General features: G+C 36.4%; 1 protein-coding gene and 1 non-coding gene across 2 annotated transcripts; one reads left to right on the plus strand and one right to left on the minus strand.

Moving 5' to 3' along the window:
• Positions 1-17,922: 17,922 nt before the first annotated feature.
• LOC149266013 (pentatricopeptide repeat-containing protein At3g12770-like) lies at positions 17,923-18,660 on the plus strand. The gene has a single exon (XM_089406786.1). The coding sequence runs from the start codon at positions 17,923-17,925 to the stop codon at positions 18,658-18,660; it is 738 nt and encodes a 245-aa protein (XP_089262912.1).
• A 91-nt stretch (positions 18,661-18,751) lies between these two features.
• On the minus strand, positions 18,752-18,825 carry TRNAT-AGU (transfer RNA threonine (anticodon AGU)). The gene has a single exon. It is a non-coding gene; the product is annotated as a tRNA-Thr (tRNA).
• Positions 18,826-72,089: the final 53,264 nt, after the last annotated feature.

A 72,089-nucleotide genomic window follows, 5' to 3' on the forward strand; every position in this document is an offset into this window, starting at 1 on the left:
CATGTATAAATATGTATCGTAACATTGAAAGGAACATAATGAAAAATCAAGCTGGTAGTCCCGGTTTTGGGATCTAGGGGAAAATCTCTGTGTATATGTGTTTTATGTGTTATGATCTCACATTGTTTATTTTCTGTGCTTTAGAATTCATATGCAGGTAATTTCTGTATGGGGTTAAAACCTACAGAGTGCTTGTGCTCATCATCATCTATCGTTGCATCTTTGAAAACGTCAGCATTGGCCATGATATGCAGTATCTATTGATCATCATTAAACACGCGTAAATTAGTTATGTTATATGGGATAGATGGTTTGTACATAATTTCAATAGTAAATCTATCCCTAATCAGTGACATTCTCGAAGCTGCATTTGCCAGAGCATTGGCAGTTGCATTACGCGTACGTGGTACAACAATGATGTTAAATGCTTGGAAGTTTGAGATTAGTCGCCATAACTCTTGCTGGTAAATTTTGAGATGCAGTGACAAACAGTGAATGGTGTTCCGTACCTTCTGTACCACTATCTCTGAATCACTTGCCACTTTAAGCGTGACCATGTTGAGGCTGATGGCCTTCTGCAAGCCTAACACGAGTACTTCATATTCAGCAATGTTTTTCATGCACTAGAACTCCAAGTGACTTGAAACTAGATGCTTCCTACTGTAATGGTCGATCAAGACACATCCAGCTCCTAAGTCGTCCTGTGTCTTTGATCTGTCAAAATACAGGGTCCACAACTCGTTTATACACAAACCACTTGATGTGCTAGTACTACTGCTACTATTGGTACAATGTATTGTACAAGTTTCATTACCATCAGTTGGGCGAGGAAGGAGTCCCAACTGCGTGTCTGGTGGGGTAGGAGCTGGCCAGGTGAGATAACACCCCAATGTTGTTTCAAGGAGGAAATTTCCAAACATGAGTTCTGCAAAGGCCAATGATTCATTCTCTTCGTTAAGGGGAGTGACATTATGTTTCATATACCTCTTGGATAACACCCAGATCTGGTTGCAGTTTCCCTTGTACGGAAGCCACATGTGAGACTAGTCTATAGCAAAGTATCTGTCTAGCTTGATGGACTAGTTTTGCTAAGTAGTAGACTGTATGCTTCCGGTATGTCCACAACCACTATGTTGATGCATTGGTCAACTCGATCGTCATGAGATAATCATATGATCATGTCTCGTAGTTCACCAATGGCTGGTACTGATGTTCGATCAATTTGTATGATTCACGCGGATTTCTCGCTCCATTGTGCATTGATCCTTTTCGCAATGGAGAGCGGCATGACATTGGTTGCCGCACTGAAATCAACCAAGCAGTTGTGAACATTGTAGTTAAATATTTCGAATGATAGCAGGAATGGAAGGCAACTTGTGACTGCTTCTTCCATCCGGAGTGTGTTGAGCACAGTGGAAAGTGATCCGGGAGGTGTGCTTGCTCCCTTGCTGGTAGAGGTTGCGCTGTCCGTTGCTATTTGTCCCAATGCACGCAATAGGATGTCTCACTAACTCTAGATCTTAGCTAGCTCAAAAAAACTGATGTTCGCTCAAGTTTTATTCATGTCATCAACAATGTTGTAGTCCAGAGGTGGTAGAATCACCGAGGTGTCCAGGGTAGAACGGATGTTTGTGTCATCTGGTGGAGTGTTCTGCAGCTTTCTGCATAGGATGTATTCTTGTCTACTATTGTTTTCGCGAAGTTGTTCTGTGCATTTTTATTTGGGGCGGCTGGTGGATTAGCCTTCCTCAACAACAGTCTCATCTTTTCTTGTGCTTCCCCAAGTGTAAGGGGAGCCCCTTTACTCCTGAGATTGTATCGGTCATTTTGTTTTTGGGGCTGCTTCTCGGTGTTCGTCTTCAACCTTGCTTGCGACCACTGATATGTGTTCACCACATGCCCAGAACTTGATGGTTCATCAAGTGCAACCTCTTCGTCATTATGAGTGTCTTTCGACTACTCCTACATACTGTTTTCCGCATAGAAAGTATGACTGCATATAGAGTTCGTGACTTGCTTCCAGTCTGAACAAGAGTTCTAAGGGTGATTTTCTTCATCGTATGAACAAAATTTAGGATCTGCACACTATTCAACTTGGAAGATAGAGCTCTGTGCAGTTTTTGGAGCGGGCCAGTTGCTGCTTGATGAGCTGCTTTCCTGTCTCTGCCTAGGTGGATGGCTACTTGAAAATGTGTCTGTTTTCCATTGTTTGAGATCAGACACTTCCGTAGTCAAGTTATTGACCAGGTGAGTGAGGGTTTCAATATCAGTTGCTTCCTTGTCTCTACCCTTTCTCACCATCGCTTGGGACTTCCTGCTCGCATATTTGGAGTCCTTTGCTAATTCATCATCCTTGATGACTCCAATTGCGCACAGGTATTTTTCAACAGCGATAGGCTCTTCACATCTTTTCTAAGATTGTTGTTTTCACAGCTCGTTTGATGAACTGTGCAATGTTGGTCGGCAGTGCGGACATGTAGTAATCGATGGTGATGGAGTCATGAGGTTTAGTGTCCACTGCAAACTTGTTCAATATGCATGTAAACCTTTGATTGAAGTCTTTTACCTTTTCCTTTCCATCCATCTTCAAGCTTCCCAATTCTTTGAGTAGCATGGCTGGGGTCTTGTCATCTACAAAATTTTCAAGGAACATGCGTTTGAATGCACCCAAGTTCTGTATAGAGTTCAGTGGAAGGTTGTGATACCATGCAGCTGCCTGACCATCCAAGGTACATGGAAACAATCTACATGCTACGTCATCATACCATACCTCTAACGTTTGCAGTTGCAGGTAGAAGTTGTCTAAGTGATCTTCCGCCTTCATCATGCTGTCAGGGTTAAACTTGATGTTCATCCTCTCCGTTCGCTTCGGCATCTTGTGTAGAACATCCGGGAGAGCGATGGGTCCCTAATACATCCATTCCAGATTTAGGTCAGCCATCTGTTCTTCTTCTTCGTCCTCCTCCTCTCTTTCAAAATATGATGGTTTTGGCTCTGAGTCCGTTGGTTCGTATCCACCTCCCCCTCCTCCGTTGCCTTCCCCTCCACCTCCTATACCGAAGTCTAATCTCAAGATCACAAGAGTGTATTGTTTGCCTTGCCGGAAGACCGGAGGTTCCTCTCCATCTTCAATAGCTTATGCTAGACCTTCAAGTGTGGCAAGGACTGCTTCTTCCACTGATGATACAACAACTCTTGTAGGAGTGGATTTTGGCTTTCTTAATGCATATGGAAGATGTTGTATGCTTGGGATTAGTCCGACTACTTTCACGAACTGGCGAGTGATGGGACAAATGGAGTGAAGTTGATGATACAAAATCTCATGTTCAATCCTGGGAGGTGAGGAGTAACCAACTACAGAGTTGCATGTAGGTGAGAGGGAGTGAAAGTTACTTCCTTGACTAGATGGTTGATGAATGTGTGAGAGGATGTTCGACCATATACAACTAGTTGCCCTCCTTCTAGTGCCAAAAATATTGATGGTGCTGGAGCCACCAACATTCAGGGGATCACCCCGGTATGAAGTCCCAACTAGACCTCACACCGTTTGGTGTGGAAGTCCCATCCGGTATGATGGCCAGGTTGCCATTAAGTTAAGGATTTGCCTCAACTCTTGCTTGTCAGCACAAGAGAGTGGTCTGCTTTGTCTTCAAGAAGTGAGGTTCACATGCCTAGTGAGTGTAAGTGTCACTTGTGTCAATGATTCTTTCACTGTATGGGAAGAGGGTGAGAGTGAGTCCCAATTCAGTTGGGAGAAGTCCCAACTTTGTTAGGAACACACAACACAACAGGGTGTGTGCAGCTTTCGGTGGAGCAGTCCACACGGATGCGACAGTCACAACACACAAGGGAAGATAACATGTATAATAGTTAGGAGATTAGTTCACAGGAGTGCAATGGTTGCTTACATCAAGTTTTATGTGAAAGGTCTTTCTAATGTCCGGGAGAGCAGTCTACATGGGCGAGACAACGTTAACAACATATACAACACATTTTCATTAATATATTATGTATTACAACAAGTGAAATAGTTCAAATGTGAAACATAGGTTAAAGCAACATGCATCACAAGTTTTAAAGATTAGTCTTACAACAATTACAATACATGTGTGAAAATGTGTTGGCTTGTTAGCAGGCTTATGAATTAAGCGAAAGTTCCAAGACACATTGTTACACCACATATCACTAACCCTGTGTGAGGGGCGTTGGAGCAACTACTTACTCCTCAAAGAAAATATTACAGATTCTCTTGACTATGTGGGAGGAGCTAAGGTCAAAAGTCCTTTCCATGTACAAATGAGAGGGTATTTATAGCCAAGGGTGAAACTAACCCTTGTGGCTGTTCGACTACCCTCATGACTTTTTGACTTCCATGAATTTTCGACTTTACATGACTCTTTATACAAAAAGTGGGTCTCTTGGACTTCCACGTTACATTACATTGATAAACAGTATGACCCACAGTAGAGATGTGGATGACATGACTCAACATGACAGTGCTGGTACATTCATGTTGTTGCTGGTGTGCATGTCGAGCTGTAGTGTTGTTGGGTGATGGATGTCCTCATGGTGTGTCACAGCTTCACCTCCACATGGAAAAGTGTGCAAAGTCTTTGATTGTTGTTGGTTCACTTGATGTTTCTTTTGCACGTTTCTCCTTACTTGTATGTTGGAAGGCTTCACAGGTTCGTCTATTTTCAAAAGGTGCATATTCGTTCGTTCGTCCATCTGTGAGCACATATTATATGTTTTCTCATCCGTCCGTTCGTGAGCACATCTCTTTGTATACATCATTTGCTCGTTCGTTGGTGAACCTGTCCTTTTGCATGTGCTCCCCTTCGTTCATTTCGTTCATCGTCGTGCCATTTTTGTTTTTTGTACCTATTCCTGCAGTCACTCATGATGAGACGACATCAAATCCAAAAACTCCCTAGTCTACCATGATACATGATCATTTCGGATACAGGTGACCGGGAGAGGAAACAAGGTTATGAGGCAGGATGGAGACTCTGGGCACTGCTGATGAAAACTGCGCAAGAGTCACTGGGTGATGGAGATGGGCGATCTAGATCGACAGTGACTGTCCGTGAGGTCTGGCCCAGCTGGAGGACAAAACTATGCAGTTTTTTAGGGGAATAGTCTGGGTTGCAGGAAGGTTGGGTAGGAAAAATCTGCGCAGTTTCCAGAACAAGTGGGCAGCGGGGTTTGGTAGCAAAAACTACACAATTTTTTGGAGGAACAGGCCAGGCTATAGGGAGGCTTGGCAGACATAAATTGCGTAATTTTTTGGAGGAATTGGCCGGGAGCTTGGCAGCAAAAACTGCATAATTCCTAGAGGGAATTGGCAGCTGACTGCTGTGTCATTGGCAGCAAAAACTACATAATTCCTGAGGGGAACTGGTAGTCAGCTGCCGAGAGCTTGGAAGCAGAAACTGCGCACTTCCTAGAGGGAACTGGCAGTCTACTGCTGGGAGCTGTTGGCGAGAGAAATTGCACTGATGCTAGGAGGCTGACCTACTAATAATCTCTGCACAATTTCTGAGTTGAGCGGACTGTTGGGCAGCAGAGGGCCTGCTCATGAAAACTGCGCAATTTTCTAGATGAGCAGCTGGACGACTGTCGAGAGGGTTGGCTGGAAAAATTGCACAATTTCCTAAGAGAGTTAGGGACGGGCACTGGGTGTTTGTCCGTCCTATTTGCACAATTTTTCTCAATCAGTAGAGTGGGCAATGCTTGCAACTTCTGTGCAATTTTTCAGGGGAGTCAGTCCCGGGGTGGCTGCCCCGTCAAACTCTTCATTTGACCAGCATGGAGACTGATTGATCTGCTTGCAGGCAACGTAGCTTGAAATTAATTTCTTTAATTCTCCTACGTTGTTTTGGGTGGCAGTCAATCGAGTCGATGGCGAGGTGATGGCCCGGCTGTCAGAGGGGAGTCTGGTCGTCAGAACTTCAGCAAAATGACTAAGTGTATGAACGAGTGAAAAATGCATATGTGATCTTGAAACACACACTTGCAACATGATTGACTTACGGTGTAGGTGACAAGCACGAAACTTGTGATTGATCGTTGGTCGACCTTGGTGACGCTTGCGTGACAGTGAATGTGACTCTGTGTGTGAGTGCAACAGATGTTTTCATAGCGAACACAACAAGTACACATGAAGCGAAGACTTTGAGAATAACCATAACATGGTCGCAAGCATGAATTTGACATCAACATGCAAGACTTGGTGAAATTAACAAGCAAGGCGAATGTGAAGACTCACGTGAGCTCACAAGTGAACAGAGTGTGTGCATTCATCAAGTGAAACTCTCAAGGGAGGCTCCGAAATTGGGTGCAAGCCAAAATTTTGGAGGTTGGTTGTAGCCGCTACAACAGACTCCCAAAGAGTTGGCATAGTTATCTGGACTCTATCAACGATCGGGAGAAACTGCCAGATTGGGAACGACTGTGGTCGGATTTGATGTAGGAGGAGATCAAGAGGAACATCGAGGATGGCTCTTCATCAAAGACTAATGATGAAGAGAACTAGGCCTTAGTGATTAAGGGGAGGAAGGGGAAAGGGAAAGCTTCCCATTCAAAATCGGATTCTTATCATGGAGGTAAGAAGAAAGATATGATGAAAGTTAAATGCTTTCATTGTCATTAGATGGGACATTTTGCTACAAATTGTCCACTCAAGAAGTCCAAGGAGAAGTCCTCAGGAGGAGCGGCGGGTGAAGCTTTGGCCTCTCAATTCGAATTGGACTTTTCCCTCATTACATGCATGGTTTCATCAATTTTGGGAAGTTTATGGTACTTAGACAGTGGAGCTTCATTCCACATGACTGGCGACAAAGAGTTATTCCGTGATGTGGAGGAGAAATATCTCCAGATGCATATCAAGATGGGTGATGACGGGAAGTATAGTGTTTCTAGATTGGGCACAATTGCTTTTTAGAGGGAGCATGGGGCTCAACTCACTTTGAAGAATGTTATGTATGTACCTGGGCTGAATAATAACTTGGTATCCATTTCCATGCTTGAGGATAGAGGCTATGATGTGATCTTCTCGAAAGGAAAGGTGTGCCTTCGACACATAGCCACATGTCAAGTAAATAAGATAGGGATTTGTGTGAAGAATCTCTATAAACTAGAGGTAGAGGAGTGTGTTGCTTTGAGTTCAAAAGAAGAAAAGATACAGAGCTGAGATGTTGGCGAGTTGTGGCACGGGTGATTGGGCCACTTGCATCATGGGGCTTTGAAGATATTGCAGCAAATATCTACCAGTCTTCCCAAAGGTATGCTTGAGCAAGTTGATACATGCATGGGGTGTACTTTGGGAAAATACACCAAGTCTTCCTTTGGATACAGAGACAGTCGAGCAGAGGCTATTCTAGAGTGAGTCCATTCAGATGTGTGTGGACCATTCTCGATAGCATCCACGGCCAAACATAGGTATTATGTTATATTTTTTTATGACTATTCTCGTAAATGATGGATATTTTTCACGCAGAAAAATGATCAAACTTTCAAAAAGTTTTGTGAGTTCAAAGCATTGCCGAAGAAAGAGTCGGGCAAGAAGGTTAAATCTCTATGGAGTGATAATGGTGGTGAGTATGTCTCAAATGAGTTTAATAACTTCTGTGTAGCGGAAGGGATTAAACGAGAGTTGACGACACCCAATAACCCTCAACAAAATGGGGTGGCTGAGAGGAAGAATAGAAGCATAGTAGGGGTAGCAAGGGAAATGTTGCATGATTAGGGCCTACCACTAAACTTGTGGGCTGAGGCATGCAACACATCGGTTTATGTTCAGAACCATATCCCACATTGGATACTAAGATGAAGACAACAGAGGAGGCTTATTCCGGTAAGACGTTAGATGTTGGTCACTTCAGGATTTTTGGGTCATCAGTATATTTCCATGTGACCAAAGATGCACAGAAGAAGCTTGACCCAACAACAGAGTTGGGGATATTTGTTGGGTACACTGATACACCTCACAACTATCGAGTGTACATGCCGACCAGTCGAACGATAGTGGTTTGCAGGGATATCAGATTCGATGAGGAGAAGGCCATGCAAGTTTCCCTTGAGAGGGAGCTTGAGCTACATGCAGATGAGGAGATTTTAGCTCCTTAGTTTGACAAGCCTCAGATTGATGTGGAGCAGCCACATGCAGAGGTTCCGGGAGTGGAGACATCCACTCAGGCAGAGTCTTCCAGAGAGGGAAGAAAGAACACTAGAGAGGCTAACAAATTGTTGGATGATGCACAAGGGAATGTGGGAGCACCCACTTCTCAGCGCAAGCAGAGGAGGTCACCTGAGAGGTACACTGGATACATTTCTCTTATGGGTGCATGTGTTGTGAGAGAGCCATCTTCCTTTCAGGAAGCAGTGCAACAACCAGTTTGGGTTGATGCGATGGTGGAGGAGTATGACTCCATAGTTCAAAACAATGATTGGGATGTGGTCCTGAGACCGGAGGACAAATCAGTAATGAGCTCCCATTGGCTTTACAAGGTAAATCAAGCTACAGATGGTAGTGTGGAGAAGCATAAGGCCAGATTTGTGGCTCTTGGATTTTCACAATTAGAGGGGATTGACTATGATGAGACCTTTGCTCATGTTGCAAGGTACTCGTCAATCCGATCTATATTGGCACTATCATCATAGATGGGTTGGAAGATCCATCAGATGGATGTGAAGATGGCCTTGCTCAATGGCATGATTGAGGAAGAGGTGTACATAGAGCAGCCTAAAGGTTTTGAAACCTTTGACCGTGAGTCACATGTGTGCCGACTCAAGAGAGCGTTGTATGGGTTGAAGCAAGCACCCCGTGCTTGGTACACCAAGATAGATAGCTACTTCATTGGGTTGGGCTTCACAAAGAGTGAAGTGAATGCGAACCTGTACCACATAATGGTGGAAGGTAAGTTGTTGACAATTGTACTATATGTTGATGATCTCATACTGACAAGTGATGAGAAGCTGATCAAATCTTGCAAGGAGGACCTTGCAAGAGAGTTTGAGATGATGGACATGGGGCTGATGCATTACTTTATTGGCATGAAGCTATGGCAGGGAGATGGGGATTTTTTTGTATCTCAGGGCAAGTATGCCAACGATATACTCAAGAGATTCCACATGGAGAGCAGTAAATCCATGGAGAATCCTTTAGTTGGTAACTAGAGGAAGGAGGATGCTACTTCAGGGGAAGTAGTGGAAGCTACTGTTTACAGGTATATTATGGGTTCACTCATGTACTTGGTGAACACATGACCGGATATGTGTTATGCAGTTAACTAGCTTAGTCAAACAATGGTTAGGCCTACCAAGCTGTATTGGAAGGCGGCAAAGCATGTGTTGAGATACCTCAGGGCACTACTCAGTTTGGGTTATGGTACAAACAGACAGAGGGAGTGAAGCTTCAAGGCTTCACTGATGCAAATTGGGAAGGGAGTCCATCCGATAGTAAGAGCACATCAGGAGGGATCTTCAGTATTGGGTTAGCAATAGTTTCTTCGTATAGCAGGAAACAGTGATCATTTGCACTCAGTTCGTCAAAGGCAGAGTAAATGGCTGCAAGTCAGGCAACATGTGAGGCTATCTGGATGAAGAAGATCTTGGTTGGTTTGTTTGGTCAGCAGATGGATCCTACTGTGATTTACTTTGATAATCAAAGTTGTATCAAACTATCTGAAAATCCAGTTTTTCATGATCGGTTCAAGCATATTGATATCCGATATCATCATCTCAAATATTGTGTATTGAGGCAGATCATGTTGTTAGATTACATTCCCATGGAGGAGCAAGATGCTGACATCTTGACAAAGGCATTGTCAAGATGTGAATTTGAGTTTCACAGAGACAAGATCAGGGTAGCTGATAATCCCTTTCTTGTTTGGAGGGAGTGTTGAGAAATGGCAACAAGAAATTCTAGTTTAATTTGTCCTTTAATTAAACTGTGAATTAAAATTGAATTTTGTTCTCATAGCAACTTGTATATAGTTAATTGAGTTTAATTAACTTAAATAGCTTAGGAATTTCAAGTTGGAAGTCTTTCTGAACTCCTGTATATGTTCTCCCTATATTATAGGGGTCGAGGATGAGTTAAGTATGAGTTTTAATTAGTTAATTTAGTTTATTGTGTTAAGTCTAGTTAAATTAGTTCCAAACTATTTGAGGAACTAATAGTGAGTTAACAGTCAGTAGGTGCACTAATGCATTAACTAGTGCTACTCCAATTAACTGAAGATTCCCTCATCAGAAACTCATGCATGTCAATTCTGAGAAAGACCCAGTTGAGACTAGAGTGCAGGGACACTAAACTATTTGTTGTAGATTTTTCTGAGTTGTACAGATGGTGCATGCAATGAGGAACTGAGCCTAGAAGGGATTGCATAGTTTTGGATGCACTGATTTCCCTTTAAGATGGGCTAATCAACCATAGGAATTGCACAAGGAAATAGGGACTTGGAGAGCAGAAGAATTGGCTAAATGTTGGCCAAGAGTTTGCTTGTGAGTTGGAGATTGATTTAACTGAGTGTTGGGATTGTTCTTGTGAGAAAAAGCATTGTAATCTCATCTTGATTTTCTGATATATCCAATATAGATAGTGGGGTTTTGAGTTGTGGCTTTCCCTAGATATTTATTGTGTTATGTGTATTTGATTCTCTTCCTCTTGTTGATTATTGTTTTTCTCGATCTTTATGTGCTTCCACTGTAAAGAGTAGAAGTAGATTCTTCTCTCTTGATTTAGTGCATAGCATGAGCTTGTGAATCTACAGGATTATTTACAGCATTTCCTCCATCACTTCATTGATTTCCCAAGGTTCCTCCATCACCAGATGACCTTCCTCACTCAATTTTTGCCTCAGTCCTGAAGTGCTACAGGATTGTGATCAATACAAAAAGAGGGTACTGATCTTGTGTTTTTCACCTAGGAGCAAGGGGAGGGGTCCACCATAACCTCGTCATCCATTTTCCACACCACTTGGTCTCTCCACCCAAAGCTCTACTTTTCTCCATTAAAAAAAGTCATTTTCACCCCTTTTTCCATCTCTTTACCCATAGAAAAGGCCTTATACCCTTGTCCACATGATACTCATGAATTATCAATATTTTTGGAGGCAACACCTGAAGGAAATTGTGATCCTGGGAGGGTCTATGTGACTACTACAATAAGGCACACCGTCCTCTAACAGTCTACACAAACCCTATAGGGCCACAATTGGAGTGCCAGATTAAAAATACAACTAGCATGAAGGCATTGGAGGGTCATTACTTTGATCTTGAGTAGCTACAAGACCCTTTGCAAGCTTCTACAAAATCATTGTTCACCTACAAGCAACAACCTTTGATCCACCTCCTGAAGAACCTATATTGTCAAGCTTCAATCAGTCAGGGATATTTCAAAAAAAAAACCTTCAAAGAAAGAAAATGCATGGAGCAACGAAAATGGAAGAATGAAATGTCAAGAGACAAGCAAATCAACCTTACATTTGTTTAGAAATAACATGCAAACATCCATTGATCCACACACCAGTAAGAACTACTATGTAGGCACAGGTATGAAAGACTCCTAACTTCTTCCTTTAAGAGCATAATAGCCTAAAAATGTTTCAAATGCATGAGAGATGAGGTTTTGTAGGTTGAAGGTGGCTTAGTAGTCTCGACCACCCTCAAACAGTTAAGTTGGGGTTATCCTTATCTCTCATCACACGTGGAGAAAACGAAAAAAAAGAAAAGAAAAAAGGTGATGATTACAAGGAGTGGGCCAACGGGTCTACAAAGGAGTTGTGAAGGTGGTAGGTGGGGTCCATCTAACACAACGTGTTGTGCCCACTACCAAACCACAAAGGAAACAAAAATTGGGCCCAAGCCTCATTTGTACCAAAGTTTCATTCCAAAAATGGTAAGGAGGCCCACAACCATTGTCGGGAGGCAAGCTAGCTACACCAAGGGTCTTGTAGGCTGCCATAGAGAAGCTACAAGACCAAGGGATAACTACTACAAGATTTAGGTTGAGTGTTACAGGATACAGAGCAAGTGCTACAAGATCTTGGTTGTGTGTTACAAGATTGACCTCAGTTGCTACGGGATTGTCCTAAGAGGTGAAAAATAGCTCAAATTTGCACAATTTTTCCCATAAAGCCTTAGAGCCACGAAGGAGCATCTAAGGGAGTAATCAATTTTCCTCATCTTCTATGTAGAAAGAGCCTTGGAATTGTTTAGATTTTGTCCATAAAAGCATCTTGTAGCCAACTCTTGAAAGTGAAAATAAATTCAAGGTCTAATTTTTTTCTTGCAAGGTAAGCATGATAGTAGGAGAATGACCTTGTTTTGTGTTGGGCATGCAAATTTTATTCCTCTAATCGATAACGGAGAACTATTCCTCTCACTTTTCTCTAAAACCCTAAGTTGCTCTAAAAAATGATTATTGACAATAGAATTCTCTTGTGAACACTTTGAAAAACTATAGTAGGGACCATGGGGGGTGGTTTTAATAGAAAAAATCCCACGAAGTCATCTGAGCTCCCACGATGAAATTGCTCATGAGTTTGCAATAGGCCTCCAACCTCAAGGGGAAGGTAGTGCCACCACCATTTTGATGGGGCTTGTTATCCATTTAAATGCAGAAATCATTAGTAGGGTGACCACATTACCCCTAGCAATAATATGGAGCAAGGAGGAGAGGACAGAGACCTTCACATCCAAAAGGAACTTCTTCCTCCCTGAAGAGAAACTGATTGAATACAAAAATGGGGTTAGAAGAAAGAACTTACCCTACCCATGGGATGAAGTAGCCTATCACATCTTCAAATACATATTCTGTGAGGGGAGCCTTAGTGTTATTTATGTCTACCAGTTCAGACTAATTTATGAGTTAAGATTCCAGGTGGAATCCCCTATCCTAAGCAGAATAAGTGTTCCCCATTTCCTTCTTTAGTGCATAATGGAAATGAGCCAAACGATGAGAGAAGGGAAACATTGGTACATTTCTCATCATGGGCTCATAAGAATCATTGCCATGGATGCTCTAGAGCACATCAAAAAGCTTATGTCATGGAAAATTTTTGTGGATATGGATAAGGTATATTTTCTGTAAAGACAAGGAAAAGACTTATTGGAACTTGAAGAGGCAGTTAAAAATGGCTCTGCATAAGAAGAAGAGGGTGGTAAGGAAAAAGAAGACGCTGAAATATAAGAAAAAGTATAGGAGAAAGTGGAAAAGTAAGAGGAAAAACTAGAGAAAGAAATACAAACCCTTGGGGAACCTTCCATACCTCATAAGAGAAGGAGACAAGAACATCAATCAAGCCTTTTAGAAGGGAACACTGAGCAGGAAGTGGCTACCACCTTGGCAACCTTAAGAACAAAAGTCAAGGCCAAGGGGAGGTAGCCAAAGTAAAGTCCTCTATACGTCAAAAAGAGGAGTAGTAGACTCAAGCAAGGGAACCCTCAACCTCCCTCAACAATCAAAATCACCTTTGAGGGGTCAGTTGGTCACTAGGAGGGATAATTGGAGAAGGATAAGAAATAAATTGAAGAAGTCACCTCCCTCAAAGCCAAAGGAAAACAACCCCAAGCATCACAAAGGAAGACAAACACCAAGGGAGCCAAGATGAGACAACTGCAAGAGGAATCTGCCATGCTACAGGAAGGTAGAAAAGAGCTACAGGAAAGCACTTAAATGCTACAAGAAAATAGAGCATTGCTACAGGAAAGTGTTGAACAACTACAGGAAGAAGGCAGGGGGAAATAAGAGCTGCAAGAGCCCGATCCACAACTAGATTTGGGATCTTATTACAAATTTTATGAGAAAGAGAAGATAATACCCCACAAATTTTCAATTCCAATCCTCCTTGAGTTGGACAAAGAAAGAGGTAGAACCCATCATTGGATGTAAATTGCCAAGTCTAAAGGAGTTGAGGATGTAGGCTTGATGGAAGAAAAGATGAAGAAAATGGGTGAAGAGATGCCTAACTTAAGATTCAAAGAGGATAACATGAGAGAATGACTACAAATAGAAAACAATAGATTGAAAGAACAACTACAGGAAAAATAAGGGCAACTTGCTACTATGGCAAGCTTGGCTATGGAGGCCATCCAATGTAGGCACTCCTCAAAAGTCTCTACCATAATCCTCAAAGAGCAGTGGCTTCAGTTCCAAATCAAGACTCTAGCAAAATATGGATCACTTCCTTTCCAATACTACAAACAATTCATTGAATTTTGTCATAGATCTAGTGTGGAGGATAGAGCTAAGATGACAAAATTCTATATGCACAATATCATATTGACTAACATGAACTTCTGGGATCCAAATTCCAGGATGGGAAATATACAATTGATCGCATTGACCTCTTGGCTGATTCATGAGGAAGCAAGGACTGAAGAGACAAAAAGGGTCATGACTAGGGAAACTAAAGAACACCTATGGATAAGACCAGAATTGAGAGCCCCTCACCTTGTCATCAACAACCATAAAATCATTTCTGAAGACCCCAAATTGGCACCACTCTACATAGAAAAAAAGGAGCAAGCCGTCCTCCACTTTGAGGACACTTTCAAGTTGCTATAAACTGAGAGTCTGTAGGCTTGCTAGAGGAGATGGCACTCCTTACCCCATAGCTTAAAAATTAGAGGGTGTCACTCTCCAGAGAGATTGAGAAATGCCTTGGAGAAGACACCCTTGTATAAGAGAATTGTTCAAAGACTGAAGGTCAATTGGATTGGGCTCAAGTTAAACCCCCCTTTGTTGTTAGGACTACAAGAAAGAAAATGGTAGAAAGAAGAGAAACAAGAATGGGTAGAGATAGAGAAAAATGCAGGATTCCACCCTCAGGAGGGCACTCCGTCAGAGATACCTTAGGATGTCAAGGTTGCCTCCAGGGCTATGAATGTAATGGAATTAAGTGGATGAATTTCTCAGAGGGTAAGCGACACCTTTAGTAGGGAGGTGATGATGGGCCTCACTAATGGGTATATAATAGGGCCCATCTAGCCATCCTTCAACATATATTTACCTCTCCTTGCATTCGATAACACTTTTTTTATTATAATGTGTTTAAATTAGGAAGATAAAGGATGTTTGTCATACCTCATGGCTTCACATGATTAATGTGCAGGAAAAGGGTGCATTTATTATGCACAAATACGTTGGAGGTAGCTAGAGGAGATGTAGGATGGTTTTCCCCTACATTTACTCACCTACAACTCGACTTTCTCATTGTATTTAGTCACCTACAATCCTATTGAAAACTGATGCAAACAAGGATTGTGAGGATCACAGGGAGCTAGATCCACCTTTCTAGGGATTTTGGAGGGAAGCATCCCTCCTTCCAAGGAGGCCACCCCATCAACCACTTTTGTATAAATAAGGAAGCCCAATGGCTCAAAAGGATTCGAACTTTTAGAGAAGAATAATCACTGCTAGGTCTAAGAGCTTATACTTGTCATTTTCAATTTTCATATCATGTACTTGAGCATTGTTTTATATCAATGAAAAGCATCCTATCATCTTAAATATGAGTTTGTTTAGAGGGTTGATTCCCCTTGGGTTAGGGCCCAACTTTAAGGCTCTAGTCTCTCTTATTTGTAGATTTTATTATGCATCTTTCTTTTTTGTACTTATGTTAGCAGCATTTCCTTTCTTGCAAGTTTTGTTTATATAAAAAGTTGTCTTTGCAAATTCATCAATCACCTCTCTTGGAAAGTGTGATTGAAAGACTTGTACTTGAAAGCATAAAAATATAGGTTTCATTTTTCATGAAGTAGGAAGATCTGGAATAAAATTCAACTCATCCTTTCCTTTCTAGTTTAATTTTCTGCAACTGACACAATTAGCATGCTTTAGATGTTTTGCAAGGTTGAGTGATCTTTGTTGTGTGCGGGTCATATTGTTGGATTGCAGGGCATGGAACTATCATTTTCACTTTTCATCCTACTATCAGCACCCTCATTCCTCCCTCAACAACTTCTTCAAAAACAGTGTTCGCTGAGAGTTCATTTCAACTTTGCTCAAGGCCACCATGTGCATTTCTCCTTGTGCAAGATGGGCCCCTGAGGGGTACTAAGATTGAAAAGGACTTCATACAACCTTCTTCAACCTTCCACTACCCTTCCTCACCTTCATATCACCTCTTAAGCCCTCAAAATGCTATTGGATTCGATCTTGTAGCAAAACGAGGCAATCCTGTAGCACTGTGTAGAAGCTCTCCAAACTTTACCATAATTGTCCTTAAAGCTTGATCTTTTCCTCATAACCCTTCATGATGCCCCCTAGGCCTTGAAACCAAGTTTGACGAAGACTAGAGACCACTTAGGACTTGTTTCTTCACCACTGCAATTCATTTTTGGAATTAGGGTTAGTAAACAAGTTCATGAAATGAATGGTACAATAATGGTTTGTATGATTACTTTTGAAGCACTTAATGAACTTTGCTACTAGGATATGATCTCTTTTGAATGCAGTGATTGAGAGTTAATTTCATGCTCTTTAATTTATGTGGGCTAGATTAGGTTTGCCTTCTTTGTTTTATGTTTCTTAAGCTAGGGTTTCCATTCCAAGCATTGTCATTTTTTTGCAAATAGAATAGAATTTCCTTTGATGCAACATTTGTATTCCTGCAAGTAGATTAGCATTTATATTCTTGCAAGTAGATTAGCGTTTACTTTTATGCAACATTTCCATTTCTGCAAGTATAATAACATTTGCATTCGTGCAAGTAGATTAGCATTTATATTCTTGCAAGTAGATTAACATTTACTTTTATGCAACATTTCCATTTCTGCAAGTAGATTAGAACTCGCTTTCTACAACATTCTTTCATTCTTGCAAAGTCTAGATTTAATCTATAGAATGGTCTCTATACACCTTGGTTTGGTTCACTGCCTCAGAGCAGTTTGAGTAGATCTTAGCTTACTGTGCATACAACATTGTCACCTCTTATGTTTGTATAGACCCCGGGTTGATAAATTAAAGTTGGTATCCCTGGGAGTTGCAACATTCTTACTGCAATACCAAAGCTCACCAGTGCCTTCATCGTTCTTTATCTTCATTTCAGTTTTCCATGATCTTTGGTCTTTTTTATTTTTGATCTTCTCCACTTTCCATCTTGCACATGCAAACATAAACATAAGTTGAAGTCCATATAAAAGAGTAGCCATCCACAGAAATATATGGGTAATCAACCAATGTGTTTGTCAATTCTTTAGGAAACTCTTTCTCGTACATGGTTCATCAACCATTCCCCATCACAACTTTGAATACATGTTCCTGTTATTCCTCTTGTATCACCATCATCATCTTCCTCATTCTCTTGGGTTTTTGGCTTACCCATCAATGCTCCTGCATCAAAAACTAGATTTAATTCATGGAGCTAATTAGGAACTCTTATTACTCATCCTATATCACCATCAACATCCTCCTCATTCTCATTCTCTTGGGTTTTTGGCTTACCCATCAATGATATTCCCTCGAAAACTAGATTTAATTCATAAAGTTAATTAAGAATAAAAATGATCTCAAAATATTCTTAAGGTGATCTTAAGTAAACCATAAGAGTCTTAGAAAAGATCATGAAGTCGTTGCATAAAACATAATAAGATAGGCCTCAATCTAAGCTAGGATGCATGAAAATATTTTGTCAATGATATTTGCTAATCTTCCTTAATTTCCTAGCATATCTTGTCTAATGCCAATCCAGCTTTGGTGAGTGTGTGTTTGGTCATTTTAATCTTTATAAACATGTTCAAAGGAAATCTGTGTGAAAGAAACAAATAATAGTTTAATGCTTTGGAAAAGGGGCTGAAAAGAATAGTTTTGATCTAGGTAGAGGCCCTTCATGCAATAAAGAATCTCCAAAAGTTTGTTTTTTTATGGATTCATCTATCCATTCCCATGATACTGATGGCCTAAACCTTCTCCATATGGCTCTGTACACTGAAATTCTATTCATTCACATCCTCATTGTCATGATGATTTCTCAATTCAAAATAACTCCAACGATTGAACGTTTCTGCTTTTCCACAGATGCTCATGCTTATGGCACCACCGTAATAGAATGCCAAATCTGTTCCATGCAGAACAATGCTCATTACAGACGAAACACATTGGAGAAGTCTGAGCTGCACAATATTTATGCTTCTCTCCTGCAACAGGCGTCTACCAAACCTGAAAGCAATGATGCAGGTTCAGCCCACATTCTCATAACTGGATATGAGCCTGACATCTCCCTACTTAGTAAACTTGTGAGCATATATGCCCAGAGGGGAAATATGAAGGAGGCACAATTACTTTTTGACACAGTAGAAAAACCAAATGTTTTCGTATGGAATGTGATGATAAGAGAACATGCTAAGAAGGGATGCTGTGTGGAGGTTTTCCAACTCTATTGCCAGATGAGACAACGGCCCAATATCCAGCGAGATAAATTCACTTTTCCTCTGGTTCTCAAGGCATGTGCCAACCTATCGATGCTGCAAGAGGGTACGGAGATTCATGGTCATATAATCAGGGCTGGGTTTGAAACAGATGTCTTTGTGGGAAATTCCCTGCTGAGTATGTACACTAAATGTGGGAACACAGAAGTTGCACGCCAACTGTTTGACAGAACGTCGTGTCCCTGTGGAACATTACGCAGGACGAAATTCAGAACCAAATTTTGATGTTATATCAAAACATAAATGTCTAAAACTCCATTATAAACGTGCGTTCCTTCAGTTAAAGTACCGTCCCTCTGTCAAGGACTGGGTTATATGCTTTCAATGAGAGTTGAACTCATGACCTCCCGCTTACTAAACGGGTGCTCTAACCAACTGAGCTATGAAAGCAATTTATTGACTGGTTGGTTCTATTCTCTAACTGACTGGGTGCTCTGAAAAACTGAGCTATGAAAGCAATTAATACGTGGAGACTATATTAATAGTCTTCAGCGATTTTAATGAATTTTAATGAGATAACCCATTCAATGTGACCATTTCAGTAAAATCGAAGCCGAAACTAGCAATAAGGCTGAACAGTGTCAAGAGCGAAGTTGTGTACAGGTTTTGAATCCGAAAAAAATGAAAACATGGATAACAGGATTTGAAACAGAGCGGCCAAACTGTATGATTCTTGGTGCTACCTGATAACTACCGTGGCATATTATCATTGCTTCATGTTTTTGTCAGACTACCGCAATTTATTGATGGTTAAGTATTAATATCAAATTCGGGTAAAAATAACGAAGAGGATAGGGATGTTTTGGTCGCAGTTTAATTGGTGAAAGAAGTAATATGAAATGAGTGAAAATTAAGAAGAGGATAGGGATGTTTTGGTTGCAGTTTAATTGGTGATCGAAGTAGTATGAAATGAGTGAAAATTAAGAAATTTATGATTTAGATGTCTGATTATAATTTAATTTATAGAAAAAAAAAAACAAACTCTAAACTTCAAATGTTTACTAATAATTAAAAAAAAGAAAAAACAAGATATTTACAAATAGATTAGGTCTTAAGAACTCTGAAGAGCCCTTATTACACAGACCTCTACTGGTTAAAGAAGATAACTGTTTTGTGAATAAAAATTATGACCTGATTTTTAGAAAGGAAAACATGCTCTAGACCTCATATATTTACTAAAAAAGAAAATTCGAGATGTTTACTAATAATTAAAAGAAAAGAAAAAGGACAAGATATTCACAAATAGAGTAAGTCTTAAGAACTCTGAGGAGCCCTTATTACACAGACCTCTACTGGTTTAAGAAGATAACTGTCATAATAAAAATTAAGACCTAATTTATAGAGAGGAAAACATGCTCTAAACCTCATATATTTACTAAAAGAGAAAAAAAAACAAGATATCCACCAGCGGAGCAAGTCTTAACAGCTCTGAGAGGCCGAATGCTCCCTCATTACGTAGCGGTTTAAGACAACTGTTGTGAGTGAAGAATATGACCGCTCATTGGCAGCAAACCCTATATTCGATTTTCGAATTAACATGTTAAATCGCTAGCGGGTTCGGTTCCGAATTGCTTACGATTTAAGTTTTAGTAATGGGCTATTCATTGTGAACCCAAAAAAAAGCTGTGGTATAAGAATTATGTTTTTTTCCCGGAAAGTTATGGAAATTTTGATTATATCTTGAAAAAAATTGGTAATTTTTTTTGTAAATTTAAATAAAAGTGGTTAAATTTTATAATTTGAAGTGTTTTAGAAAATTTTGATGGTGTTGAATTTATTTCTACTATAAAAAAAACATGATTCAGATACTGCTTCTATAATATTTTTTGAAATTTTTATTCAAATTTCACTCACTTTTTAACAGTCCTGACAATTCCTCCACCTCCAAAAACGACTTAAAAAAACTCCTCACTCATCCCAAAAAAGCTCCAACTTCTCACGTGGAACCAAAAGGTTCGATATCTTGTTCTCTCGGAAGTCGAAGCTTTTCCTATGACCCACTATTCAATATTCAAAGTTTTTTGATATTCAATATTTAATTTTAATTTTGGTAAAAATTGATGAATATTAAATGACCTGAAAATTTAAATATCAACATTCAAATCATAAACCACACAAAAATATAAAGAAATCTAGTACATGTAACATATCCATTTGACTTTCTTATTGAAGATTTAATTTAATTATTTTTAACATGTTTAAATATATGAGATATCATAATTGATATAAACATATGATATTGTAGACATTATAATTTTTATTTAATAATAAAATATCAGCAATTAATTGAAACATGAATACGTATGATTTTTTAAATAGTGAATAGTCAGGGAGACGATGAGGCGTTAAGTTTGCCACACAACTGCTAGTTTTTTTTAATAATTATTTTGTTACCTAAATAAAATTGGTTGAATTACTCTCCACTTTTTTTTGGTTGACTTTCACAAAGAATCATGGAATGCAATAGGTGGAAGTACCACCTTCCACCATTGTGAGAGAATAGGATGAGTACCTTAAGGAGGATTGAGTGGGGCAAATCACCTTTTTATAAATTTGTTTTCATGGAAGAATATGTCTTAGTGAATTGTGATTATAAAATTGAAGGGTGAGTATATGGATGGGAAGAGGGACCTACACATGTGGATGAGATGGGATGAGATGGGAAGAGGTAAGTAAGTCTATATATGTGCATGAGTGGGTGTGATAAAATATGATTATGGGTGTAGGGATTTAGATGGAAAATTTTGGGGGCTAATGTTTGTCCAAATCGCTAACATTATATAGATACTGTATATAAAATCATTATAAATTTGAATAATTTTACAAATATATCAATAAACATTTTATAGTTTGCATATTAGGGATTAGTGAGATTCGCCAATGTTTTTAAATTTCAAGAAAAATTTCCATATCCATGAGGGAAAGAATTCCCAGTCATAAGTATATTTGTGAGAAGTCATTAAACTCCCATTTTTGTTGAGTCACCCAAATTTGCCCTTGTCCTATCATGTTCTAGCTAGGGTGTAAACAATTGTTGAGAGGACTAGTGCATCTAAGCCTATGGTTGGATGGAAAATGGTTCAACCTTAGTTAGTTGGTTGGGACGTTCAAATGCATGCTCTTATAATGTTTGGAAAACATCCAACAACTCGATCTATTTTGTTTATGACTTATTTTCACATTGATTGTAAGAGATATTTATGCATTTGCTTGGAAGAGTAGATATACACTTGACTATAAAAATTATATATGCATATGATTCTAAGAATTATAATTGCAATGTCATCTAGGTTGTTGCTTAAAGAAATGATTTTAAGTTTATGGAATCAATTTCAAATAAAGTTGTATCGTGTCCTCAATTAATTCCATTTGGCCAAATATTCAAAGGGGATGAGCTAACTAGGAAATTATCAAAATTAGTAACCCTGACTTAATTAACGTGTTTGCACATTAGCCTATGTTATCAAATTGATGGAAATGCCATCAAGGTTGCCTTGTTTTATTGTCCTTGCTTGTTGCTCATAAAACCTTGGAAAAAAATATGTAATGACTATGTGATTGATCCTTTATAGCATCTAATTAAGTATTGAAATGATGACAATTGAACTTTTAACATAAAGAGGTACATTATGCTTGGATGGTGAAAGAAAATCACTTGTCATGATAAGCTTATATCGAATTTAGTATTGAAAGGATGACCATTGAACTTTTAACATAAAGAGGTACATTATGCTTGGATGGTGAAAGTAAATCACTTGTCATGATAAGCTTATATCTAATTTAGTATTGAAAGGATGACAATTGAACTTTTAACATAAAGAGGTACATTATGCTTGGATGGCTAAAGTAAATCACTTGTCATGGTAAGCTTGTGTAATTTTTATGCATACCCTCAAGATCTTCAATCGTGTGTAACATACTGAGTAACTACATGACTAAATATATAGGATGTCGGTTATGTGGAATTTGGAACCGTTGTGGCATGGAACATGTTGATATCTTAGACTACTTTAAGTTTTAGAGATAACATAATAGTGTAATATTCTCTTTTTGTTTTGTTTTTTAAGAGGTGGCAGTCCTCTAATTTATAAGAAATAAAATAAAATGCCTAAGATAAACTCAAGGTTACTTTGCAAAAAAATGTTTGATATATTAGGCTTGGAAATGAAATAGGTATTGAAAATGATATTTATAATAGATTAAAATAAAATAAAGATTTGAGAGATGACACATTCATAACATGTTGTTTCCAATATAGAAAAACAAACTACAACATATCATTTAACTAGATGAAAGGAGATTAGCCACATTTACATAGAACTTTAAATGATCATTTCATTTGACTCAAAAATATTTAAGGATACACATACTTAAAATCTTATGCTTTAAACCCAAATTTAGAGATAAAACTAACTATGAGGTCTTGGGAGTTGTATAGGGAACCTTAAAAAATATTAAATATAACATCTTTAAAAAATCATAATATTCGAGAAAATAAGAAAGCATTCATCCTAGTAGACAAAGATGGGGCTCACGTGGACCATATACAGAGATGGAGAAGCCCTAGAAGAAAAAATGACAATACAATTAGGAGTTGATCTTAAGTATTCAAATGTCTTTGTAATGCGAGGTTGGATGATTACTAAATAAGAAAGGAGATTTTAGAGAAATTATTCACTTACTATGTTGGAAAAAGTTGTTTCTTTGTTCACGAAATCTTCCCTTTGATGTTGAACTTTGAGAAATCATAAGTGTTGTAATCACTTTTTGAATCTCGGGCATCATTATTTATCTTTTGTAGTGCATTGTTCATCCATTCTTCAATGTGTTATTATAACAACACTATCGTCACTTCATGCTTCACACAAGAGGTTGGTAACTCATATTCAATATTTTTAACTCAAAGCCAATCTTATGGATAATATTTTATTGGTATTTTGTTTTGCTAACAAACTCAACCAACCACCATTTAATTTCCCCTTTAGAAAAGTCAATGATACTATTAAAATCATTTTCCTAAGAGATTTTAAGTATATCTAATCATTCTTGCATATGGTTCCTATGGCATCCATTTATTAGAGGTGGGTCATCCAATTCCTTTACTATGTCAGTTATTTAAAATAATAATTCACTTTTTTTAATTTTGATGGCATCATATTTAGAAATTAGTTGACCAATCACATAAATTCTTTCCAAACATCATGTTTGTAGTTGTTCATTATAAAAATTTTGAGGTCTAAAATGGGCAGCAAAACAAAAATGTACAACCAAAATTAATTTTATAAGAATCAAATTCAAGATGATGATGTTAACCATGGGGGATGATTCACCATTTTTGGAATAAAAAAGTAAAAAAATAAAAACAAAACTATTTTTTCAACTCATGTTTTCAACTTATCTCCCTAGGATTTTACTCAAATTTCAAGTGGGAGCACTCATTAGATGCGGAATTTAATTCTTCGTCTAAGGAGTACCCATGTTACATACTTTCAATGGACCATGATACATGAAAAAAAAAAAAAAAACATGATTTCAATCACATTTTTCATGTAGCAGGGTCCATATGCAACATGGGTACTCCTCGGATAATGAATTAAATTATGCATCCAACGAGTGCTCTCTCTTGAAATTTGAGTAAAACAGTAGGGAAATAAGTTGAAAAAAGTATTTTTTTCTTTCTTCCCTCTAAAATTTGATGATGTAATCTAATCCTATTTTATTATTTCCACTATTATTTTATAATATTCTTTAGGAGCCCCATTTTAGACCTTAAAATTTATATACTATGAGTCTATTCTTTGATGGAACATTTGGTTCCTTACTTTTAAGCTCATTCATGATTAAAACATTAAAAACAAAAGTTGCTACAACATCTTTATAGAAGTGTTTATCATTCTCCGAATCCTTTTCTAGATATTTCATAAAGGTGAAATTCTAGTAGAAAGAGTAATAGAACTTGTAGTAAGTTCCCAAGCTTTGAAAATCATGGTGAATTATTTGTTGATATTATCTACAACATATTTCCTTATTCCAATTAATAAACTTGAAGCCACTTTTACCCTTGAACTTGATTCAACCAGTTCTTCAATAAACTTATTAGGTTTGAGAGTGGATGATGGTTCTACAAACATTGGCTTTGCAATAAAGAAACTTCCAATTCAATTCCTTCTTTTCGTCTGCTCCTTCACTTAATTGTAAATACTTATTAAAAGTTGAACCATAACCAATTGACATCATATGGTCTGAGAAAACACATTTAGGGGTGAAACCATGATAGGATTGGGCCTCTTTCATTTTGAAAGAATCAAAATATGAATTAACCTTACTTAGTTGAGATACAGTTCTTATCCTTATGCCTTGAAATTGAAAAGGCATTAAAATAAATTGTGTTTTCTTTTTCTTGTTGAAGAAATGAGCCTAGGGTTTGTAATCTCTATAAATCTCTATTACAAAAAATTTACTGTAAATAAAATATGGAAGGAGAAAAGGCTTTCCTTCAAACCCAAATAATATGATATAAGAGTATTCCTCCTAGTATTCAAATATTCCTTTGCCAAGTAGAAAGTTATGGGATGTTTGAAAGAACCTATCCACTGTAGAATCAATAATCATTTTTTAGAATGTTGTAACAAAATAATTACGAACTTGATAGAAGTAGAATAAGGCTTTATGACTCCATAAATATGGATACCAAAATTGAACAGGGTCCTAGTTGAAGTCAATATTTAACAATTGAGCTAAATATTTAAATGAATTATAATATAATAAAGCATAAACTAGATAAGAGGTCACGAGGAACCTCTTTATTTATGAGATTCTCCCAATTGCTAGCAAAAATCATTTGAAATTATACAAGCCCTATCAACATGGCTCTTTGATGTACATAGTTACAGCTGAGAAAATAAAGAATATATCTTTGTTTGTTGGTCATTGAGTTTTGACTCATGATTTGTGCAAAACAACCATGCAAATTCCCTAAATGGATTTGTGACTGAATATGCCTATATCATGGAAAGATTCATTGACATATTGGAAAACTAGATAAGAAATTCTTAAGAGGATTGGTTTATCCACCTTGAGCACCCATAAAATGATTCACTTCAAACAACTTAAGAGTTTTATTTGAAGTAGAAAGTCATAGTATTTTTTTTTAAATACTTGAATTTAATGGAACAAGGGTTCTACCACATTCCTAAAGTTGTATGAGCCTTCACTTTGTATCAAATTTATCTACACGCCAAAAATCTAACTCTTTGAAGTGGAAAATTTAAGGCATGTAGAGAAATTTTTCTATTTATGGAGGTCCAAACATTGTTAGTGTCTATGATGTCTTGTGAAACTTTTGAATACCATTTCTATGGAATAGACCAATGAAAGTTATAGTTCTCTTGTCTCAGAATATTGATAATATCCTCATAGAATGGTTGCTTTATTTTATTTTCCATCTTCTTCCTTTTTAAACAATATTCAATAGATTTGACAATGACTATACAATGATAATAATTTAATGAGGACTTAACAATATTAAATTTCATTGAATTAGTCTTCAACTTTTCATAAAAGTGTATGTGCTCAAAAAGGCCATTTATTAATCACATCTGCCACCTTCCTATGAAGTATGAATGCAAATATGATGGCTTCTTTACTGATAATATCTTTCAAATATGTGAAAACCATGTTGGCAATGAGACTTTATTTCACTTTGAAAAGAGTGCTTTACATAGCATCAAGATACTCAATTTGAAAAGTTAGGGAGTGGAATTTGAGGAATGTGGAGGGCACAATGGAATTTTGCAGAGATGTGGGGAAATTTTCTTGTCAATAGTATTTTTCATCTCACAAAGCTTGTTAAAAGCGCTTAGTGTTGGAGTTATGCAAAATTGCAGAGTTTGGGATATGTGGAAGTTGGTTGATGTAAATCTCGACATTCTCATGAAAATGAATAGGTGTTGTCCACTGTGCAATAAGGGAATATGTAGTTAGTTCATGGAAATCTCTACATTCTCATAGAAATTAATAAATGTTGGAGCAATGTGAAATATGGGAAATATAAAGGTTGCAGAGTGTAGAAAATGGGAAATAGTATTCTCTGTATTTACAGTTGGAATTTTCTAAGTATATTTTTGTGGAAATGTATCATGTGGAGTGGGTTTGTGTGGAGAAATTTGGATGGTTTTCTTCCACATTTTCTAAGGTTTGAAGAAACTAAGGGGTGATACATAGAATTAACACTTAATGAAGAAAAAGGAAAATTGAATCACAAGGATGTACATACATTGATCAATATTTGAATCCTATTATATAAAGTGACCCCTTGTGGGTTGTTGAGAATCCAAAAGGCCTTGTCTTTTTGGGAAATGGATTTAAAAAGAAAAGTGAAAATAATGAGTGAAGAAATTAGGGTAAGTGTATAGAAGAGAAAATGACGAGGGAAGAAAGAAATAAAATAAAATCTATATATATGAGAAATGATAGAGCATTTAAATGAAGAAGTGTTTGATATGTTTCCCATTTATATGCAAATTTTCAATTGTTCCATTGATATATTTGAGAAGATAAGAATTAAAACCACACACCTTTTCAATTTGGTATGGTCGAATTCAGAGAGCTTCAAACTTAGAATGAAGGGATGGATTTTGTTTTGTTTGTCCCACAAAAAAACTAACTAGCCCTTGTAAATGTCTTTCATCATGGAGCAAATCAAGTTGCATGATGTATTTTATGCATGTCTCTCATAGATTGTGTTGTTTATTCTTCCAGTTGAATCAACTGACCATAGCATTCCTACAGGTGTGTTACTTCATCTTCATCTTTAATTTGTGTAGCAATGGATAATGCATTGAGTTCTAAATGTACAAGAAACCTAGCTTCTTTTTCATACACATGAGTATAAGGTATGTGACCCATACTTCCTTTGGAAGTGATCCTATTTTACAAAAGAGCCATTTTAAATTTTTTATTCCAGTGCCTCTGATTTGTTGGGATCATTTTTTGAAGGATTTGTATTAGATATTTTCTTGTTGACTTAGCTAGGCCATTACTTTATGGATAATAATTATATGATTGTCCCTTTAAAATACCATATGTTCCAAAAAACTTGGTGAATTTTGATCTTATACAAATATAACCATTATTTGTTATATTGTTTTTGTGGAACACCATTTTGGACAAGATGTTTTCCTCCAAGAAATGAATGAGTTGTTGGAACTTATCAACTTTCAATGTTGCAACTTTAGGCCATTTTTGTAAAATAATCAAGGGTGGTCATAATATATTATATAACCTTACTATATTTTGGATTTATGGGATCAATTTATGTTGGCATTATGATACAGGTGTTGTCCTTGATGGCAACTCACATAGATGAAATTCACAGTGCAACAGTTTAACAGTAAAGGATTACAGATCAGACTCCAGAGATTGAAGAAAGAGAGTGGTTTAAGAAGTATACGTCGGTTCACTTTGTCCAAGCAGAGCATACACGCAGGTTAACAGAACAAAAGGAGCGTATACGAATACATGCACTTTCACAGAAGGAAAAGTGCGTATGGGATGGAAAATCAAGGTTTTGGTCCAAGGTATTGGTCCTAAGTGGTTTTTGTAGGAGGGATTGAGAAAAGCCTAAAACTATATAAGGAGGAGAATATCATTAGGCCAGAGTGTGCAAGTGAATGGGTTTCCAAGGAATACTTCTATCTGAAGTATATGTTATGTTGTAGGGGCTATGATTATGAGATGATCTGAAATATTTTTTGCACCTTGGATACAATGTTAGATCAGGGTCATAAAAACTGAAATGACTTATCATTACATGATCTAATGTTGATTGGGCTAGATCGATTTCTTACGCATGCTTTATTCTGTAAATGTTATGATCTGGGTATGACTGAAGTTTGGAATAGCTATGAAGTTTTAAGTTAGTATTTGTAGATCTATACACTAGTTTGCTTTGGTAAAAGCATGTATACACGCTGGTTCGACACATCTAAGTAGCATATACATTATGAAATATGATGTGTGAAGTTGTAGTTGGTTCTGGTTGTTAATGCAGAGTTCTGGGTTCTACTCTGTGTTTTGGTGACAATGTTCTAAATGTTCAAATTGATTGATTTTTATTTGCTTCAGTGATGATGGGTTTTCAATGATTGGTTGTATTGCAGTAGTGATTGGTTTTGAGCTTCAATGTTGTTGATGGGTCCAGTATGAAAATTGGATGAAACGTGGCCTTCAAATTGTGGTGTTGTGTTCCAGGAGTATCCAGTTTGAAAATTTATGAAACGTGTCCCTGGAGGAAGAGAGAAGGTCTTAGCCTTCTGTAGGCTGGCGCCTAAGTATTGGTAAACATTTCAGCCAGTACAAGAGTCAGGGGGTTGGATCTCCCTTCCAGTAGCAGCTGGAAAACGAGTGAAGGTTGGAGCCTTCTATAGGTCGATGCCTATGTACTAGTAAACGAATCAGCTAGTACAAGAGCTATGGGGTTGTAGATACCTTCCAGTAGAAGTTAGAGAATGAGAGAAGGTTGTAGCCTTTTGTAGGTGGGTGCCTGCATACTGGAATGAGTCTGCACTAGTACAAGATTGTAAACAGGTTTTCTTATATTAAAAGAAGACAACAACAAGTGGTTTTTGTCCCGCATTGGGTTTCCACCCTAAATCTTGTTGTTCATGTGTGTTGCTTATGTGTGATGGTTTATTCTATTTTTATTACACATGGTTACTGTTTATCTTGTTAATGAAGTATTGTTGCACTGATTAAAGATCAACATTTGATGAATTAACTGAATCACAAGTTTGTCGGATAATATACGCTAGTTACTTTAAATACAGTTGCATGTACACGCGAGTTACCTTCATTGAAGTAGCGTATATAAATTTGAGTATGAAAAGAAAAAGTTATTGATTTGATAATACTGATTCACCCCCCCTCTTAGTATTATTTCCAACAATTGGTATCAGAGCCGGTCCTTCAGAAGAAGCTTGATCGCTTGAAGGAAGATCTTTCAAAATGAACAATCACGAAGGCATGGGTTCTATCAGACCACCAATCTTCAATGGGAACAACTTGGTATATTGGAAAACACAAGCTAGAGCTTATCTTTAGTCACTTGGAGCTGATATTTGGGCAATTATGGAAAAGGGATATCAATATCCAGCAGTAGTCCCCACGGATCCAGCAGAAAGGAAAGCATATGAAATCAATGCCAAAGTTGTCAACGCCTTAATGGGAAGTCTATCAGAATCAGAATTTGTCAAAGTCATGCAGCTCAACACAACCAAGGAAATATGGGACAGAATCATTCAGAGCTATGAAGGAGACTCCCAGGTAAAACGTGCTAAACTACAAACTCTCAGAATCCAGTATGAAACTCTCAAGATGCATAGTGATGAAAGTATTTCTAGTTATTTCTTGTGAGTAGATGGGATTGTAAATCATATGAGAAATCTGGGTGAAGAGATAAAGGAAGCTACTTTGTTTGAGAAAATTTTGAGATCTTTGTCTTCTAAATTTGAGTTAAAAGTGTCTGCCATAGAAGAAAAACAAGATCTTCAAACTATTACTGTGACTCAACTCCATGGAATCCTAACTGCCTTTGAAATGAGAAAATGAGGTCCATCAGATATGAGAGAAGCCGCTTTTAAATCTTTAGCGAAGGGAAAAGAAAAGGAAGAGCACAATGAATCAGGACACATTTCAAAAGAAGAAGATGAGGTAAATTTTGTCAAGAAGCTTCAACGGGGTTCCAAAAGATTCAGAGGTAAGCTACCATTCAAATGCTTTTCTTGTGGTAGAGTTGGTCATTACGCTGCTAAATGCCCTCATGTCAAAGGAAAGATGTCTGCAGAAGGTAATAGAAGTTATTATACTCATGATGATAGTGATGGCTTGTCCAATAGTGATGAAGATGATCAAGAAATTAAACTACTCATGGCCTATGAAAATGATGCCTTAGAAAAGAGAGATTTCCTTAAAGAAATCAGTCAACTCAAAATCAGTTTGACAGAAAAGGATACAATCATAGACATAGTGACACATCAACTCATTGAAAAGGACAAACATAATGAAGTGTTAGAATGTGAAGTACTAAGTCTAAGAAAATAACTTGAGAAGACAAAGACTTTGAATCTTAGATTTGCTAAAGCATCGGAAATGTTAGATGAAATCATCGAAGTTCAACGTTCACCTATTATAAAGACTGGTCCTGGTTTTCATGAAGGTGAATCTAGCTCACAAGATGAGGAAAGGAACTTCAATGCAAAACCTGAAATGTTCAACAAGAAGATAAGAGGTCAACCCCATCAACAACCATGGAAAGAAAGACTTCAAAGAAAAACATTTCCACCTAACTATGGAAGGGATAATTGTTTCTTTTCACTAAAAAATAATGTTGAATGTTTTATATGTCATAAGTTTGGACATGTTGCAACCAGATGCAAAAGTAGAATGGTTCAAGACCGTCACACAGAAAGATCATCGGTTTCCAGGTACTTTAGGGGATATTGTTTTACTTGCAATATGTTTGGTCATAAAGCTATTGATTGCGATAGAAGGAATACGAAACATGTAATATGCTATGCATGTAACAAGTTTGGACACAGAGCAAAGGAATGTAGGAGAAAATTTCGGCCACCATACCAAAAGGAGAAAACATCATCACAATCTAAGGTATTGAAGAAGAAGGAATTGTTGTCAGAAAGATGTGGCATAGCTCAGTTTACAGACATAACAGACCCAGGGGGAGATGAAAGTATAAAAATTTAGTATTCCAATTCTCATACATAGTTATTATGAAGAGAAGTCGCGTATATACGCAAGTTAGAAGCTGCACAGTCGCATATATGGTGTTTTTGAAGAAAAAGCAGTGGGACAGACTCAGGGAAAGGGGTCTAATATGGTTTGGTCAATTACCAATTATCTATTATGTTCTAATTGATGATGGTTACAGTCTGTTGATGATATGTGGAAGTATTTTTGGCCCTCATAAGCTGTTAATAAGTTGATGAATAATTGGTTGATGTGATGCCTTGATGATTCTTACTGATATTTGCAATGATCAGATCTGACAATGAACAATTGGCATAGGTTCAGGGGGAGCATATGCTTCTAACAATGCATTGTTGGCATTATGTTAGAAGATCTTGGTACATGAAGATGCTTATATTTCTTGATCCACATAGTTGTTTTGATTCAGGTGACTCTTTTGATGATGGACATATACAGGTTGTTGATCTGGATGCTGCTGACAAATATTTATGGTGTAGATCATATATGGTGTATGATAGTTGCTAATGACTATCATGGTCTTGTTTAGATTGTTAGTCCTTGTTATAAATGTTATGTATGTCATTTGATGAAAAGGTCATGAAAAGACCTAATTTGTAACCCCACTATGCATAAGAAGGATGATGTAATAATTGTTATTTCAGTCATGTATAAACATTTGGTATATCCCCACTTGGTTGGGTGATTGATGTATGTATGAGTCATTGGTCTTAGGAAAATATTTCTACAGACTCTACATGTGCTCAAGAGGAACATGGACAACATAATGAATATCAAAGGGGGACAATATATTGGTCCACCCTTTGCCCTTGATGTCAAAGGGGGACAACATATTGGTCCACCCTTTGCCCTTGATTTCAAAGGGGGAGAGTGTCTTGGTGTTTTTGTTGCCATCAAGTCCAAAGGGGTAAATTGTTGGCATTATGATACAAGTGTTGTCTCTGATGGCAACTCACATAGATGAGAGTTCACAATGCAAGGTTAACAACAAAGGATTACAGATCAGACTCCAGAGATTAAAGAAAGAGAGTGGTTTAAGAAGTATACGCCAGTTCACTTTGTCCACGCAGCATATACACATGGGTTAACAGAACAAAAGGAGCATATACGTATACACACACTTTCACAAAAGGAAAAGGGCATATGGAATGGAAAATCAAGGTTTTGGTCCAAGGTATTGGTCCTAAGTGGTTTTGTTCCGAGGTATTGAGAAAGGCCTAAAACTATATAAGGAGGATAAGATCATTAGGCCAGCGTGTGCAAGTGAATGGGTTTTCAAGGAATACTTCTATCTGAAGTATATGTTATGTCGCAGGGGCTATGATTATGAGATGATTTGAAATATTTTGTGCACCTTGGATATAATGTTAGATCAGGGTCATAAGAACTGAAATGACGTATCATTGCATGATCTGATATTGATTGGGCTAGATCTAATTGCTTACGCATGCTTTATTATGTAAATGTTGTGATTTGGGTATGACTAAAGTCTGGAATAGCTGTGAAGTTTTAAGTTAGTATTTGAAGATCTATATGCTGGTTCGCTTTGTAAAAGTGTGTATACACGTTGGTTCGGCACATCTAAGTAGCATATAGATTATGAAATATGATGTGTGAAGTTGCAGTTGGTTCTGGTTGTTAATGCAGAGTTTTGGGTTCTGCTCTATGTTCCGGTGATTGTGTTCTAGTGACAGTGTTCTAAATGTTTAGATTGATTGATTATGATTTACTTCAGCGATGATGGGTTTTTAGTGATTGGTTGTATTGCAGTAGTGATTGATTTTGAGCTTCAATGTTGCTAATGGGTCTAGTATGAAAATTGGATGAAACATGGCCTTCAGATTGTGGTGTTGTGTTCCAGGAGTATCTAGTTTGAAAATTTATGAAACGTGGTCCCTGGAGGAAGAGAAAAGGTTGTAGCCTTCTGTAGGCCGGCGCCTGTGTATTGGTAAACATTTCGACCAGTATAAGAGCTAGGGGGTTGGAACTCCCTTCCAGTAGCACATGGAAAACGAGTGAAGGTTGGAGCCTTCTGTAGGCCAATGCCTATGTACTAGCAAACATATCGACTAGTACAAGAGCTAGGGGGTTGTAGCTCCCTTCCAGTAGAAGTTGGAGAACGAGAGAAGGTTGTAGCCTTCTACAAGTGGGTGCTTTCATACTGGAATGAGTTTGCATCAGTACAATATTGTAAACATGGTTTTCTTATATTAAAAAAAGACAGGAGCAAGTGGTTTTTGTCCTGCATTGGGTTTCTACCTTAAATCTTGGTGTTCATGTGTGTTGGTTATGTGTGATGGTTTATTATGTTATTATTGCACATGGTTACTATTTATCTGGTTAATGAAGTACCGATGCACTGATTAAAGATCAACATTTGATGAATTAACTGAATCATAAGTTTGCTGGATATACGCTGGTTACTTTAAAGACAGTTGCGTGTACACGCGAGTTACCTTCATTGAAGTAGCGTATATAAATTTGAGTATGAAAAGAAAAAGTTTTTGATTTGATAATACTGATTCACCCCCTCCGCCCCCCTCCTCAGTATTATTTCCAACAATTGAATCTAGAGCCCATTGTGCAAAATGGCTCTCTACTAAAATACATTTTAATGCCATAGCATCTCTTTTCAATTTTCTTGAAATCCTTTAACAAGGAACACATTCTCTAACCATTGCATAATCATCTTTGAAAATGGTTGGCTAATAAAAACCAACTCTAATAATTATAATGGATATTACTACACGGGAAAAGTGTTTGTCATAGACCGCTTCATGTAACTCATAAAGTGTTTAAAAAGCTTTTAGAGAGTTGAAGCATCTTAATAGCATACCATCAAACTTTCTTTTGAATAACACTCCAAAGACTAAAACATAATGATTTTTTTCATTTGAGATATCCCCATTCTTTTGAAGACATCTCATCTCGAGATTGCCCTAACTTTAAATAAAATATAATATCCTTATACCATTGAGATCTTGATATGGTAGGATCTTGTGAAGAATCACATTTTAAAGAGGAGGATTAATATCTACAACTTTAATGCCAGTAATCAATTTGCAAGGTCCTTGTCATTTTACCTCTTTTAATGGTTTGATTTCAATATCATATTCTTGTAATTCAGCTGATTAATTTGTTTGTCTTCCTTCTCTAAATAGTTATTTGAACATCATCTTCATAAGAGTATGTGATACAAATGAAATCACATGAGATGAAAGGATTTAATTTCTAAAGTAGGAACTAAATTTGACTAAACAAAAATCTTATTTTTCTAGACAAGAGTACTTTAGCTCATAATCATGGAAGGCATTTCTCATAAAAGAAATAGGAGGTTCTTCTTCTTTTTTATTCTTTTAGGTAACCATAGCAATGCTAGTTTCTTCTTAAACAAATGACTGCAATATGATATCTTTATCCAAATCAAGGCTTATTAGGATATGGGTAGTAGTGATTGCTTGTTTTATATTTGAAAAGGTGACTCATGTTTGATGATTCCATTCAAAGAATTAATCTTTATCGAACAAATTATATATTGGTTTTATTATTGATGTATAATTTGGAACAAATATTCGAACAAAATTTATTTTCCTACAAATTGTTACACTCCTTTATGTGTTGTAGGTGGCTTTAGATCATTAATAACTTTAATTCATTCTAGATCGATATTAAATTCCTTCTTTGCTTACAATATGTCCTAAAGACTTTCCTTTTAACACTATGGATAAACTTTATTTGAGATTAAGAGATATACCATATATTTTGCATTTCTAGAAAACTTACTTATGATGTTTTAGATGATGATTACTCAATTTAAAATGATTAATCAAGGCATTTTGATAATCTACTGTTATTATTTTTATCATGCCTTTGAAGATGAAGTCCATAGCTTTCTAAAAAATGGCACTAGTATTTTTTAATCCAACAAATATATGAACATAGATAAATGTTCCCTAATGTGTTATAAAAGTAGTTTTATGCTTGTCTTCTTCAACAACAAGTATGTGATTGTATCCAGAGAATCCGTTTAATATAGACATCAATGTGGAACCAGTTACTTGTTGTAACAACATTTGCATATTTCGTAATGGATAATTATCATTTATCGATACTTATTTTAAATCACGAGAATCAACAAAAGGTTAATTTCTCCACTTTTGTTTTCTAATAACCACTGAATTGTAGATCCACTCTTAATGCTTGAGTGAAAAAAATATACCATCTTTCTTCTTCTTTTTTCAACTTATAACTTGTGTTGAGTCTTTAACTTTGGGATGATGATTATTAACTTTTGTTAGAAAAAAATGGAACATTCTTTGAGTGGTATAGTATGCTAAAAAATGGATTTATCATACATTGCCTTAAGACAATTATAGGTCCATGCAAAAACATCCTAAAACTCCTTAAAGAGGAGAATACATTACTTAATTTCCTCATGTGTAAAATTAGTACCCAAAATAATATATTTTGGATCCTTCAATGAACCAATGTTAACTTTTTGCATTGCTTGTACTTTTCTAAGAGAAGATTCAAAGGTCAGATTATTTTTCCTTAATTCGTCATTTCTTCTGAAAGGTGATTTGAGAGTAACATTGTTCCTTGGAATAAATCTACCTCTTGAACTTCAAGTTGGATTTGATGGATGACTTGTGCATTGTTAATATATGGATACAAGTTTTCATTATTCTAAGCATTTGAAGACATTGATTGTGATGTTGAGAGGAAGTTTACAACATGCTCATCATTATCAAACACTTGCTAATAATCTTAATTGTCCATTATGGATGGATGGAAAATTGTTTTGACACAAAAAGAAATAGGGGCTTGTGAAGTCTTAGAATTGAAGAGAGAAACAATTACTAGCAATGAGCCTTTTTTATTATTTTGTTGAGGAACAAATATTATATTAAAAGAGTTGATTGCTTGAATACAATCCCAAACTCCATTTTCATAAAATTTTAGTTGTTCTTTCTTGGTCTTATATTTCCTCTGGATATGATTTCTAATTAGTTATAAATTCCCCATCAAAATCAAGTTAGTGATTTTCATTTGACCAAAATGGTTAATCCCTAGATTATTGCCTCATATTCAACTTCATTACTAGTGTAAGGAAATTATAATATGAATGCATGAGAATAAACATAAGACTCTAGAGTCTTAACAATAATGTAAGTGATATGGAATAGATCAATATATTATTCATTGTTTATCTTGAATCCTTTAGAGTGGAAAAGGTGGCGGAATTAGATCACACGATCATTTCTTTTTTTGTAAGCTTGGTAGGACTACATCTTCATCATGTCCAACTTCTCACCTCGATCGGGGGGGGATAGCACAAGATTTGATCCTAAGACTTCTGGTTTGGTGAGACTTCATTTCCACGTCTATTGCCAATTGAGCTACCCAAGTGGACATGAGTTATATATATATATATATATATATATATATATATATATATATATATATATATATATATATATATATATATATATCTATATATAAGCTTGGCAGGATTACATCTTCATCATGTCCAAGATATCACCCTGATCGGGGCGTGGAATTGAACCAGTGACTTCACATCAAGGAGTGCCTTCACACAACACCCAATCACCGTCTATCCAAGACCCCGTGGACGATCACAAAACCATTTTTACCAGTGGGACCTAGTTTGGAAAAGTAGTGTCTCAAATATTCTAGGAGCAATTTGAGGCATCAAATGATGTTTATTGGGAGTAAATTTTTTCTACTTAAGTATCCTTCCTTTTTTTCTATTCTACATAGAGATACCTTTTTAATGGATCAACAATAACCTCAATCATAGTTTGTAAGCAAAAGTTATGTCACTCAAAAGTTGACCTTCCTATTTTGACCACCATAATTTGAGAAGATGCAATGTCCACCCCCATTATTCATGAAAAATGTGCTAGTCACATTATCATGATGAAGAATACTCTAGAATATTGAGTATTGTAAATCTATTTAAGAGTTTAACGAGTCAAACTTACCCAGTAGTAGGCTATCAGCTCGTGTTATAATCAAGTAACTAGGAGGAAAATGGCTTCCATTTTATTCAGGTGCATTTTGTTCCATAGATAAACAAAGAAGTGAAGAGTGGATAAGGAGAGAGAAAATAGAGAGGATTTGTGCAATGTATTAGCCCATAGGCCACATGCCTCATTTTTTGTATACTTGCATCCATTTTCCATTCAAATAAAGAGAGCAAATCAACCTCACTTTCCAACTGGGTTTTCTTATGAAAGGGTTTCCAAAGTTATATCTTGTGTTAATTTGTAGTTATGAGTTTTATTTCATTGTTATCTATTTTCTGCATAATTTTATTCATGCAATAAATAATAATTAATAAATCCATAAATCTAAGAAGAAATAAACCCTCATTTTTCGGATTTTGGATTTCCTAATATATTTGAGTAGATCTATTGTGATGAATTTCCTAGTGTAATATCCATGAACATTTATGAATCATACTGGTATCAGAGAATGTTTCTTTCGTTATATCGTGGGGAGTTGTAGATGATCCATATTAGTTAAGTCAAAAGTCATAAAACCCCAGTCATGGCCAATGAATTTGTGAATAACCATCATGATCCCACAAAGGAGAGGTTTGTGGCTGGAAGCACAAGTCGCAAATATAAATTGTAATGTTAAAATACTCATGGTGGCCCTTAACAATACATTTTGGTTATTAGAAGAAGATGGAGGTTCTACTGCAGAGGGGAGACCAAGAGATTGGGATGAAATAGAGAAGGAGTCAAAGAAATAATCCAATAAAAATCAACCCAGTTTGAGTGTCATAACCCATTCACAATACCTATTCAAAATGGAAGTGAAGGTCGACATCAAGCCATATCAAGGTGAGATTGATTCTCTAAATATAAATTGTTGGTTGCAACAATTAGAAGTTTATTTCAGTGTTCATCATATAGAGGAAGAACATAATATTTCATATGCTCAGCTAAAATTAGAGGTCCATGCCTTGACCTGGTGGGAAAGTCACACGAAGACCTTGATGTTGGATGGAGATCCTACAATGACTAAGTGGGATGTAATACCCCTTTTTTACTCTAGAAGCAATGTAGGATTGAGTCTTAGCCTGTCTAGATCTCATAGGCTAGTGACAAGAAGAATAAGGGTCATCATAATAAAATAGATTAATAATTAATAAAAGGGCTAAAAATTTACACATGGTATTATCTATGGTATTCATAGGAGGGAATTATTATAAAATAGGAGAAGCATATTGGAGGGGGAGATGGAAGAACTATTGAGAGATTGTTAAGGAATTTCCAACTAAAAAAGGGGAAACCTTGATATTTACTAGCTTCAGTATTGAAAGACATATCTTAATTGTAGATTATTGGTTTTGGAGTTGAAAGATAATCCCTAGACAGCTCTTAAATTATAGGTTGATCATGTGGTTATGGAAGTTGGTTCAGAATAATAAGTTCCTATTTTTCCTAAGGATGAGTTGCTCACATTACCAGGATCGACTTTATCATATTGAAGGAGCCAAGAATGATGATTTAAAGAGGTTGAATTATCACATTATTTGGAGCCAATTTTATCTTATTCAATTGGGCCGAATTATTCTATGTTGCAAGGCCAAGATACAAGATAGAATTTGGTTGAATAATTTGTGAATTGAGAGTCCAAATTGAATGTTGTGCTTAGAGGTAAATTAGGAGCAAGTCAAATTGTACCATTTAGGGAGGCCAATATATTAAAGGTCAATTGGGAGCAATTTTAACTGTGTCATTCCAGGAGTCCAATCTATTAGAGGTCGATTGGGAGCAATTCGAACTATGTCATTCAAGGATGCTAATCTATTAGAGGTTGGCTTGAATTCTAGCATTGATTATTGGGTTGTCTTGGTCATAGGGCCAAAGAATCAATTTAAAGAGAGTCGATATGTATTGTAGGATATGGATGGGACTGAATCAAGTAAGACTTATGTTGTTTTTCCCAGGCTGCACTGTGAGTGGCTCGACATAGGAAAATAGACTTAGGGCTGAATTGATTCAAATAAGATTACTATCTCAAGAGGTCTCAGTCAAGAAATTATTATAGCGTTAGCACATCATTAGGCCAATATTTTCCATCTTAGACTAATCTACTAAGAATTTGATTCAATTCATTTGTCTAAAAAAGTGGCACATTCATTGACTCCAAAAGGGTCATGATTTTATAGATAGCTCAAGGTTGATTCTTGAGATGCCTTGTTGTTTGGAAATATAGGATCAATAATCATTCTTTAGTCCAAGTTTATTTCTCTCTAGGAAATATTAAATTTTTTGAATAATGAGTCCATACAGGCTGAGTGTATTGAAAGAGTGTGGAATGACCTATTAAAGAGTTTTAATAACCCAATGTTTCGGATTACAAAGTAAGTCCATCATCAGGGGAACGCTTTGTACCTTGAGAAGATATCATGTAAAAGAGCTAATGATTTATATGTGTTTAGGTGAATAATCTTTTTGTAAAGCTTATTCGTAACTTCTTAAAATGAGATGCGTTGTCCAACATGTCCCTTCCATGGCAGGACTTGAATAATGAGTCCATACAGGCTGAGTGTATTGAAAGAGTGTGGAATGAAAGAAAAATAATAGGAGTGGGATTAACCAAATCACGGATCAAATTGTCATTGGTTGAGATCGAAGAATAAGATTCTCATTGTGAAGGATGAGGGTCATTGTAACAGATGACCCATTTGAATTAAGGTCAAATCTCGTGTTGACCAGAAGCATAGTTAGTGTTATAACTATTGAAGATTGAGCTAGGCATCACCAAGGGATGAGAGTTAAGCCTCGTATTCATCAAAGGGGATCGAATTGTTTAAGAAGCCAAGTTAATCATCACAGTTGCATCAAGGGATGAGTTGTTGAGTTACATTTTTCTAGTCAAACCTGCTCCTCATTTAGTTTTTAGCAAGGAGATAATTTATTAGATCAGGATTTCCTTGGGTTAGAATATCTAAATACCACAAGTATTGTTGGGCATGCTTACTCTAGTTTTCAACTTGGCATTTTGTGATATTTTATCCAAGAGTTTCATTTAATAAAAGTGTTGGATTATTTAATTATTCAAATGTTGGTGTTTGTTCATTTTAATGAATTCACATGGATCCTCGTAGTTATTCTCATGAAATTAAAAATATTTGAAGTTGTGGTAAATCAAAAGTGGTATATTACAATGGTATCAGAGTTGGTCATATTACAAGCCTAGTATGATTATCAGTTGATGTTTCAAGAAGATCAAGGAAACATAACCTTCTAGAAAAATAAGAAGTAAGAGGGAGAAAAATATCAAACAAGGGATTGTGAAAATCAATCGTGGGAAAGATTCAAAAATATCTTGAACAATTTAGCTAGAAGAAAATAAGAGGTACTCCAAGAATTAGATCATGGATGGTAGGAAATGGCCCAAATGATAACAGTTGGTCAAAATCAGGTGGAATTATCTCTAAATTAAGTTACGCAACCCATGGCTAGTAACCATGATAATCGATCCCAGCAGGAGGCAAAAGGATAACATATAAACCACAATTCATTTAGAGGAGATGACAACCACAATGGGAAGGCTGGTAACTCCACTAATAAGGTACCCCCACCGGTGAAATGAGCTTCATCAAGACCACTCCTCCATAATATTTTAGAAGAAAAAGTAGATAACCAACAAAGTGGGTTGAAGATTTCTTGGATTACCTGAGAGAGTACTAGGCCATGGGAGCTTAATTACAGGGCCAAATATTGTTCCAAGGCTATTGTGGCATAAATTATAAAGGAAAGTCAAGGGACTCGAACAAATGGTGGATGAACAATGGTATCCTAAAGAAGGCCAGAAAATAAGCATACCTTCTTTCAATGACACTTTGGGAGGTTCAACTAGAGATTGGGTGCAAAAAATTAACACGTACATTTAGCTCAACCCCATGAGGGAATCAAAGAAAATAAAATATGCCACTTTGAATATGGAAGGTGAATCTCACAACTGGTGGTAGCACAGGTTAACCACACTTGGGCATCCTAACATCAACTCCTATCTAAATTTTACAGAAAAATTAATCTAGAGGTTTGATAAGGGGGGCCAAAGCTGCATTTTAGGGACCTTGAATAATTGAAATAGTCAGGGAGTACCGAAAAATTTATTTATGAATTATATAGATTAGTCGTGATGGTTATAGACATCTCTCATGAATGGTTGGTGATTTTATTCATGGAGGGGTTAGTTGAACCATTGCGTGGCTAGGCTAAGGCTTTTAAGGCTATCACATTGCAGGAAACACTCTCTAAGACAAGTGATATGGAGGATGCAACACCTAAAAATAAAGTATCTTCCAAACCACCACCTCTTTAGCAAGTTGTAGATAAGCCTCCTCCTTGAGAGGAGGAGACAAGAAGAAGCATATTGGACCCTAGAACTCAGGATGAGTTAGGAAGGAATAAACTCTATTATAGATATAAGGAGACTTAGGAGCCAAGGCATGGATGCAAGGGAAAGGACAAAGTGCACAACATTGAGGTACTCTCTGAAAGTGAGGGAGAAGAAGAAATAGGACAAGTGCAAAATGACAGGCAATCTAGTTCATAAGAGGAGAAGTCAAGGGTATAAGTAGTAGGTGGCACCATAGCCATAGTGATTACGTCACTACCTAGAATTAGATAGTTCTAAAGGAAGAGTTAAATATGGGAAACTACATTATGGTTGATGATTTTTATGTGGTGAAGTTGTCCAATTCTGACATAGTACTAGGTGTCCAATGGATTATCACTATAAGGAGTCATTGGAAAAACTATCAAACCATGGAGATGAGATTAAAAGTGAAAGTAGGTTGGAGGATATACTTGAGACGTATGACTTAGGATAATCCAAATATTTCTACACTCATACAAATGGCAGGAAGAAATGGGCAGATGCGCATGGATTTATGACAAGATACTCAATAAATAAGGTCCTAGTGTAATTTAAAAGAAGCGGGAAATTCACAATCAAGGCCATGTGTTATGAATCCAATAGAGCCTAACCATGTTGAGAGGTCTACAATAGTAAATTAAGAATACTCATGATGGAGATGGGAGACAAAACATGAAGGGGATCCGTAGCTAAGAGGAGTCAAACAACAATAAGGGATCCAACATAAATACAACAAAATCATGAATTAGATGGGCCATCATGAAGAGTTAAGCTCTTCAACCTCACCAAGGGTTCTTACAACAGATAACAACATTATTGAATTCAACAAACTTCATATGGTGCAACAACTTATTGCCAAATCCTTCCACTAGATTGTCTAGGATTCTAGTATTTGATGGGATTTGCTTGAGGACAAGAAAAATTTGGGAAGGGGGGACTGTAATGTCCCTTTCTCACTCTAGAAGTAATGGGAGTTTTATTCCTAGCCTATTTAGATCCCATAGGCTAATGACATGAAGAAAAAGGGACCATCAAATCAAATAGAATAGAAAATAATAAAATGGGTAAAAATTCACCCATGTTATTTGAAGGAGGGAATTATTATAAAATGGGAGGATATTAGAGGGGTAGATGTAAGAATTAGTGAGATTTTGTTAAGTATCTCTAGGAGTTTCCAAGTAAAAGAGGGGAAACCCTAATATCTACCAACTTCGATATTGGGAGACATACACTAGATGTAGATTCTTGGTTTCATAGTTGAAAGATACTCCCTAGCCAAATCTTGAATTACAAGTTGATATCATGGTCACAAAATCTAGTTTAAAAGAAAAAAATCATATTTTTCTTAAGGATGGGTTGATCACATTACCAAGATCGAATTTATCATGTTGAAAGAGCCAATATCATTGATTTTAAAAGGTTTAATTCATCACTTACTCTGGAGTTGGGTTCATCTTATTCACTGAATAAAAGGAGATGGACAATAGGGGGCATATAGAGGAGAGGTGATTATACTAAGGAGGATGGAAGGGGAGAGATGGGTAAGGGAAAACTATGAAGGAGGCAGGGGGAAACCAAAATAAAGAGGAGAAATAGGGGGAAGGGAAGAGGATGCATGAAGGGAGAGGCTAGTGGGAGCATAGGGGGGATCTCAATCATTGTGGGTCAGAGGAGAGGGAACATGGGGAAAGGGGTTAGAATACATAGGGTTAGGAGATATGAATTTAGAATTAAAACTAGAAAGCAAAGGGGACTCCATAACCAAAATTGTAGCTTTAGAGGAAAGGCCCTCCATAGAGAAAGTAGCTTGAGTTCTATGATCAACTATGGACGAGAAATGTGGGTCTATTGGGCCATGTGAGAAACCTAGAGGCATGAGCTCTTGCCTTTACATGTATATTGGTGTTCTTTGAGTTAAAGGAGAGGAATGAGGATTGGCCTCAACTTGTGATCTCAGAGGATAGTCTAAGAACAAACGATCCTTTCTTACCCAATGTTTTGAACTTTCACCGATTTCACAATCCTTACTAAGGTGGCTAGGAGCATGGCAGAAAGCACATTTGTAGGGAACCCCCATAGTCCAGGCTCTATTGGAATTTGAGGGAACCAAAACTAATGGAGGTAGGAAGCCCCTTTGTGAGATTCTAACCCACCAAAATTATTTCCATTTCCATTAACAACGGTTTGATAAGAGGAATATACACCATAGTAAAACCCAAGGGTATTATCAATTTCTTTAAAGACATGTTTTGACTAGAAGATAAGAGGGATTCTATGAAGCCCTACCCAAATAAGCATAATGGGATTTTCTAGCCTAGCATCAAAATCTACAATCCATAGTTTCAAATATAGGGCCTCCGAGCCCCAAAAGCATCAACCTTCTAAGATATTTTGTGCATATGTCTCCTCCTTGGTTAGACATCCCATCCATCCCTTTATTAAAATTAAAAATTGGGTGGGGGGGTTGGGTGGGGGGGGGGGGGGGGGGGGGGGGGGGGGTTATCCTAGAAGGGGCCCAAAATTTGCTCCATCTAGTGCTAAAGAACCACCATTAACATCCATCTATTGGAAAAGTGACCTACTACCTCTTCCTTTTCCATCTCAATAATTTTGTTCAACTAAATATCCTTTCCAAGTACAAGGGACAACTCCTCTACTTTATGCTTAACACATTTCTTTTAAGACTTGGGGTTTTTTTCTGACAAGTAGAGGTGGGTGATCCACAAATAAAAGTGAAGGTTTTATTGATCAATTTACAGGTTAGTCTATGTCATTTAAACGGATCGAAATTGTGAAAGTACACAAAAAATAAGTTAATTTGCAGAAATTTTATAGTAAAAAGAGGAAAAAAATGCAACATAAGACAAGTGCAAATTGATAACAGATTTCACCCATCTTGGACTATGTCTCTGAGTCCAACTTCCAATGGTGACTTCTTTATTAAGATTCTCAAATGATCATTGCATCAAAATACAAGTTTCAACTTGAAGAAATAATGCTCCCATGTTGTTTAGAATGCTCAAAAACCCTTTTCTAGGCTCTTGTTGCACTAAAAAGGCTCAAAATTGAGAAAAATATGCCCCTTTGACCAAATTGTTTGCTAAAATGCTCTACAATAGCCCTCAACCTTATTAACTCTTCAAACAACTGGGCCTTTGGCCCAATGGTGGCATGTTGTATTGGGAACTCGAAGGTATCGAGTTCGATCCGGTGGAGTCAGTAGTATTGGTGGGCTCGTTGCATATATATTAAATGTTTTTTATTTATTGGTTGTTAGACCACACCTCGTGATGTCTATCGACAGTCGTATGGTAACCACATGGCCATGGGCCATGGGCATAGGCGGTGTCTCATGTGTCCCAACCTTGCTCATTCCGTTGTTGGTCCCTTGCTATATCACATAATCGTGGGTTGCGAGTAGGAGGCCACGCACCCACCCTTCACATCTACATCGGTCGTATCACATAATGGAATCGGTGATTAAGGCCTCACTTGAAGTTGATGCCTTCATTAGGTGTTGGTCATATAAAGGCCCATAAAAGCAACCACCAATTCGGTAAACTATAAATACAATGTGTCGACTATGTTTATTAAGTCCCGCGTTTGATGAAAAGGTAGTGCGTTTATTTTGTTGGAAGGAAGTCAAGTGGTTGATTCCATTGAAGGCTATTCGATCTGTTCAACCAAAGTTTGGCCTCATCCAGAGTGCCATGTAGCACCCTGGGATTGGGCTAGGTGTTACCCTACAATTATCCCACCTACGATACCTTCCACCCAATAACTATGCACCATGTGCCCTTACATGATTGTTCCACATGTCTGTTATTAATTGGCCTAACTTGGACAAGTTCATATTGTTGTGTCAGATCCGTACATTGCCACGTGGTAGTCTGTACACCTACATAGTCAAAATGCAACTTTGATTTTTTGTATTTATAAGTAGAACTTCGGCATAAATCACATATAGAAAGACATTTGTCTACGCATTTCGAACCAACCAGTGTGGTTCATCGTCAGGACAAGTTGAAGAAACAGATCCAGCTTTGCATGTTAAATAGTTTGAGTAAGGCCTCCAACGGCTATCTTGATCAACGGCTAATTTTGACTAAGGGACAAGAGTCAAAAAGTCAAATTGATAATTTAAAGGAAGATAGTTATTGACCATACCTATATATATATAATTATATAAATGAAATAATTTTAGATGGTGTTTATGTTATTAATTAGTTAAAAATGTAGAATTTAATATTTAAAAATTGTAATTTAAATGGGAATTAGTTAAATTGAAGACCTAACTTTTTTATAAATATATAAATAAGGTAAATTTAAGATGATAGTTAGTAAAAAATAAAAAATAAAAATAAATAAATAAAAATATATATGAAAATAAAAATAAAAATAATATATATATATATATATATATATTAGTTACGAAAAAAAATAAAAATAATAATAATAATAAGTAAATAAATAAATAATAATAATAATAATACATATTAGTTACGATTATAAATACCAATATCTATCAGGGAAAAAAATAAAAAGAAAGAGTGACCCAAAATAAAAAGGAGAAGGACCGGAAAGAGTCCATAGCAAGAAGGATAAACCCTAGGAGACAGGAAGGCTCCAGGGGGAACGACGAAAGCAAAAAAGATGAAAGAGGGGGGAGACTAAGATGAAAGGGCAGGGATCCAACATCTACTGATCTTCCAGCCGTCATCTCTATTGAGATTGTTAGGCCTTCTTTCGATCTCAATAGCTTCCCTGAATTTACGATGATGGAACTGGGCAACTTTGGCAACAACCTTAGCCTCCTCAATACATACCTGATGCTTGGTCTTATCCACATGCTCTGCTAACGCTGAAGACTTGGTTCTCCCATGTCTTAGGTCAGCTACATGTTCGCTGATCCTCTGATGGATGGAGCGCCCTGTTTCCCCGATATAGGGGGTCCCACAAGAACAAGGGATCAAGTAGACACCCTTCATGTCCTTAGGGTTAACGGGATCTTTCACCGATCGGAGGGAATTACGAATGGTGCTGAGGGGCCTAAATGTAGAGGGAATATCATACCTCTTAAGGATCCAAGCAATCTTGTCCGTGGTTCCTTGGACATAGGGAAGATGGACACCTAGTCGGCGCTCCTTTGGTTCTTTCTTAATAACCGCATTTCTAGAGGCTTTAAGGAAAGCCTTCTGACCTAGGCGCCTACTATATCCATTCTCCACAAAGACATCAAGGAGATGGGATCTCTCTTTATCAAAGCTCTCATTATCAGAAATCCTAAGGGCACGAGTAGCGAGGGTGTTAAGAACACCCATCTTCTGAGCAGGGAAATGATGGGAATCGGCATGAAGATACTGCTCAGTATGTGTTTTCTTCTGGAACACAGAGTGGGAGAGATAGCCATCCTTATTCTTAGATATAAGAATATCTAGGAAAGGGAGGCAACCATTGACCTCTTTTTCCATGGTGAACTTAATGGTAGAGGACTGACCGTTGAGGTGATTGAAGAAGTGATCCAACTCCTCTTGGCCATGGGACCAGATGACATTAGTGTCATCTACATACCTTTTCCAACGCTTGGGAAGGAGACGAGCCGAGGCTAAAGATTTGGCTTCGAAATCTTCCATAAAAAGATTCGCAACAATCGGGGAAAGGGGGGAACCCATGGGAACACCACAAGTCTGTTCAAAGAACTCACCCTCGAAACAGAAGAAAGTGGAAGTGAGACAGATCTCAACCAAATGCGCGATATCAGGATCCGTTAGGTGATAGATCACTTCCAAGGCCTCCTTTATAGGGATGCAAGTATAAAGGGAGACCACATCAAAGCTGACAAGAATGTCCTCAGGGTCAAGCCCAATATCCTTAAGCTCCTTAATGAAGGAAGCAGAGTCTTTTACGAAGGACTCAGTGCGGCCAACTAGGGGCTTAAGTTTAAGGGCAAGGAACTTAGCAAGAAGGTAGGTCGGACCACCAATGGTGTTGACGATAGGCCTCAAAGGGGCCCCTTCTTTGTGAATCTTAGGTAACCCATAGATCCTAGGAGCAATGGGACTGCTCTCAATGAGTTTGTGGCACAAGGAACTCACCGAGCTACTAGACTTGATGGCGAGAGCCACTGTCCTAAAAATCTTCTTCAGAGGGTTCTTTGGCAGTTTTTTATAACTGCCACTATTGTGAAAATGATCTAACATCTTCTCACGGTAATTATCCTTGTTAAGGATGACCGCAACCCCTCCTTTGTCAGCTTTCAGAACGACAATATCCTTGTTCTGATTTAAGGATTTTAGGGCAGAGAATTCCTCATTGCCGAGGTTCTTCCAAGGGGGCTTAGCCTTTCTAAGGACGACAGCACAATCCTGCCTAATAGTGTCCTTGATATTATCCGAAAGATCTCTAATCCCATATTCCACGTCGCAAATAATGTCATCCACCGGGATGCTTCTAGGGGCAAGGGCAAAGTTTAAACCCTTGCTTAAAAGGCTAAAAACAGAAGGGGAGAAAGAAAAGCTAGATAGGTTAACAACCTTATTATTCCGGGAAGAAGGGGGAGGAATAACCGGGTCCACATTCAAAACCTCATTGTTATGAAAACCAATATCAAAATCCTTGTTATTGTTAAGAAATTCCTTATCATCATGGAATAAAATATTATTATTAGTATCACTTAAACTGTTACTATTATTATTATTCTCATGCATAACATTATAAATATTGTAATTATTACTAATATTATTATTCTTATTGTTATTATTATTATATGAATAATTAATAATATTATTATTGTTATTATTATTATAATTATCATTATTAATAAGATTCATATTATTACCCTCATGCATAATATTACAATTATATAAATTACTATTATTAATATTATTATTGGTATCCATAATGTTACAATTATATAACTCATTATTATTAATATTGCTATTATTATTATTATTATTATTATTATATAAATCGTTATTATTATTGTTATCGTTATTATTATATGAATTATTATTATTAATATCCTTATTATTGTTATTATCAAGATTCTCATTGTTCATATCGGAACAAATATCATCCATAATATTAGTATTATTCACATATATGTTATTACCATTATATAAATCATTATTATTAATATTATTACACTTATATAACTTATTAATATTAATAATACTATTGTCATTATTATTATAATGGTTATATTTAATAAATAAAGGATTATTACAGTCAACGTAAGGAATGACCCTGTTGACAGACGACCTCTTGCACGTGGAATGATGAAATCGACCAGGCTTATTCGAAGGCGAACCTTCACTCCGGTTAGCAATGCCACTGCACCGTTCACTCGAGCATTGAGGTAGACCATAATCACGCGAAGGCGAAACAGAATCATCTCGCTGGTCAGTTGCGCCACCATTCCTGGCAATCGAGCAATGAAGCAGATCCAGCGAAGGAAAAACTGAATATTCTCTCCGGTCAGCAACGCTATCCCTCCGGGCAATCGAGCAGCTGCGTATAAGTTGGATCGGAGAACTGCGTGCGAAGCTCTGCAACAGACCCTGATCTCGAGAGGGAGAGACAAAACCTTCTTGGTCAGCAGCACCACCACTGCGCTTATGATGAATCGGAGAACCTGAGGGAGCCGCGAACTCAGGAACCAAAGTGCAAACCTTCTTGCTCAATTCAACGATTTTTTGTATGTTTGCTAAAAGCTTCAGAACATGATAAATTTCTCATACGGTATTAGATTGAGCTGATTCAAATGTCGTTGGGATCAATGCGATGAGCACTACAACTTGCCATTAGTCTTAGGATAATTTGAACACTTTAATTTTTGAGAATTTTTTGGTTCCCCTAGGTCACTCCTCCAAACTAGAAGATTTTAGATCACCAAAATTCTATTTTTACTCAACAAGTAAGTGAGGGTACAAATCCCTCACTTTCACAATCTCCATCTTGCTTCACTTGGATTAGTACCTTTGAGCCTCACACAAATACACTCTGCGTGAAGTCCTTATTCTTTTTTCAATAATAATGTCTTCCTGCAACTCATTCAAGTATCCATGAGCAAAATCTTCTATAGATGGAATTTGATTATTCTCCTCTTGATCAACGATCATAAGAGGCTCATAGAATATCAATTTTTCCACATTCACAACAAAGTAAATTTTCATATAAGGTGGAAAATTTAATTGGAAAACATTATTACCAATATTTTCCAAAATCTTGAAAGGACCATATCTGATTGGTTTGAACTTTTTACCTTCACCTTGCAATTTTTCCTTGGTGATGTACAACCAAACTTGATCTCCCGCTTGGAAATCATGATCAACCTGATGCTCAAAATTCCTTTCTTTGTACTTGGATTGGCTTTTCTCCAGTTTTTCTTATACCCTTTAATGCACTAATTGGATTTATTCAATGAAATTCTTGGCTTTGTCCACATCACTATGTCCATCTATTAAAATATCTTTTCCAAAAATAAAGTCCAAAGAAGACTTTGGAAAATAACCCAAAGAATCTTCAAATGAAGCTACCTGTGTAGATGAATTCTTGGCATGATTGTAGGCATGCTCAATGTAATGTAAATGCTCATCCCAAAGCTTAAGATGCTTACCACTATAACCTTGAAGGAGATGCACTATTGTCATGTTCACTACCTCTCTTTAATCGTCAATTTGTGGATGAAATGTTGTGCCCTTCTTTAACTTTGTGTCCATGAGTTCCCATAAACTTGACCAAAACTTCCTGATAAATCGAGAATCTCGATTAGAAAAAATAGAAGTGGGTAACCCAATGTGAACCCATATATTCTTAATAACATCTGTGTAGTCTGTTCATATGTTACCTATTTCTTACAAGGCATCAACACACACATTTTTCTAAATCTATCCACTACAAGATATAAATAATCACACCCTTTTCTAGACATAGGTAGCCCCCTACAAAATCCATAGAAAAAATTTCCCAAGGAAGATAAGAGATAGGAAGTGGAGTGTACAAACCCAATTTCCTATTACTTGGCTTACTAGTAGCGCACATAGAAAATCCTCTTACATATCTTGACACAATTTCATTCATACAAGGCCAATAAAAATACCTTTTTAGTTTAGAAACAATATTTCCTACACCAAAGTGACCAACAATAAGAGAAGTATGGGCTTCCCTTATGACATTAACTCTTTCAACTCGTGGAATACATAACTTGCCAAGATGATACAATAACTTGATATGAACATGATAATCCAATTCTTCAACATGATTTCCTTGACTCAAAGTTGCATAAACATATTTAAAATATTCATCTTGAGGATATTGTTCAATATAAATTTCATGCATGAAAAATTTATGCTTAAGAATGATAGATGCATTAACTATAGGCCTTGACAATATATCTACAACTTTGTTGTAAATACCTTTCTTACACCTGATTACCAAATGAAATTGTTGCAGAAATCTCATCCATCCGAAATGTATAACTTGTTGTAGTTTGGTTTGCAATTGAAGATATTTCAAAGGTTGATGGTCAGTATGAATAATCATTTCTTTACCCATCAAATAATGCTTCCACTTCTTCACACTTTGTACCAAAGTGTACAACTCTTTATCATAAGTTGAATAGTGAATTATTGCATTGGAAAAGGTCTCAAAATAATAGCATATCGACTTGCTATGTTTCATCAATATGGCTCCCATAGCATATTCGCTTGCATTGGTTTGAATTTCAAATGGCCACTTGAGACCTAGAAGTGCTAGAGCTGGTGTTGTACTGATTTTCTCTTTGAAAGTATCGAAGGCTCTCTGTTGCTTTCCTCCCCACTGAAAGACCTACTTCACACTTGTCAAATCATGTAATGGTGCTGCAATAGATGAAAAGTTGGCAATAAAGTTTCTCTAATATTGGGTTTCTCCCAAAAAGCTCCTAACTTCTATTACATTATTGGGTTTAGGCCAATTCACAATGACTTCAACTTTGGAGGGATTAATCTACAATTTGCCACCTCCTACAATATGACCTAAGTAAACCAAAGAGTTTTTCCCAAATTCATATTTAGACATCTTCAAATAAAAAATTTCCTTTTTCAAGACACCTAGAACTTGCTTTACATGTTTGACATGCTCTTCACGAGTCTTACTAAAGATAAAAATATCATCTAAGTAGACTATGACAAAATCATCAAGGAATGGTCGCAATACACCATTCATAACTCTCATGAATATTGTAGGTGCATTACAAATCCCAAAAGGAACTACTAACCATTCAAACAATCTTTGTTTTCTCTTAAAAGCAATTTTCCAAATATCTCTTCAACAATCCTTATCTGATGATAACCACTTCTTAATTCTAACTTAGTAAAATAAAAATAAAAATCCTTTAATTGATCTATAAAATCATCAATGCAAGGAAGAGGATAATCATTATTTACCATTATCTTGTTCAAAGCTTAGAAATCCACACACATGCACCATGTACCATCTTTCTTTGGAACCAAAACAATAGGATACCCACAAGGAGATGTACTAGGTCTAATGACCCCTTTTTCAAGAAAATCTTGGATTTGCTTCTTGATCTTTGCATTCTCCAAGACTGACATTCTATACATGCCAATATTCAAAAGTAGTGCATCCCTCTGAAATTTTATCTCATGTTAGATTCCTCTTTTTGGAGGTAACCATTCAGGTTCCCGAAACATCTTGTCATAAGTATTAACAAATTTAACCAATTCATGCTTGAGTTTAGAATCATATCTTGATAAAGCTTTAGATTCAACAATATCTTTATCTTTTATCATCAACAAAAAAAAATAAAAAATCTTAATAGCATTCAAAAGCCTTTTCATTTGTCCTGCACTAACAAGAGATAAGTTCATCTTCTTGAGATGTGCTCTAATGATATATTCTATTCCATCCTTGAAATGATTATACTTGTTCTCATGATGATAAAATATGGCTTTTCGGTCATACAAATATGGACTCCCTAAGACAATCCCAAAAATATGAAGTGGTACAGCATCAAGCTCAACCTAATCTAAAAAATTAGCAGCGATGGAAAATTTGAGTTTACATTTTCTTGTCACTTGCAATTTGGCATCATCACATACCCAACCCAAAGGGTAAGGTTTTGCACGATGTATTGTCTCTAAATTAAGTTTCTTGACAATTTATTTGGAAATAAGATTGACTTGAGATCCATTATCAAATAGTGTATCAACCTTTGTATGCTTTTTAATCACCCTGATATGAAAAATATCACTTCTTTCTTTATCATTTTGAGATTCAATAGACTTACTAGAAGAATTAGTAGTTGCGTTAGAAGTTATTCCTTTCATTCCCATGGTTGTGATTTTAGTTTCATCACCTGAATTAGATCCTAGATCTTGTTGAGTTTTAGCAGCAGTCATTTGTTTCCCCTTGTTATTGAACTTCTTTGGTCTCAATTCTGGATGTAATTTCCAACAATGGTCTTCATTGTGGCCATCTTTAATTGTTGGCATTATGATTCAGGTGTTGTACTTGATGGCAAACGCCTTCAGGTGGTAAATCAAGAAGGACGCAGGAAATTTTGTTTAGCAAGCGCGTCCCCGCAGGTATTCCATACAGAACCCGCGTCTAGGGACGCCGGCCAGCCGTTCAGAAGGTGCGTCCGCCCAGTGCACACATTTCAAGGTAGAGAAAAACTCGTGGGGGCTTCTTGTGTGGTATCTAGCCGACGGTTGCGTGTTTCTCTGGTGTCGGCTCGTGGTATTGTTCCACGCTTTGGGGAGAAGCTTGCCTATATAAAGCAAAGGAGTTCATTTGGATTAGGCATCATCTTGGTTGATCATCTCTTGGTGTGATCTAGTCCATATCTTTAAGGGTAAATCTTCTAATGGACTACGATCTATATGGCGCATGATCAGATCTGTGGATCTGAGTGTTTGGGTTGGTTCTGAAGTCCTCTTATCTTCTATATCTAAAGGGACGCAGATTCAGTGAAGGGAAAGTGCGCCGGGACGCAGTACAGTAAAGGATCAGGTGCGTCTCTGAAGCGAAGGACGCGGCGCGACTGTGGTATTGGGTGCGTCTCTGAAGCAAAAGACGCGGCGCGATAGTGTTGATGTGTGCGTCGGTCGCAGACAAGCAAAAGGAACAGTGCGTCTGCACGCAGAACAGCATAAGGTATACTGCGTCCAGTCGCAGGCCACAGAAAGAAAATATGCGTCCCTGTCTCAAGATGATCTGTTAACTGTATATTTCTGTTCATAAGGTGTTCTGGGTTGTTCCTGTAATTACTGATCTGATATCTGTAGTAGACTGTATCTGTTGTATACTTGTTGATCATTTTGAAAAGAAGTAGGGGGTTGTAGCTCCCTTCCAGGAGAAGTCTGGAAAACAAGAAAGAGTTGTAGCTCTTTGCAGGTTGCAGCCTGCGTGCTGGTAAAGGACTGCACCAGTACAAAATCATTGTAAAAAGAATTTCTTGAAAGAAGATAGAGACATTATTGCAGCAGGTGGTTTTTCTCCCGCATTGGGTTTCCACCTTACATCTTGTGTTCTTTGGTGTGACTGTCTATTTTCTTTATTCATGCTCATTGTTTTATGGTACTGATATGCAAGAATATTTCAAAAGATCAAATAAGGAAGATTTGGTAAATTGCTAGATAATACTGATTCCCCCCCCCCTCAGTATTATTTCCAACATTAATCATGTTTGCGAGTAAGTATCTCTCCCTCTTTCTTGACTGTAGCATTCAAAAACCTTGTAAATTCTATCATACATTCACAAAAACCATGCTCTAACACCAAATTGATTAAAAAATAAACTTGAAAGTTTTATTGATCAATTTGCAGGTCATTTTATGTCCTTTTAGGCAACATATTGAAATTGAAAAAGTACACAAAAATAAGTAAAAATGAAGAAAGTTTACAGTAAAAAGAGGACAAAAATGCAGCATAAGACAAGTACAAATTGGTAACGGAGTTCATCCATCTTGGGCTACATCTCTGGGTCCAGCTTCCAATGGTGTCCACTTTATTAAAATGCTCAGATTCTCATTAAATCAAAACACAAGCTTCAACTTGTAGAAATAACACTCCCATGCTATCCAGAATGCTCAAAAACCCCTTTCTAGGCTCTTACTACACTAAAAAAGGCTCAAAATTAAGCAAAATATACCCTATTGACCAAATTGTCTACTAAAATACTTTATAATAGCTCCCGACCATGTTAAATGTTCAATGAACTAGGCCTTTGGCCCAATGGTGGCACATTTTATTAGGAACCTGAAGGTACTGAGTTTGATCCGGCAAAGTTAGTTGTAATGGAGGGTCCATTGCGTATAATATATTAAAAGTTTCTTTTTCATTAGTCGTTGGCTCGCACCCTGTGATGCCTATCAATGGTTCTATTGTAACCACATGGCCATGGGAACGGGTGGTGTGCCACACACCCCAGCCTTGGTCGTTCTACCCATGGTCTCCCGCGATATCACATAATCGCGGGTCGTGGGTTAGAGGTCATGCACCCACCCTTGACCTTTATGTCAGTTGTATCACATAATGGAATTGGGGGTTAAGGCCTCACCCGAAACCCCCTCCTCCATTGAGTGTTGGTAATATAAGGGCCCATAAAACCAGAGTTGGGCATGTCAGGCACGTCGGCTGCCTTGGGCCTCCCTAATTAGCCACTAACTCAATAAACTATAAATACAACGCTCTGACTATGTTTATTAAGTCTCACGTTTGATGTAACAGTATCACGTTTGTTTTGTTGGCTGGAAGTCATGTGGTTGATTTCGACGGAGGTTTGTTAGTCTATTGAACCAAATTTTGGCCTCATCCAGAATGCCATATGGCGCCCTGGTATTAGGCCACGTGTCACTTTTTGATTGGCCCACCCATGATACCTTTCACCCATTAACTGTGCATCACATGCCCTCACATGATTGGTCCATGTGTATGTTATTAATTGGCCTAGCCTGGAAAATTTTGTACTGTTGTGTCAAAATTGTACACTGCCATGTAGAAATATGTACACCTACATAATTAAACTGCAACTTTGACTTTTTTCATGTTTTCCCAAAACTTCAGAATGCGATAAAGTTCTCATATAGTGTTGGATTGATGTGATTTAAGCATTGTTGGAATCAGCACAATGAGCACTACGAATTAGCATTGGTTTTGGGAGAATATAAACACTTTGATTTTGAGCATTTTCCAGATCCCCTAGATCAATGGGGAAACTAGAGATCTAGGGTTTTGATTGCCTCCACTAAACATTTCCAAATATAGAATACTACTAAGAAAACTAGAAGGTGGATAGGGAGATGGGAAGCTCAGAAAGATACCTGACAAGGATGGAGGATAAAGTGAGTACCTTGGAAAAACAAGAAAATGTAGTAGAAAAATAAGAGAAAGGGTCTCCAAAGGAGTGCATTCACTACAAGGAGGGAGGGACATGGTGGTGTTGACATATCCCTAAGGATTTAGAGGGAGTAGACCTACACACATCATGATATTAGGAGGAGTGGTAGTAGGTGAGGACAATACTACTTGTCATGTTCCCCTCGTGCTATTAGATCATCTGTAGCATAAGGTACATAACTCCTCTCCAAAAATGATTGCTTTGACATTTCTAGGTCTGAGGAAAGTAGGGGTGGAGCACACTAGATTTATAGGTTGTCAAACGAGTCATCAAAATAATATACATCTTCCTTGTACATTTTACTCATGGTTCATTTTACAACTTATTCAAGGCACCATAACTATTTGACTACGAAATCCTACCCTTATCCACCATAAACACCTCTTAAGTATTAAGGTTAACTTTAACAAAGGTGAAATATTTTTGCAATTCGCTATATATATATATATATATATATATATATATGTAGACATTTCAATTGATAATTTAATAAGTATTTTTATCATTAAAATTTTTAATTTTAAAAATTAAAATAAATATTAAATATTAATTTATAAACAAAAATAAAAAAAGTATCCATATAAATTTATTAAAATTAAATTATATAATACTTATACATAATATACTATTAGGTAATAGTAATATTGTCATATTTGGAGTCTTTAAATATTAGGTCACTCTTGACTCAAAGTTCACAAAAATCATTATTGCGCTGAGCTACAACCTAGTATGGGATAGATGTCAAGAATAAATGTTCAACATCAAAAAAAAATTAATTTGATGCCAATGTCAGCCCTAATTAAAAATAGATATAATTATTATGTATAAACAAAATATAAATTCAACTTTGGTTTTATGGTTTTATGTAAAGTGAAATGGAGTTGGTTTCATTGAATAATGCAAATTGGAGTTTTCTTTGTGAGAAAGGGTGAAATAATTAAAGTAAAATAGTTAATTTAATGTTTGGGGACTCTAGATTTTGAATACAATATTTTTTATATTTTTTAAAAATAAAAATACTCATTTTTTTATTGGGCTGAGAGGTGTTCTGTAGCCAGAATGCTAGAGATGCTAATGTAAACAATTTGACTCGGTAAAAGAAAAAAAAATATGGTAGAGATGTGTAACTTAATGTAACGTAATATAATGTAAACATTTTAACTTAATGAAAATAAAATTAAAATAACAAAATAACTAGCATTTGCACGAGATGTTGCAAAGGAAACGCCGTAAGGCATAGACTCTGATTTCTTTCTTGAGACGTAATTCGAATTGGGAATGGGATGTTACACCATACTAATACCAATATGGGAGATTCCAATCACATTCCAAGGCATTTTTTCAAAATGTGGATGTGACAAAAGGTTGTTGTGGAAGGTGTTGTTTGTATATGGGAAATTTCTTGATCATTGTGTATAATCATAATGTTGATAGATAGGTCTACTAAGTGGTTCCAGTTAATGGGGCATTGATTTGAGCATTCAATATATTTTTATTCTTTATCAAAGTATGTTTTTGTTGTATTTGTGTTCTTCAATTTATGCCTTACAGGGTTCCTTTGCAACATTTGGTGCAAATGCTAGTATAATTCCTTATAATTATTGCTTTTACCATTTATAATTCTTTCGTATAGATCTTCTTATATTCAAATTAACACACTTTGTAAATTTTATTTGTACTAATTGAAATTAGTTCACACCTCTCATTAACTTAATTTCACACCTCTCATTAACTTTTTAATTAAATTTTATATGGAGTAGAATTCTTTAAGGTTAATGTTTAATTTATCCAATTTTGTTGTTTTGTTAGATAAAAATGATTAAACGAAATATGAGTTTGATGTAAACCAAACTGAGTAAAAACTATTTAAAATATTGTTTCTACTAAGCCCATACTTTCATTTAAATATGTTTTTGATGCAATTTACTCTTCCATAAATTCGACTATTCTGGAATCACATTAATTGTTAATTTTCTAATTTCATAAACTCAAATGTGATTCTCAAAATTTGAATACACAACCTAAAAGCATGATAAATGTATAAAATTAATTCATACTATAAAATTAATATGAATTACTGTGAGTATATTTTCAAGATAAGAAAAATTCCCAATATGATATTTATGTAAGATTATATAGTGAATAAATATCAAGCTTATATATTGAATAAGTATCAAAGCATAATCTTGATTACAACTTTTCACGATATTCCCAACTCATTGCATAATGAACTAATGTTGGATTTGGGATTGAACTATAATAATGAAGCTTTAAAATTTGGAATTGTTTTGATGCAAAAACACTGGTTTGAAAGATAAATCTTTATTATAATGTTAGTTAATTTGGATATTTCTTATTATTATTAAATTATAATGATAACAATAATAATTATCTTTCATACCTACATAATTTTAGTAGATAATAATACTTAATTATTGTGATAAAGGCCAAGTGAATGTTATGACACTAATATTTTATTAATATGATTAATATAATTCTAAAATATGTTATAATTTGATTTTATTATTCATTGATATTAAAATTTAAAATCCAATTATAATAAGAAATTGTTATTAATTTTCTTTTCAATAATATGATTTTAACACATAGATAATTGTAATAGCAATTGCAATTACATTTACATTTACATCTTTTTTTGTTACAAATTGACATCTTGTATTTGGTCATCCATAGCATAACATAGATGTAATCTCCATAAAAATATGATAAATTCATTTGATATGATTAATTAATTAATTAAATATCACAATGCTTATTTTTATCAACAATCACAATCATATTTACAATTTTTATTTATTCTTAAAAATTGGTATCTTGTATTTAGTAATCTACATTATTGATATTTTCTCAAAAAACTTATATAAATTTATTTAATACAAGTAATTAGTTAGATACTATAATAATTAATAAGTTGAATGTTATAATTTTCAAATTTATGTTTTATTTAGTTTTAGTAATTTTGTATATTAAATTTACTATATTGTTGATTTTTTTTTAACTTTACTCTACCATTTTTAACTTTACTATTTACACGGTCACATAATTTTTATTTTTTATTTTTTTTAATAAGCATTTGATTAGCGGCAACTGTACAATTGTACGACGCTGTTTGTCTCATATGATTTTCTGATTCGCCAGTACCCATCACTTAATAAACTGTTTAATGTTTGGTGACCTGGCTAGTTAGCTGGCGAGATTTTTCACGATGGTTTACTGATTTCTTTTACGCTGGAACTGCATGCGGCTAAAGGCTCACCCCCAAGGAATGGAGTTGCAGTTAAAATGGTTTTTTAACTGCATATTTGGATTCAGCACCCTGAAAAACCCCTGGGACGCTTTGATTGTGCAAAAACTAGCTATCAAACTTGCGATTCCAATAAATTGCTGCCGAATTTTGACCGGGAAAACCCACCGGAAAGGCTTCCAAAAAATCTCATTATAGACAACTGCCCAAGGTATTGCATGCAGACTATGGTAGCCTTCACATGGCCTCCCATGCCTACTGCCGCTATCATTAATTCCACAGCTGTCGCCCTGTACATGGCCTGAGCAGGTCGTCCGGCCTTGACACTTCCTCTCGGAATTGCAGCCTCATCAACGGTGTAGCTTACACCTCCTGAGATTAGCAGGTCGTCCGGCCTTGACACTTCCTCTCGAAATTGCAGCCTCATCAACGGTGTAGCTTACACCCCCTGAGATTAGCTCTTATCCGGAATGGTTTGGTATGACCTCATTTGTTTTGGCAATTTCCCTACGAAGGCCGCTTTGAGACGGCCCTTAGCCTTCCAGCGCGACTAGATACGACTATACCAATGTGAATGACAGCCTTACTGGCTTCGAGCTCATGGTCCAGCTGCAGCCAAGACTGCTTCAGGTAGCACTGCCATTTGCAGTTGAATTTATTCGGTTTCTTCTTTTATTTTATTTTATTTTTCTTTTCTTTATTCTTCAAGCTGGTCTTGTTACTAGTGTGACAATCACCTCATTCGTTTTCATGTGGCTTGTAATCTTCGTAGGGATTCTGGTCACCGATTTGGGGTTCGCACTTGCTACAGCAGCCAAGTAAGCATCCTTCTGGTTGGAAAAGATTACGGCGCTGTCTGTCATATGGCCTCGGCCCACTTAGGACTATCTGCTCTTTGTTAAATAGCATACTATCGCCATTTGTTTGAAAGTTATCCTTTGTTTTTTTTTTTCTCGAAAACACTAACTAATCTATATTATTATATACAGGTAAACATTACATTCACAAAAGACTGGCTGCCCAGGGCCAACTGTGGCTCCTTGGGTGGCTCTATCAGACTCAGAATTCTCCCTCGTAGGGCAATATTTCCAGTTTAGACCAGTACACATGATACGGTGATGTTCCCATGTAATACCAAAACGGCCCACGCAGGGGCATCCCTCAAAAGACGCATGACCCAGAAAGACTATAGTAGCCGCTAACATGACCCAGAACAGAAAGACTATAGTAGTCGCGAACATGACCCAGAACAGAAAGGAAACAAACAAAGACATAAGACATAAACCAGATACCAACCGAGACCCCGTACCAGACCTGAGAGTAGGAAGCAAATGCGAGGGAGTGCCGCTGGGAGTTACTCCTCTGGTTTTTCTTCAAGGATTCTGCACCAGCCTTGTCCCTCTGGGATGCCATCCCACATTGCCATGGGATCTTGCGCGGGGGCTGGCGGCGCTTGTTCTTGAGTTCGGGTGGGGGCTTGCTGAGGCTCCCTCTCTGAATTACCCTCTTCATTTGATGGCTCCCCCATTGGGCGCTTCCCCCTATTGCCCTCTGGACGTTCCTCAGCAGGGACCAGTTGTGATACTTCCTCATTCTCCTCAGGAATTTTGGTAAACAGAACTGAGATGTGTGCATTAATGCCAGCATTGTCCCTGGAGCTGCCCAGGGTAAAAATGACTGAGACAAACGCTGGGAGCATGGGCACTCCATCATTGGAGCTGCCAGCCTCCAGAAACTGACTGACTCGAATTGGGGTAGCTCCCGCCCTTCTGTAACAATAGCAGCAGCAGCAGTGATGGTGAACATCCGCTGCAGGGGGACGTGAAGATTCACCATGCCCTGAGCCTCTTCTACACGGCATCCTTTCATGCAGTCGCACCATGGTATCCGCAGCTTCCTTATCTTGTTCCAGAGCAGAGGAGGGCATGCTGTTACTGCGTTTCCTCCCAATTGATTGCCGTCCCCAAATTGGCTCGACGCAGAGCTCAATTGAGCATAGGCAAAGACCAGGAAAAACAAGCATGGAGCGAACCTCGTCCGAGCTCTCAGCATCAATATCACAGCATCTTCGCTTAGAGATCTGAGTAGCTTTCTCGGCGCTCTGAGCCCCGCACAACAACATTCCATCATTCTTAAACCCATTAACATTTCCTTGGAACTTGCCCGCATTGAATGCTCTCTGCAGGCTCGCCATCACCTCCAGCGCCTTCATTAAGGCTACCATTATGCGTCTCCTGGCTTAATGTCTCGGTGGCGAGAGGCATTAAAGTCCTCTGATCATCACGTGGCAGCCCATGCTGGGCATGTGGCTCTCCATGTCCTAGCTCGATGACACCCGCATCCGGGGATTTGTTTGAAAGTTATCCTTTGTTAAATAAGAGCGCTCCTTTATTTTCTTAGGGGTTTCACTTATGAGCGTTGAGGGCTTAGTTCCCACTAAGTCCTCTGAGCTCCCTGATACACTGCTCTATTTCATTCCGCTATTTGCGCTTAAAAGTGTAAGGGGTTTTGGCTACAATTTATAAGTTTAAATTTAACTCCTCAGTTGTATTACAATTATTAGATACAACCAGAGTAGTGTGTGATTATGTTTCGATTTCTTTAATACCATATATATTTAAGTTTTTTGCACGGATCTGCCATTACTGGTTTATTTATCTGTACTGTATCTGTTAAGTTTTCCCCATATTTGCTGAGTTCTCTGTATTGAAAATAAGGGTTCTCGGCCCTGATGTGGCCCTGGATTCCAACTTGTAAATTGGTTCAAATGAATGATTTTCTGGAAGGTCTGTTGTAGAGAGTTTTTGTAATTATGTTTGGGCTTTGGTGAACAATTAACAGAGTCGAGCTTCCAAAACGAAGCTTAAGGGTTTTTCTCTTTTTCTGGTTTTCAATCCTTTTGTGGGTTCCGCTCTCCATTAGCATTTCTAGGATTAATAAATAGTATAATTTGTCAATGGCATCCGCCAACAACGTTTACTTTCTTTTACAATACCTTTAGTAAAAACAGTGGGCCGTGTGACGTTTTAATCTTTTAATGCGAGCTGTGTACGGTGGTATTCCAACTAAAATCAGAACATCACCTAATATAGTGTTTTTTCTATCTACTTGAAGAAGGTATGTTTTCCTTCATGTTACCCTTAAACTTATCTTGACTACTGATTCTCCGAAATCGACAAATAATTATGTCAAATAAATGACTGCACCTATGTCTATTTAATTTTTTCCTTCATATTACTCAACTTATGTTGATTGATGATTCTCGGCAATCGACAAATAATTATGTTAAATAATTGACTATATTTATATTTGTCGCTCTGATTTTTTAATATTCAAAAAATCAACCATCAACCAAAAAAATACCTGACATAATACCATCATGGCCTAATATCATCATTGCCGTACAAATTTTAGAAATTATCTATGCAAATTGGATATGAGATGAATATAACTCGGATATCTTAATCACTTCAATATATCAAAGCCGCACCTAGGTAGAGATGTGCCGAAGCATAATCTTGGTTACAACTTTTCATGATATTTCCAACTCATTGCATAATGAACTAATGTTGGACTGGGATTGAACTATAATAATGAAGCTTTAAGATTTGGAATTGTTTTGTTGCAAAAACACTGGTTTGAAAGATAAATCTTTATTGTAATGTTAATTAATTTGGATATTTCTTATTATTATTAAATTATAATGATAATAATAATAATTATCTTTCACACCTATATAATTTTAGTAGATAATAATACTTAATTTATTGCGATAAAGTCCAAGTGAACATTATGACACTAATATTTTATTAATATGATTAATATAATTCTAAAATATGTTAGAATTTGATTTTATTATTAATTGATATTAGAATTTAAAATCCAATTATAATAAGAAATTGTTATTAATTTTCTTTCCAATAATATGATTTTAACACATACATAATTGTAATAGCAATTGCAATTACATTTAGAATTGTTACAAATTGACATCTTGTATTTGGTCATCCATAACATAGTTAGATGTAATCTTGATAAAAATATGGTGAATTCATTTGATATGATTAATTAATTAATTAAATATCACAATGCTTATTTTTATCAACAATCACAATCATATTTAAAATTTTTATTTATTCTTAAAAATTGGTATCTTGTATTTAGTAATCTACACTATAGATATTTTCTCAAAAATCTTATATAAATTTATTTAATACAAGTAATTAGTTAGATACTATAATAGTTAATAAGTTGAATGTTATAATTTTCAAATTTATGTTTTATTTACTTTGAGTAATTTTGTATATTAAATTTATTATATTGTTGATTTTTTAAAACTTTACTCTACCCTTTTAACTTTACTATTTACACGGTCACATAATTTTTTTTTTGTTGGTAATAAGCATTTGATTAGCGGCAACTGTACAATTGTACGACGCTATCTGTCTCATATGATTTTCCGATTCGATAGTACCCATCACTTAATAAACTATTTAATGTTTGGTGACCTGGAGACTTAGTGGGCGGGATTTTTCGCGATGGTTAATTGATTTTTTTATGTTGGAACTCCACGCAGCTAAAGGCTCACTCCTAAGGTATTGCATGCGGATCGCGGTGGCCTTCACATGGCCTCCCATGCCTACTACCGCCGTCATTAATTCCACAGCTCCCGCCTTGTACATGGTCTGAGCAGGTCGTCCGACCCTGACACTTCCTCTCAGAATTGCAACCTCATCAACAGTGTAGCTTACACCTCTTGAGATTAGCTCTTATCCATAATGGTTTGGTATGACCTCATTTGTTTTGGCAATTCCCGTACGGAGGCCTCTCTGAGACGGCCCTTCCTTAGCATTCCAGTGCAACTAGATACGACTATACCAGTGTGAATGATAGCCTTACAAGATTTGAGCTCATGGTCCAGCTGCAGCCAAGATTGCTTCAAGTAGCACTGCCATTTGCTGTTGAATTTATTTGGTTTCTTCTTTTATTTTATTTTATTTTCTTTTCTTTATTCTTCAAGCTCGTCTCGTTACTAGTGTGACAATCACCTCATTCGTTTTCATGTGGCTTGTAATCTTCACAGGGATTATGGTCACCAGTTTGGGGTTCGCACCTGCTCCAAAGGAGAAGGCGCTCCTCCAAAGCTACGCTACGACAACAGTCGGGTAAGCATCCTTCTGGTTGGAAAATATTACGGCCCTGTCTGTCATATGGCCTCGACCCACTTCGGACTATCTGCTCTTTATTAAATGGCATACTATCGCCGTTTGTTTGAAAGTTATCCTTTGTTAAATAAGAGCGCTCCTTTGTTTTCTTAAGGGTTTCACTTATGAGTGTTGAGGGCTTAGTTCCCACTAAGACCTCTGAGCTCCTTGATACAGTGCTATATTTCATTCCACTATTTGCGCTTAAAAGTGTAAGGGGTTTTGGCTACAGTTTATAAGTTTAACTCCTTGGTTGTATTACAGTTACTCGATACAACCAAAACAGTGTGATTATGTTTCGATTTCTTTAATACAATACATATTTAAGTTTTTTGCATGGATCTTCCATCACTTGTTTATTTATCTGTACTGTTTCTGTTCAGTTTTCCCTATATTTGTTGAGTTCTCTTTATCGAAAATGCGGGTTCTCGGCCCTGATGTGGCCGTAGATTCCAACTTGTAATTGGTTCAAATGAATGATTTTCTGGAAGGTCCGTTGTAGAGATTTCTTGTAATTATGTTTGGGCTTTAGTGAACAATTAACAGAGTCGCGCTTCCAAAACGAAGCTTAAGGGTTTTTCTCATTTTCTAGTTTTCAATCCTTCTGTGGGTTCCACTCTCCATTTGCGTTTCCAGGATTGCCATTTGTTTGAAAGTTCTCCTTTGTTAAATAAGAGCGCTCCTTTGTTTTCTTAGGGGTTTCACTTATGAGCGTTGAGGGCTTAGTTCCCACTAAGTCCTCCGAGCTCCCTGATACACTGCTCTATTTCATTCCACTATTTGTGCTTAAAAGTGTAAGGGGTTTTGGCTACAGTTTATAAGTTTAACTCCTCGGTTGTATTATAGTTATTCAACACAACCAGAATAGTGTGATTATGTTTTGATTTCTTTAATGCAATACATATTTAAGTTTTTTGCATGGATCTTCCATTACTTGTTTATTTATCTGTACTGTATCTATTCAGTTTTCCCTATATTTGTTGAGTTCTCTCTATCGAAAATGAGGGTTCTCGGCAATGCCGCCTTAATGGCATTGCAGAGGTGTCAGGTTGTCTCGAACTCAGCAGACGCATCAACGGTGACGATCTAAGCCTTACCATCGCACGGTGGTCATTGCTCCAGGGAACTTTTTAGGTTCGATGCAAGGGTTTGGAACTCATTTGCTACTCAAGGTTTCTGTGTTCTCTTGGGATACCTCTGTTCTGGTGGAAAGTTGCCCGATCTGCAACCTTAAGGTTTTCCTCTCATCGCATGATGCAGGGAAGGTCTAATGATTCTCTCCCATGGGGGCTTAGTCTACTCGCCCTCTTGCTAGGTGAAATTTGTAAATAATCTGGTCGTTCTCTTTTTCCTTTTGTGGTTTTATTTATTTTTTCACCTGCGCTGTTATTCTATTTATAGAATTCCCTCCTTGTCTACACTGACTCGGGTATCTCTACAGGTACGGCAAGTCACCCATAGTATATTTAGCAGTAGACTGTTTCCCACCAATTAAGGCCACTGACATATACTGTGGTTTACGTATTTGGAAAAGCAAAAACACTAACAGAACCATCCAGATTTTTCTAATGAATAGAACTTTATTTTTAGCATTTCCAGTACCGCAATAAATTAACTTTTAAAAACAGAGATTACCATAAGTTCTGCTTACCTGTATTCCAGAGCACTCAAATCTTCTTACATACAGGCTTTGTCACTTAACAATGTTCCTCATGGAAATTTATATATAAAAACAAACTTAATCACAATAATGAAATATTAGGCTTAAAAAGGATTTTTGAACATAATAAAACTACACTTAAAAAGGCCTTTAAACAAATAATTTTTTTTTCTATATAATTAACAAGGGAACATGGAAATTTCAGATTAAGGTGTTTATATAATCTTAAAATTCAAGAAACAAATCCAGGATACTAGTTGATTTTAGTCTCACATATTTCATGTTGGCCATCCAAAAATAAATATATCCTTATAAAAAGAAGGGAGCACAACACCGAGTTTGATTATTGTTCCCTTAATACACCGAGTTTGATTATTGTTCCCTTAATACACCGAGTTTGATTATTGTTTCCTTAATACCTTGTATACCTGCAGGTTATCTTTACAAATTCACCATAGTATAAGTTAGATGTAAGCTAAGCTAAAAATTTTAGCTTGACAAAAAAAATAACTAGTTGGTGCAGGACAGAGTGGCAACGAGAGGCCAAGATTGACTGCGGTGAAAGTGGTCATGACTTGGTTACTCTGACGTGCAGGAGAGAGCGGCAGCGAGAGGCCAAGATTGACCGCAGTGAAAGTGGTCATGACCTGGTTATTCTGACGTGCAGGGGAGAGCGGCAACGAGAGGCCAAGATTGACCGCGGTGATTGTTCTTAATCTTCCCCGATGATGACAATCTGTAAAGAGACACATTGAATTCAGCGAGGGATCGAATCACGCTAGCAGTATTGAGAAATAGAATGACAAAGACAAGTAAAATGAGTATCCTATGCTGTCTGTTTGTATCAGCCATTTCCATTGGGTTCTTCACAAAAGGATTTGGGAAAATATGGGTGCTCCAATGTGATTTCCATAAGCAGCTGAGATTTCAAAATGAGAACAATCTTTGAGTTGCAGGGACCGAAAAGCTTCTCCATGGTTGTAGGAGAACCGAGAAGATTCTCCGTGGACGGAACACGCTTCTTCATTAACTATTTTTCTGTTATTCATAACTTATTTCAGTTTTGGATCAACGATCAAACTTTGTTCAATTTTCTAACACCACAAATCCACGGTGAACAATAGGACACGACGGCGGCTGGGGAAATTCATTTCAAAAGGAAGCGCCTTACGGCGTAAAAATAACCCTATACAAATTAATAGTAAAAAAAAAAAATGACCCATGGTATTCATGTGGAATATAACCTATTTAAAGGGGAAATTAAACTAGCCTAGATCCATCTTAGTTTTATGTTATATTTAGATACATAATTAGTTGTAGAAAATGATGGGGTTGAATCCATGTAGCCTGTAAAGATAGAACATTTTTATGGATATGCAATTGCACTTGCCATTTGTATATTTTGTTTTTATAGTTGAATGGATGAATACATAATGTGTATGTATGTGTAGAAGCTTTAGATCTTCCTCGAGGCTATTGGGTGATTCAAGAAGGTGTTTTTAAAAAGTGTAAGGTTAAACAAGATTGTACAAATTACCAAACAATAGGTGCTTCTTGGTTCTAATGACTTCTTTAATAACCACTTTAATATAATACTTGTAATATATTCTTTTAATTTAAGTGTAATAATGTGCCATAGAAATAGAGCTATGAAAAATGGAGGATGGTAAGTTTAGAAATGAATAAGCTTAACTATGAAACCGAGTTGGCGAGGAGAGGAGTTGGGAGAAATATTAGGTAAAATGTAATTATTAAATTTTATCTAATACTATAATATTATATTTTACCCAATATTTCCCCCTCAACTCGTCCATTTTTTATAGTGATTTTTCTTTATATTTGAAGTTTAAAAGTAAACAAACTCAACTATAAAATTAGCAAGGGTGAGGGGAAATATTGAGTAAAATGTAATATTTAAGTTGGGGGTGATGGGAAATATTAGGTAAAATGTAATAATATTACATTTTAATCAGTGATTCCCCACCCATGGCTTTTTACTAGGTGGGAGCAGTAATAAATATTGAGAAAAATAGAGTAGTATAATATTATATTATATCCAAGATTTCCTCTCACCCAATCCACTTTTTATTAAATTTTTTCTTTATATTTGAGGTTTATAAGTAAACCCAACTCCTATGTAAACATTTGATCTCAATATGGTAGAGATGTTGTAATGTTTAAAAATTTGACTATGTCAAAATAAATAAAAATAAAACTAATAAAATAAAAAAAATCACATTTCTTGAGATGCAAACCTCTTTTAAAGTGGAAAGAGATTTGATCTCTCGGTTCTTGGTAGATCCGGAGTTAAGATGGATCTAGGTTGGTTATATATTAATCATAAATATTCCATCATTATAAAAATACTCAATATTATATTTATATTTAATGTGAAATTATTATTATAAATATCTATTTTTTACTTAATTTAAATATAATATTATTAAAAAATATTTATTCTTGTTAGATCTTAGACTTTTGTGATCCATATTGATAATAGTATTGTCTTTGAGATTAATCACATTCTTGAGATATAATCAAGAATGTGATTAATCCGAAAGACAATACTAATATTTATTCCTATTTATAAACAAAAATTGTATTAGATTTATAGAAACAAAGTATATGGAAACCTCCACAAAAAACTAATGATGTGATTTATCTAAAGACATTCTCAATAATATATATTTAAAAAAATATATTGTTTAATTTATGTTTTTTTAATTGTATATTGAATTAGTAGGTTTGTGAATTTAATTAATCATAATTAATAAAAATCAATTACAGTAAACTATAATCAATATAACTATCATGTTTTGGAAATTATATATATAATCAACCATAGTCAACTATAGTCAATATGGACATGAATTTTAAAAAAAGTTTAGAAACATAGCCAACTATATTCGGCATAGGCATCATGTTTTGGAAATTTTATGTACATTAGTCAACCACAGTCAACATAGTAGTCAACCACGTGAACCATTGTCAAACAAAATCAATCACACTCAACAAAAATAAACTGAAGTCAACTTGTGAATCATGCTTTGTAAATTATATGTACATCAGTCAACAAAAGTCAACCATAGTGCTAAAGAAGTGAACTATAGTCACAAAAGCCACATGGTCATCAACCATAGTAAACAAAAGTCAATCGAGGAACATATATCTAACAAAAAAACATATATCTAACAAAAAAAAATAAAAATTTGAGTAACTAAAAACATAATAAAAACATAATCACAACCTGATAAATAATAAATTACATTGTGATGTCGTAAACAATAAACAATGTACAATGTTCATATCACAACATGATAAAAATAAATTACATTATGATGTGGCAAACCCAATAAACAATAGTTAGTTTAATTTTTATTAATATAAGATATTCTTCTTTCTTATTATGAAAGCAACCGATGCAACACACCAGGGGTTGGGAAAGTTTCTGAATATTAGCAACATGATCAGATGATCTGAAAGGAAGAAGCATAAAAGGCATGTTGTCTGATGTGAGAAAATCCATAAAACGAGTTCTATTTAACCAAATCCGATTCAGAGAAAAACCACAAAACAACTTCTATTTAAGGAAAATGTGATTACGAAAAACATTTAAACCTGCACAACAGGAATATAAATTGTGAGGGTAAAGCGTACGTGTTTTCTAATTATTGGCCAATAACATATTCAATCATCTATCTCGTATAACGTAACTAATTAAACGAAGCGATTTCTTTACAGTTAGCGCTTGTAGCCGAGTTGATAGAGCATCTGCTTCCCAAGCAGAAAGTTGTAGGTTCGACCCTTACCTGGCGTGTTTAAGTTAATCTGTTGTCACCCAGTTTAGCTTTTGATTGATTAATATAAATTTTTAAAAATAAAAATTTATTTTATTTTTTTATAAAAAAATATATAATGATTTCCCAGTTTAGCTTTTGATTGATTAATATAAATTTTTAAAAACTTTAGTTTTAATTGATTAATATAAATTTCTTTAAAAATAAAAAATTATTTTATTTTTTTATAAAAAAAAAATTGCTTTTGATTGATTAATATAAATTTTTAAAAATAAAAATTTGTTTTATTTTTTTATAAAAAAATATATAATGATTTCCCAGTTTAGCTTTTGATTGATTAATATAAATTTTTAAAAACTTTAGTTTTAATTGATTAATATAAATCTCTTTAAAAATAAAAAATTATTTTATTTTTTTATAAAAAAAAATTGCTTTTGATTGATTAATATAAATTTTTAAAAATAAAAATTTATTTTATTTTTTTATAAAAAAATATATAATGATTTCCCAGTTTAGCTTTTGATTGATTAATATAAATTTTTAAAAACTTTAGTTTTAATTGATTAATATAAATTTCTTTAAAAATAAAAAATTATTTTATTTTTTTATAAAAAAAAATTATTGATTTCTGAAAACAGTGGAAAGTGGAACTGCTTCTTTCTTCTCCATCCTTTCTGCTCTTCCTTCTCAATTTATTTCTGTCAACCAGGCCAAGCTCATGATCAACTCAGGCTCTCACACATAGTTGAATTTCAAAACACTCACCTCACTAACTTATTTTCGCAATTTCAACCCAAAAAAGAAAAAATAATGGCAAATTTTTAATTGTATTTGACGAGAAAATCACTCGGTGACTAACCATCTATCCATCAAATTCCATCCTGCTTCTTAGTAACAGAGCCAAGGCAATTTGGTTTCCTATTCGTCTACAAAACCCTCGTTGTTGGAAACAAATATAGAAAAAACACAATAATTGAGACACATAAATAATATGAGCTGTGGCTTTTCTTTATTGATCACACAAACTTGATTGTTACAATGCTTGATTCAACTTGATCACAATGAACCAGGTAAGACCTATTTATACTTTTTGGACTAGTTACTCGCCCAAAATAACTCAACATGCATACATTCTAAATTTGATTTTTCCCGATTATATTTGAATAGTTATTATTATCACACTGGATGAAAAACTCGTATGAGAGAGCTCTGCAACTCCAACCCTAATGGTGGCAAAGCGATGAAAACCTAAGGAAGTCGGGCCAAAAGTGTGGACAGTCGACGCAGTCCAGTGCAGCAGAACTGTCAGCGGCAAAGCAGAAAAGGAATGATAGAAAATGTCAGGAGGGGAGAGATCCCCTCCCCTCCTACCGAGAAGTAGCGGTAGGAGACAGACAAAGCAACCAGGAGTCAGAGGAACAAAAGAGCACAGGGCCGGTGCTAGGCGCGGCCTGGCAATCAGGCCGCAGAGGAAAGTGCCTGCCATGTACAACCGAGAAACTCAGATATGTGATCCCAGCAAACAAGCTGGAAAAGTACAGAAGTTACATGAGGGACCATGCCCTTATCTACAAGTTTGTCGGAGTCTGGCCGTTGGAAAGGGACCTCACCAAGTGAATACAGCAGAAATGGCAGCCTCAAGGCCACATCGAGCTCAAGTTGGGAGCGAAAGGCTTCTTTACGGTAATCTTCTTTAACCTGGAAGATAGAGAACATGTTTTTGATAATGGCCCATATTTTTATAATAATGTTGGTCTGTTTTTGCGTTTCTGGGAAGACTGTTATAACCCAGACAAAGAAACCTTTCTGGCTGCCCCTGTCTAGGTCCGCCTATTTGGGCTCCCTACTGACTTCTGGGACCCGGATATCCTGGAAGGAATAGGCAACTCAATCGGAAGCTTCGTTAAAATAGCAGATACTACAAAGAAAGGTAGATACACCTCGTATGCCAGGATCTGTGTCTACATGAACCTAGCAAACCCCATCCCCGACACGATAGATCTCGAATACCATGAAGAGATCTGGCAGCAAAGCATAGACTATGAACATATTCCGTTCAGGTGTCGTAGATGCCATACCCATGGCCACCTAGCAAAGGAATGCCCACTAACCCGGG

The sequence above is a fragment of the Pinus tabuliformis genome, chromosome 6 (genome assembly GCF_031772625.1).
Source record: "Pinus tabuliformis cultivar Carrire ecotype Pingquan chromosome 6, CPIR1, whole genome shotgun sequence".
NCBI classification, from domain to species: Eukaryota; Viridiplantae; Streptophyta; class Pinopsida; order Pinales; family Pinaceae; genus Pinus; species Pinus tabuliformis.

Excerpts from the sequence above, each read along its gene's own strand:
- LOC149266013 (XM_089406786.1), top strand. The coding sequence starts at position 17,923 with ATGGCTCTGTACACTGAAATTCTATTCATTCACATCCTCATTGTCATG.